Source organism: Gossypium arboreum, chromosome 4, assembly GCF_025698485.1.
Source record: "Gossypium arboreum isolate Shixiya-1 chromosome 4, ASM2569848v2, whole genome shotgun sequence".
NCBI lineage: Eukaryota > Viridiplantae > Streptophyta > Magnoliopsida > Malvales > Malvaceae > Gossypium > Gossypium arboreum.
The window spans coordinates 11,413,308-11,485,396 of NC_069073.1; the positions used below are offsets into that span (position 1 = coordinate 11,413,308).

Consider the following 72,089-nt stretch of genomic DNA (forward strand, 5'->3'; position numbering starts at 1 on the left):
GACTTTCGAGGTAGTTGGGAAGATTACTTGCCGTTGGCAGAATTTGCATATAATAACAGTTACCAGACGAGTATTCGAATAACACCGTATAAAGCCTTTGTATGGACGAAGGTGTCGTACACCTAGTTGTTGGACCAAACTAGGAGGCGACAATTTCTTGGACCGAGTTGGTAGGCGATCTCGAGGATAAGGTCGAATAATTAGGGACCGGTTAAAGAAGCATCGATAGGCATAAGTCGTATCTGATTTGAAGCGTAAGGAGATTGAGTACTCGATGGGTGATATGGTCTTCTTAAAGGTTTCTCCTTGGAAGAAGATATTAAGGTTGATAAGAAGGGCAAGTTGAGTTCGCGGTTCATTGGGCCTTATCGGGTTTTGAAGCGAGTAGGCCCGATGGCTTATCAATTGGAATTGCCTCGAGTTAGACAGATTCACGATGTTTTCACGTCTCCATGTTAAGGCGTTATCGTCTTGACCTGCTCATGTCCCGCCGATTGCAGAAATTGAAGTTCGATCGATTTGACCTTTGAGGAGGAACTGTGCAAATATTGGCTCGAGATGTTAAGGTTCTCGAAGGAAATCATGTCCCGTTAGTGAAAGTACTTTGGTGTAATCATGGAAGGGAAGAAGCTACTTAGGAATCAGAAAAGACTATGCGTCAACAATACCCTCAATAATTGGATCAGGTAAATTTCGAGGACTAAATTTCTTTAAGAAGGGTAGAGTTGTAACGCCCCAATTTTCAGGAATTCTGTGAATGTTGGCATAGGTTTAATTATGTTAGTGGGCCTTTAGAAGGCCCAAGCTTAAGATAGAACCCAACAATTTTAGTTAATTTTTGTTCCATAAGAAAAAGGGGGTGAAATTATGAAATAGGACCTATGTGAAAATGTTTGAAAATGCTATAGGCTAAATTGAAGTGGCCAAATAAATAGGAGTGCAAAATAGAAGGATTTGCATGACAAACCTCTCATTTTACATGAAGTGGCCAGCTATCATGTTGTTATAGACAATATGAGCACTTGATATCCATAATTTATGGTACAAATTGATACAAACTGATAATGGGTTAGGTAAATGTTCCATGATAATGGATTAGGTAAATATTCCATGATAATGGGTTAGGTAAATGTTCCATGATAATGGTTTAGGTAAATGTTCCATGATGGGAATTTCATGTCTTTTGTATTAAAGAATTAAATGGATGAAATATGAAATTTTATTAAAAGAAAAAGGGGTGAAAAGAACAAAGTTTTGTCCATCTTTGTTCATCATAGCCTAAAGTTAGAGAAGAGAAAGGAGAGGAGAAAGCACTTGAATGTTCAGTCACTTGGGGAAGAAAATTGAAGGTAAGTTCATGGTAGTTTACTTCTATCTTGATGTTCATGAGTTCTTCTTGATTCTACCTTAACTCTTAAAGCATATTTTGGTTTTTAGTTGTGTTGTGAGCATTTAGTCATGAATTAAAATGAAGGAAATGGTTGTTGTTTCATGTTCTTTTGATGAAAAATGGAAGATAGGTAAACTTGAGCCAAACAAATGAGCATGCATGTGCCTTAGATGCTAAAGGGAAAAATCGGCTAACATGTTGTGCTTTAAAATGATGAAATGGAGATTATACTTAAGTAAAATCATAGATATGTGATGATTGATTGGTGATATACATGTTTAAATAACATGCATGCAAGGTATGTGTGAAAGAGTGATTTGGTAATAAATCTGCTTGAGATAGCAGCAGTAACGTGATTTTGGAAAATCACCATAAATTGTGAGAGATGAATTAGAAGCTGAATAAATTATGTAATTAAAGCTTAATGAGTCTAGTTTCAAATGAAATAAACGAGAACATATTTTGAATTCTGTACAATGAGAAATTTGATTCGTAATGAAGAGTGGTCAGATTAGTCAAACAGTGAAACATGCGAAACTTTGAGAAAAATCTGGTATTGATTGGATAAACCAAAAATTCTGAAAATTTTATGGATAGAAGATATATGAGTCTATTTTCAGGTAAAATTAACGGCACTTGATTTAGAGTTTCATAGCTCTAGTTATAAATGATTTAGTGACTATTGCTTAGGAAGACAGCTTGTAGTGAAATTATGATTATGTGGTAAACATTGACAAAAATTTGTTAATGAGTTGCTTATTGATTTCTTATAAGCTTACTATGATCTGTAGGTGTGGTTGGCCGAATATTGTAAGGGGTTAATACGTAGTTTGTATTTGAATAGTTAGATTAACGTGTTAGTAATCCAATTGTAGGCGGTTCGTGTGTGTGTATCTCATCAACATATCGTCGCAAAGCAGTGTGTAACTAACACCTCTTTCTTCTGGATCGGCAAAAGTCGAAAAGTCGAAATGCGAAAAGCGGTATTTTGTAGATTTGCGAGTGTGTGAATGCTCGTGAGGTAAATCGATTAATGTTTTTGGTAAGCTGCAAAATTTGGACTGCAAAGTGCATGATTTACGTGCCTCGATATTTTTGGGCTTAATGGGCCAAAATTGGAATGATGGCCCAACAGCCCAATTCGATAAGAACCCTCGATGCGTGATTACATTAGTACGTAAAAAGTAGGAATATGCATGAAAAACCTAAAATAGATAAATTCTGAAATACCTTTAAAAGTGGAAAATTTACAGTTTACCCTAGTAGATAAATTACGAAATACCCTAGGGTTAAATTGACCTAAATGCATGTTTGATTTGTTGTTATTTACGGCATGTCATGTTGTTATTATCGATGCATGGGATTGGGATATTGACGGAGGAAGTCTGGAAGTGGCTTGTCCACGTCTTGGAGGCTTTGCCTCAATTTTTGATAAGCGAGCGGCAAGGTCGCAACTATGGAGTGTTAAATTTGGGTGGGTTGAGCTATTCCCACATGGAGTGTATGGCTGGTACGGGTGGAGTGTAGTGGTTGGTGGGTTGAGTAGTCTCCCAAATAGGCTTGCATATGTTCTTGATGTTGCATGTATTTTGAAATGGGCCTATGGGCCATCATTATCTGAATAAGGGCTAAGGCCCGGTTTATTATGTCTGAAAGGGCTCGCCCAGACAAACTATTACTGAATGGGCTTGAGCTGACTTGGGCTTTGAATGGGTTTTCCTTACACACTGAGTTTCCCCAAACTCACCCCTTTTTTAACCTTGGAGGTGAGCCTTGATGTGGGTGACTTGGAGCCGAGGGGGATTCAGAGTGGCCATGGTGAATACTTTTGGGTTTGAAAAAGAGACTGGTTTTCTTAAGTTATTTTTAATTGCTATTTAATTTTGGGTTGTAATAAGGCCATTTTAACTTTATTTTCTTCTTTGATTTTTCGGGATTATATTATTAAAACAACTTTAAATTGATGGATACTAATTCAAATGGGCTAGACTTAGGGTGTGATTTCAAAACGATACTTGTTTTTTTTTAAAAATAACACGACGTCACGAATATTCGGTTTACCAAAGATAATCACTCAAAGAAATTTCAACTTGTTATAACCAAGTGTGGCAATGAATGTGGGCATGTCTAGGATTGGATCCAATCGGAGAGCTTGGTACTTAAGCAGCCTTCATGGCTCACCTCCTCTATTATGGATACCTACCTGGTGCCTAGCTTCCATTCACTTGGTTAGTTTGACAAAAGTCGGCTTTTTTTAAAACACTAAAAAGGGAACACAGGTTTTTGACTTCAAAGTGGCACGTCGGATTCGACCTTAACGACTGGGCCGGGTTTGGGGTGCTACAAAAATGATTGTAATTATTAATAATGTTTTCATTATCAATGTAATAGTATTATCATTTAATTATGTTTTGGATCCATATTAAATTAAACTTGTTGTTTTAAATTGATAATCATTTAATTAGTGTTACGGTTATAAATTGATATTTAACATTATAAATATATGCATTAATGAGACATTTTCATTCAAAATAACATCTAAAGAATTACTAAAAAAGCATTTGTTTTCATCACAAAAAGGTATGGTTTTCATTATTATTTGAGATATTTAATTATTATTATTTGATATTAGATAGTTTTAGTATTAATTGATTTTAATTATATTTAAATAATTGTAAATGTTATTTACTATTGTGTTCTGAAATATTATGTCAAATATTTATTTGAATGACAAGTTAGGGTGTGTTTGATAAACTGAAAATTTAAGTGTTGAAAAATTAAGTGCTAAACTTTTATTACTAAATTTTGAAAGTGTTAAATTTATATTAGAAATTTTTAGTAAATTAGTAAATATAATTATTGAATATAATTATGTTGTTCGATAAAAGTAAAATTTAATTTTTAAAAGATAATTTATTTTTAAATTTAATCTATTAATATAATATTTTATATTATTTTTGATAGTTTTGGATGAAAAATAAATACAGTAAGTTGAATACCTTATTTTTAACAAAAAGATAATTTATTTTAAAATTTTAATAAAATAAAATCAACTTAATATTTTCTACACTAAGTGATAAGTAGCTATCTACCTACTTATTTATTCAACACTTTTTGTTGAAAATTTTATATTAAGTAAAAATTAAAATTATTGTCAACCACATTTAAAATATTATATTTCCATGAACACAATTAGCGCGAACAACAAACGTGACTAACGCGGTTTGAACTAAAGTCACTCTTGTAACGGTAAACACACTTGACCATCAGGCCATCACATGAGGTTTAAAATTAATAACTTTTTAAAAGAGGAATATATGCAAAATATAATTCTAATGAATTTGAAATCTAAAATTAAATTGGATTGTATGTTTGATTATATTTACATGAATATATATTTATTACTATTTTTAAATAATTTTATGTAATTTAACAAATCTAAGTTAAATTAGACTTCGTTATACTTTTAATTTTAAGTGAATCAAATGCAAACTTTATCTTAAAAAACATTAATATAGTTTTTGTTTTTCATAATGTTAATCATTTATTTGTGTTAAATTATAAAGTAAAAATTTGAAATTTAAAATATGCTTAAATTTTTATACAATTTGTACATTTGAAATTTAATGTGTCTATTTATCATATTTAAAACTTTAACTCTAGTTGTTACCACCGTTAAAATTTGTGTATTAAATTACTTATGTGACATTTTGAAATTAAAAAAATTACTTGGAAGCAATATAATAACAAAATAATGTTGAAAATATTTATGTGGATAATTTTTTAAACAAAGTCATTCGTACTTGTCATGATTGTTCTTAAGAAAATTGACATCAACATTTTAGTTGAAATAGTTTACAATATTAACTTTTAGACTAACTAATGAAATTATAAAAGTAAAAGGTCAAATTGTGCCAAAAATTATAGTATATAGATTAAATTTTTAAGTTTAAAGCATTTGAATTATATATAAGTATATAAGATTTAAATTAATGATATTAATTATTTACACTATAAAAATAAATAAATATTAAATATTAAATATAAATATAATAAAGAGACCCAAATTAAAATTTAACTACTTTACATTATATATAAGTATGTAGGATTTCAATTAATGTTATTAACTACTTACGCTACTAAACTTTATCCTTATCTTTTGAGTTCAAGTTGGTCTCCACCTCTCTTATTCCCAAACTGTCCTTCATCAGCGTCCTCCTTCTCCCCTGAACAGTATCCAAATTTGAATTGCCCTCCATTCCTTCATCAGATCTTCCTAAGTAGTAGCGTTGTGGCATTGATTTCTTCATGGTGACTCCTAGCTGCATACTGACTTTCCCTATCAAATTTAATATTTAGTGATGTAGGAGCTTTGTTTCTTAATTTTGCTCTGTTTGTGTCACTTTGTGATCTTTCTTTACTGCATTCTTGTTGAATGGCAGAGCAAAGAAAAAGAAAGAAGAAACTTTTATTGATGCATAGCATAAGGAAGACAAACAAACAATTTTGATGTAAATTAAAACATGTAATCAGTATTAAATATTAAAGATGAAAATTATGATAAGAGATAGGATCCCATAGATCGAAAGTGAGTTAATCTTAAGATGGAAAGCGAAGATAGAGAGGGATAGGATTGGGAGCATTTGGAGGTGAGTCCCAAACCGAGAAAGCACTTGTTGAGTTGATCCATTTCTTTGAGATTTCTGGATAATGGCGATTCAACACATCTTTCAAGCTTTCACTTGTATTCACCCATTCAAATCCTTTCTTTGTGTATGCTTCCTCATTGAAATCGCTTGTGAAGAACCTATCAGCTTCAAGCCTCCTACAGTAATATCATTATTCAATTCTAAGTATTCAATTTTTTCCGCAAAACAGTACGAAATTATGATTTATACCTAGATGCCATTAGTAGGAAGACAATGAAAGAAGTTTCACTTATAGCAAAACCCTTGATCTTCTTCTCTGCCATGAGACCCACCATTAAGTCCAGTTCTTCAATATCATCACCATAAACTTCCTTGAGAACTTCAATGGCTTCCTTATCCTCAGTTAGATCTTCCCATTTAGAGATTGGTATCAATAGCAAATTCCTACGGAATTGATTATACCTTGCAACTTTCCTCTCCCTATCCCTGTAAACTGCATCATTGATATTAATATTAGATCCAATTTTCACGTCTTTGTTTAACGAATTCATGGATCATAAATTTCTAGTTTGAGACAAGTCATTACCTTCAAGAGCTGCCAAATCCACATGGTCAGGCCTATCTTTGCCATCAACATCTTGTGCTACAAGGTCTCGAAGCCATGAAGGATAGTTGCAAAGCTCCAATGCACCACAAGCTTGATGTCCCATTGAAACAAATTGCCTGGTGAATCCAATTTTTGACAAAGTTTTTTCTCCTTTATGGCCGATTAGATCGGGCATAGGAACCCTGCATTTAAAAAAAAAAAAAAAAACTTAAGTATAAGAATAAATATGGACTATGATTGTTTACAACAATATCTTGTAAGGCTTACTCCTCAAGCAATGGTGGAGATTTGTTCAGTCCAGGAGTGACATTAATGTTCCTTAGGTGTATGGAATCTGGTAAAAGTTGGTGCATCCGATAGACACTGGTAAATTCTTCGGTCAAAGTGTAAGGAACACCGTGATTAATAGGCTTTTTGAGACCAACTAAACCTCCCAAAGTGGATCCACCAACATGCCCAAATGTGTCCTTGAATTTCTTTCCCAAAAATCCATACCTGTGACAAAGTTGACAACATTAAAATTATATCTGGAGTTTAATCCAGTTGGTTGAAGGTTCAAATCCCAACAATCGAAGCTTATAAAATTTGACAACATTAAAAGGAAAATAGCAAAATGGTTTACCAATTAATACGCATTCCAGCGAGCAATGTATCAGTTTTCAGAAGCTCCACAGTCCAATCAATGGTATGGATCTTTGCAATCACAGCAGAAGTTATAAGCCTTGCATGTCGGTATAACTCTTCATCGTTCAAAGCTGGGTATTCCTTCTAAAATTATATTTCAAAGACTAATGTTTAGTAAAATTCTCTTAATATAAAGGAGTTTTGCAACGAAGGAAGTTAAATAAATACCTTAAGGGCATCACAGATAGCATTGTGTTCTTTAATGAATAGAGCCTGTAAGGTGGAGACGCCAGCCCAGCTATTTTTAATATCGCCGGATATGGGGATCCCATCTTCATCTTGTTGAAGTAACCCATCTTCTGAAATCTTTAACTTTCCATCTACCAAAGTTCTTACCTTCTGTAACCGTTCCTTATCACTACCATATATAACACTTCCATCCCTACAAAAATCATCCTTCCATATGAAAATCATGCTTGACTTTATAGAGAGTTAGATATTTTTTAATATTCCAATTCAATTTTAAATTTATACAATTGTTTTAAATTTTGAATTACTTATTTTTTCACTAAATTTAAAAATTATTTTTAATATATGCTTTTTAACATTACTGCCACTAAAATTAGACATAACCTCTTTCTAACTTAAAAATAAGAAGATAATGCGTTTCAATACACGAATTCACATCCTCTTATATTTATAAAAATACTCATATTAATTGAATTAAATACCCAATCAACTTAAATGTTACTAAATAAATTTCAACTAAATAAGAGTCTATATTGCACAAATGAATATTTACGTCTATTTCAAGTTAGGTGCATAGAAATCCAAATCCACATTATTTTAGTCCTAAAAATGGATCGACTATTTGTGATATCCAAACCCACTATATCCGTAATCATCCATGATGGTAATGTTTAATAAAAAAATATATTAACTGTTTGAAGTCTTAACTTTTAATATATTTTTATTTATCATGGTTATGTACTGTTCAACTTTTTAGCGATAAGGGTCTAAATTTTATAAAAGTACTTAAATAAGAAAATTTTCATGTATTTCAACTATTTTACAGTAAAAATTAGAAAAATATTAATGTGTTTCATAACAACATAATTAAATATTACTTGAAAAGAAAAGAAAATAATAAAACATAATTTGAAGCATGATATATGATATTTTTGAAATTTTTGAAGTCTTTATTTGAGCACTTTAAAAATGTTTAACCCTTATTTTAACACATTTAAAAGATTTGACTTTTATTTGAGCACTTTTATAAGGTTGGACCTTTATATAACCATTTTAAAAGGTTTAGTCTTTATGTGAGAAACCTCAAAAAGGTTGAGTTTCAATTTGAACATTTAAACTTTAACATTTGTGTCAAAGAAGGAAGGAAAATATATAGGGAAAATATTGAGTTTTAGGTTAAAAAAAAAACTTATTTTTTCTTTAATTATTTAAAATGGTTCTCCTTTTAGAATTAAAATTTAATAATAAATTATATTAATTAATAATACAATAAAGTAAATATTATTTTAATTACTACACAGGTTCAAATGTAACATAGATTTTAATTATATACAAATAAATTAGAGTGGATATGTTGTTACCACCAATGTGTGCGTATGTTCTTTGCACCAGTTTTGACGTCATCAAAACTAGTCGAAAACTCCTCTGTGGGATAAAACTTAAAAGAAGTGAGAGGGCATTTGTTTGCAACTTCTTTAGGGGCAATCAACTCAACCTGCAACCATATCTCCATTAAATTTCTAAATATAATATGGATTATTTACTTCTAATACTATATCTTATATTTGCTTCATATATGAACATTTTTTCATAAATCCTTGAAAAAATCTATCATATTTATTGATTAAGGTTTAACCTGTTGGTTGGTGTTCTCCATGTGGTCCACCCAATCGTGAATCATAAACTGGATCCATGAAGCTGCAATCATGTTGAGTTGCTTGCCTGTGTCCTTGTAGTGTGCTCTTGTCAATAATTTCGTAGCCACGACCATTGGATCTGGTTTCTTTAACTACAAACCATTTGTTTTAATCTTCACGATCATTAGAAATTAGAATTTCTACAAAATTACGCAACATAAAATTTTTATTTTAAAGGATTTGGTTGAAATATCGTATTTTTCAAGATTTATTTAAAAATATAATTACTTAAAATAATATATATTTTTTTATTTGTAAAAGGATTGTATTTTTGATAATTTTACAACCAAGTTGAGAATGGTTGATGGTTGCAACCAACTCACTCAAAAACTTTATAAATAATACTAGATAATGGCATAACTATGATGTGGGTGAAAAAAAAGATATTTTAATAATTTCACAACTAAGTTAAAACCAGTTAATGGATCACATTTACAGTCAAGCACATTATAACATATATTAGATTATGACATCTCTATGGTGTGATTGAAAAATTTTATAAAATAAATTTATAAAAGTGATAAATTTAATATAGAGAAATCTATGATATTCGGATTCAAATCCTTGATTCTCATAATGTGAGTATATATTTCTCTAAATTATCAAAATATAAAAAGATATAAATACTTTCAAAATAATATTTATTCATATAAAATGAAAGAGCATTTGATAATTTTACAATTAAATTGAGATTTGGTTGATGAGTTACATAAACTCAATCAAAATGTTAAATAATACTAGAAATTCTTTCACATGCGTATGTGTGTGAAAATTTTTAGAACACAGATGTGTGCTTAAAATAACATACAATAAATAATGAAATGTAATGTTTAAAACTAATAATAATAACAAGACATATGCAATACATATAAAATTAAAATAAAAATAGGCTAACTTGTGAGTAAAAAAATTTGAAATAGGTAAATAAATAATATTAAGAATATTAAATGCATTTCAATTGTTTATCATGGTATTGTCAATTTCTATACAACATCAAAAGAGATCAAATTAGTGAAAAGAAAATTCAATATTAAAATTCTATTTTATAAAAATTAAATATCACGTTAACTTGTGACACCAACACAATCAGTGACATTATCTATACTAGGAATCATATCCCACGTATATGCGTGTAGAAACCATGAATTTAGAGCATAAATGTGTGTTTACGGATAATATACAACAAACAATGAAGCTTTGATTGAGTAGTAAATTTAAAATTTTACTGATGTAATTGACGTGGTTCAAATCCCACATATACATATTTTTATTGATCTTTGTTAAAATAAAAAGATTAAAATACTCTCAAATAATATGACTTGCTTTAATTATGGAATAAATTTTTTATAATTTCCTTAATTGAGTTGGTTCCTAGTTGACTTGTGACACCAACTCAACCAGGATTTTATATTATATAGATATAAAATTGATGAAAATAATAAATTATACACATTAAAATAAAAATGTATAATTAAAGTATATTCAAACGAAACTTTGATTGAGCGGTAAATGTAAAGTTCTATTGATGCAATTAGTGCAGATTTAATTATCACTTTATGCAAATTTTTATTGATTTTTGTTAAAATGAAAATACTAAAATACACTCAAATAATATAACTTACTTTAATTATGGAAGAACATTTTCATAATTTTCTTAACCTAGTTGGTGCATGGTTGAGTCGTGTCACCAACTCAGTCAAAGATTTTATTAATAGTAAGTATATATAGATATGCAACGCACGATAATAAAATATGAATATTAAAATAAAAATGTATAAAGTATATTAAAATGAAATATTTATGTGATAAATTTAAGATTTTATTAATGCAATTGTCATTAGTTCAAATCTTACTCTATACAAAGTTTTACTGATTTTATTAAAATAAAAGACTAAAATAACCTCGAATAATATGACTTTTTTTAATTATAGAAAGACATTTTCGTAATTTTCCTAACCGAATTGGTATTCAGTTACTCATGACACTTATTGAATTAAAAATTTTAATGTGCTCGAGCCTACATCCTCTTACATTATCAATAATACTAATGTCAACCTAATCAAGACTCAATCGATTGAATTAAAATATTTTAAATATTAAAATATAAAATTTCAATATTAACAAAGTATTATTTTTCAATAGTGAGAGTAGGCATACGCCCCAAAAGAAGAAACATACACTATGTGCATTAAATACGTATTAAATATAGTAAATATTGTTTTGAAAGAACATACTGTGGATATTATTTTTGGTTTTCTTAATTATTAATCTTTCATGTTTTATAAATCCATTAAAGAGATAAATGATGATCATATATTTTAAAATTATTCCCTAATTATAATGAGATCAAATTTTTAATCACTGGTTTAAGAAAGATTTTTTGTCATTTCACCTGATATATAGCTCAAATATTTTAAATATTTGATAAAACATATAATTAGTATATGTAAAGGAAGGTCGAATCGAGGCTTTGGAAAAGGTGTTTAGTAATTTGGACCAACCAGCCTAGCCCTTCCCTATTTATTATTTAACAATGAAAATTTTATTTAAAATTAATCATAAAACATATAAAGATAAAGATAAAAAAAAAAGACTTTATTATTATTATTATTATCAAATGAATGTATCTGGCTGGACCAAACAAAAAGTGATGTAGACAAGAAAAATAGAAAAGTTGAGTCACAACCTAATCGTTCAGTTTAATAGTACTGCTTTTAATGTTAAGAGATACTGGTATTGGTATGGTTGATAGAAGGTTGAGTTATTGAATTTTGAAAATTTGTGTTTTTATCACACATCTCACTCAACTTTAGTAATTTGTCAGCTTAAAAGTAATGTTGTATACCTTATCTGTTTGATCAACGGGCATAATGTTTCTGCCAAAGAAAGTTCCTTGGCTGCCAGCTCCCTCATTGAAAGGATCACCGTAACTTCCATCATCTGTTCTATACTTGTAATCCCCTGGATTAACCCGAACTCCAGACGGAGATTTTCCGACACTGATGAGATTGTAGTGCTGGTGAAGACGGCGACGTACAGCCAGATATATTAAACCTAAGATAACTGGTAATCGGTGCCATTTCCCTACTTTATCCACCCAATGAACCATCTGGTTAACCAAAAACAAATACAGTTAAGCAGCAGTTTTTAAATCTCAACATAAAAAATGATATATGAGGAGGGAAGAGTTATTTTACGAGGAAGAGAAATGCATCGGTTATAGTCATCGAAGAGACAGCTTCATGAAAATCATCATGGATAAAACGACCTAGTATATTGTTGACAAGGATCTTTGTCATAAATGCCATTGCTTTTCGAGAGAACCTAGGTTTTTTGTTCTTTTTGTAAAGGTATTCTCTCAGGACCATGGTCATGCATATTTATAGCCGAAGGTGTCCTGGAGTTTTATAATCTGGCACGTGGGCTCAAATGCTTTCCTTGAGAGTGTATCTAAAATCTTGACAATTGTGTTGTATTAATTGGTTTGGGCTGGTTGCTATCTTTTGGTGTGGTTGGTTTCTTTATTTTGACACAGAGTTGAAGCATATTAATCATATTTTTCTATTGAAGGTTGACAGCTGCCTTGATATTTGTCAAGGTTTTGTTCCACTGAATGGACAAGTGGCCACACACTTAACTAGTAATGGACATCTGTTTCATATTATGTTACACCCAAAGTTAGATATGTCTTTCTTGTTCTCTAGGTAACTTTAGATTGTATAATGTTTCTCTCTTTGATTGTTTTTGGAGTGAATCTTCGACTGTTGCTCACAGTTTCCAACAAATCTTGAATTTGATTATTTGCCTCCTTAACTCATAGTTTACACTTATATATGGAATTTCGAACTTTGATAAAACATAAATTAATATTGTTGAGTAATATTTACTTATGTATTAAACGAAATAGGGTATTTATATATACCTCTTACTGATATTATTATGGTTCACAATAAGGCTTACTATTTTATCTTGGCCTTTGAGCTGAGGGTATTAGCATTCCTTGTCCCTAGCGTAAATATTCTTTGGGCCTCCTCTAACTTATTGGACGCTTACCTGTGGAGTTTTCTGACCCTGGGACTAACTTTTCCAGCGAACCTCGTACCTGCCAATCACGAGGGAAAGGGTTCTCTTCGCAGACATAGCTCGCAACCTCGTCCCTACGAGGTTCATGCAAGCTCCCTCTTGCGAACTTGTCGGTGCGAGGTTTACACGAGCTCTTCAATGCGAGCTATCTCTGTGAACATCTTGCATTCATGCGAAGTCTTTAGCTGACTGTGGCGTACATTTTTCTTCCAGATCAAGTTTATTTGAGTTGAAGGTCCAAATTCTTTCGGTCATTCGGAATATTTATTTCCAAATCCTAACAAATATAATAATTTTAGAGGCAAAGATTCCTCAATTTATAATAATAATTGAAATATATTGTAGGAGAATGTATATTTATGAACAGCAGCAAGTTGTTTTATTGCACGTAAGTTATAAATTAGTCCTTACTATAAACAAAATCAAATTTTAGGAGAGTTTTTCTAACTTTTAGATTTTTAGGATTTTAAGGTTTTGCATAAATAAATAAATTTTGATTTTATTTAATCTTTTAATAATATAAAGGTTAAATTAATCTATTTAATTGTAAAATTAATAAAATATTTATCAAACATTGTTTGATAGGATGGGTGCAATTTATTAAATTCAATTAATCAAAGCTATCAATTTTCAAGTTTGAAAAATTAATTGACTTACGACGATTTTTTAGATGGGATCTATACATTTTTGGGTTGAGATGTCTTCATAAAATTCGAAATGCTATCCCTTAGTTTCAAAATGCACTTTTCACTCAATTTCGAGTTGGGAGCTCAAGTTATGATAATTTTAGTGGAGGCTGGATGAACAAAATTTCTAGATGAGATTATTATAGAAAATTACGAGTTTCAAGCTCTAATTGACTTTTAAGTCATATTGAGTTCGATTTTAGGGTTAATTTTATTATATATGAGCTCAATATTGTATTTATTAAGTTTTATATTATTATTATTATTTATTTATTACAAATTTTAGGATATTTTCAAGTATTTTAAGTTGTTTAGAAGTTTTATGGTTCTTAGCCAACAAGAAAGTTTAGTTCTACTAAAATTACTTATTGTTTAGATTAATTAAAGTTTCATTATACTTGAGAGTTTTATTTAGATGCAATTAGCTAGTCTATAAAAGGTCTTTTTGTTATTTATTAAAGATATTTATTCATTAATAAAAATATTTCTTTCGTGCAAGATTGCTTTCTTGTAATTTTTAGAAACGATTTTTCTTCTTCTTAATTTTCTTTAAAGAGTTATGGGAATCCATTCTTCATCTTTTAATTTGCCAAGAATTATTTCTTGGAAGGTTAATTAGAGTTGTTAATTGAATTTGTTGGGATTTATATCTCAAAGGTTTCAATTGGACAACTATCTATTATCCATCTTCCATTTGATTCAATATTTCCATTAATCCATTTAATTTCTGTTCTTGATTGCTTAATCTTCTTTTATTTTCTTGAATTGGTATAACATTCAAACATAAATTTCAAGTTTTTGTTGCCAGGGAAGGAGTTTTCCTACCTTCATTTGGTTTTTTCTTGCGTCAAACAATTTGAATTTGATCTTGGTCCATTGCCTCTTGTCACTTTTACTTATGAAATTGGTGATTGAAGTGATAGTAGCATGCACTTTTCTACCAAAAGCAATGAGCAATTTAAGTTTGTAAAAGAAAAATACGTTCAATGAATAGTTTATGAACAATTTGGTTTTTTTCGTTTTTGTTTGTTTATGTTCATTTATTAAGTTAAATAAATGAATAGGAATAATATTTGAGGCTTGTTTACTAAACAAATTGAATACTGAGACAAAACTTGTTCAATTCATTTATGTTCATTTAACAAATCATTTAAAACTTGTTTATTGTTCAATTAATACATATACTAATAAAATTAATATATATATACTAATATATATATGCATATGTTTATTCAGAGTAAACTATACAAATAATTACTCAACTATACTCATATTCCTATTTTGATTACACAACTTTAAAAAAATTCAATTAGGCACTAACATTTGAATTCGTTCTTGTTTTACTCACTCATAGTTATGTTGATAATGATAAGCATTTTTAAACTATGTATAATAACACATTTAGTCCTCAGTCTTACATAATCTATCAATTTTATCCTAATTCTAAATAATTCAATAAGTTTAACCCTTCACATTTACAAATTCTACCAATTTGATCCTTAAACTTCCTAAACAAAGCTTTCAACTTTTAAAACAGAGGCATTTAACACCTATAAATTTTAAAACCCAAAAAAGAAAAAAAATTCTCTCAACTAATGACCTGTTTTCCAAGCCAATTCCTAATACCAATGAGTTCATCTTGAAAATTTATTTCAGTTTCCTTTTTTTTTTCATTAGTTTTCTTCTAAATATAATATTTTAAACCATTTTATTGATAAAATTTTGGCTAAAGAAAAGGAAAAACCTTGAAAGAACACTCTATATTTACTCTTATTGTTGATAGGATGATATCTCCTTCAAGGTACATAGAAATGGAAATTAAATCCAAAGTTAAAAATATGACTTTGAAAAATCCAATTGTTGAATCAATAATTACTTAAGAAAAAATTATGAACATTTAATTTTACATAAGAAAAAATGTGAAAGCATTAATTGAATTTCATTTTGTTACATTGATGATGAGTTTTTAATCTTATAAATTGATTAAGAGATTATTATGTGTTCTATTTATTTTAAAATTTTAAATCCACAATAAGCAATATGTACCACTAATAATCTGATTTAGTGTCTCAAATCATTTACCAAATTAATTAAAAATTAAAATTATGCTAGTCAGTGGTTCAAAAAATTATGCTAGTCAAAGTGGAAATTTATTTTATACAAATATTAGATTATTTATATAATTTTATTATACATTATATTTTTAAAATTTGTATTTCCTATTATTTTAATGACGTTTAGTTAATTTCTAACACTAACTTCTTAAAAATATAAATAAAATAAGTTATGTGCCAAATTGGATAATTTCAACCATAAATAAAAAAATTAATAGATGTTGAATGCTTCTATTTTAAAAGCTAAAAGCTTTGGTTAGGAAGTTTGAGAATCAAATTGATAGAATTCATAAATGTGAAGGGTTGAATTTATTGAATTATTTAGAATTAGGATCAAATTGATAGAATATGTAAGCATTAAGGACTAAATATGTTAGTAAACCAATTAGAAAAAGTCTTTCATACTATTAACTTAATGGTGACTAAAACATGAACAGATTCAAACGTTAGTGCCTAAATTGAAATTTTTTAAAGTTGGGTGACAAAAACAAGAATGCAGACATAGATGGATGGCCATTTATATAATGCAAACATAGACGGATGGCCATTTATATATTTTACCCATTTATTTATTGTTTGTTTGTTTTTAGTTATTCATTAACAAGTCCACTAACATTTTTGTTTAACTTAAATGGATGAAAATGAACACATATAAATTTAAATAAATGAAGACGAGCAAACATTTTGAAATTCTTTAAGAACAAAAATAGGCTTAAAAATAAACAAACGAACACGAATAGAGGTTCGTTTGTTCAAGTTTGGTTCATTTACAACCTGAAAGGAATTTCTGACTTTTGGTGTCAAAACTATAGTTAAAAAGTGTTTTTTTCACTCAAATGCAAAAAGTTGAGATTTAGATTTGACTTTTAGATTTTAGTTTAGTAAAATAGTCACTCAATTTATAGTTTTATTTTTTTTTACGGTGCTTTTAGATGGACGATGTATTTACTTTCAGTAAAATTAACCTTTAAAATACTAACAAATTGTTGAGTTGCGGGTTAACTTCATGATATGTATTCTTTTAACCCTTTATTTTTTTCACATTATTTTCATGTAATTTTATAATTAATTAAAAAATAATTTGGAACCCAAAACTTTAAAACTAAACCATTTACTTCAACTTCTTTAATTGTTCTTCTGATTCTGAAGTTAAAAATTTTCTCCAATGCCTTGCTAACAAATCCGTTTCAATGCGTGAATCAATTTGCATCCTAAGTAATTCCTTTTTCGAATATGCTTTTCAAGCATTTATCTGAAACTGTAGATTTTTTACCCCTGAAACACCCAAACCAGTTGCTATAGTGGCACCTACTCATGTCTCCCATGTCCAAGCGACCATTATTTGTGCAAAGGATAATGGTGTGTAAATTAGGGTTTGAAGTGATTGCCATGATTATGAGGCCTTTCGTATAGATCTAATATCACATTATTTATGCTCGATATGTTCAATCTTCGATCCATCGACGTTGATGTTGATAATGAGGTTGCCTCTGTTCAGGGTGGTGCAACAATCGATAAAATTTATTTCAAAATTGCTAACGAAAGCTAGGCTCACGCTTTCCCAGCGAGAGTCTGCCCTGGTCTCGAAAATGGTGGTGGGTATGGCAACATGATGAGAAAATATGGGCTATCAATGGATAACATCCTTGATTATCAAGTTGTTGATGTCAATTGCAATATCCTCAACTGAGCCTCCATGTGTGAGGATCCTTTTTAGGGTATTAGAGGAAGAGGCAGAGGAAGCTTTGCGATCATTATTTCATGGAAGATAAAGCAGGTTCCAAAGAAAGTTAATAGTATAAATTGAATAACGATTTTATAATCTTTTAAAGTTGATTTAACATAAAACTTTCAAATAGTCAAATTACCACTTATGTAGTTTACCCTTTTAACCTACGTAATATATGTTTTTCATTCAAAATTTAGTAATTTCATTGACTCTCATAAACTATCAACTTCAAAACAAAAGTGGCATTTCTCAGGCATTTTGCAAATATACCAAAACTAACACAATTTTTTTCCCCGTTTCTCCATTGTTTTGGGATCCAATTGTAAAGAGAGAATAAGAAAATATGAGATTTTAAAATACTCGCCAAGTGTAACATATCATAATCAACTATGAACTCCATACTTATCTCAGTTGGTTCTTGTAATGATCCTTAAAAGTTGATACAACAGGTCCGAAATTTGAGTCCAGACATCTACTCTCACATCTCAAAGATGGAGTCTCCTTTGTACCAAAAAGAAAAAAACCAAACTGGATTTCTTGTTAAAATTTGCAGTTAGCTGGAACTTGGAAATGATAAGTGTAACAATGACAAAAGAAACTCTGGCAACTTGGGTGCAAACATGGTGGGTGTAACAGCCCAATTTTTAGTAGTGCTGGAAACAGTGATTCGCGATCACTAAAATCCAGTAAGTGAGTTTGAAAATTTTATTATTTAGAGTTTATGATCCAATCATGAATTTATAAAAACTATGAAATATTGATTTGTGCTTTAGAAATAATTATTAGGTTAATTAACTTCGAAAACGAGAAAACGAGACCTCGATTTCATAAAATGACCCGTAAATATTTTTATAAATATTTATGGAGTGTTAGTAAATTAGTAGTAAAGTTTAGTTAGAAAATTTTAACGTTATGATAGTTAATTAATTAAAAGGACTAAATTGAAAAAGGTGAAAAACTTGTAAATTAAGGAAATAATGATTAAATAGCTCAAGTAATAACTAAAGGACCTAAAGGGAAAATTAGCCTAAAATAATGGCTGAAATGGTTAAGGCAGAAAAAAAAAACAAAGAAATTGGATGATGAAGGGACAAAATGAGAAATAAAAAAAATTTTAAATAGGTAAAAAAGGACTTAATAGAAATCTAGACATTTCTTCATTATTCTTCAGCCAAAAACACCATTAAAGAGTCTATCTAAGCTGGTTTTTCATATTCTTGTTACAAGTAAGTTCAATTCTTGTTTATTTCTTGTAATTTTTTGTGATTTTGATACTTTTACAAGTAGGTCCAACTATTGAATTCATTAATTTTTTATTCTATGGAAAATTTTGAAAGTTACCATATATGAGTGCTGGATATTTATGATGAATTAACATGTATTTGAAGCTCTAATTTTATTATATGATGATTTTATTAAGTGATTTTAATAGAAATTAATTTTAGGACCTAATTGTGAAAAAGTTAAAAATTAGGGTTTGGTGCTGAAATTCTGAATATCAAAGGCTGTATGGTAGCCTAAAATTATTATATAAAATGTTAATTGAGAAAAGTTAGCTCAATTGATGAGTTACTTGAATAAGGACTAAATTGTAAAAACTATAAAATTTAGGGTAAAATGTGTAATTTTGAAAATTGAAGGGAATAAATTGTGAAGTGAATTATAATTAAATTATATACTAATTAATGAATAATTTTACGTTATAGATCAAGAACTCGAAGATAAACAAGGAAAAGAGAAAGTAACAGAATAGTCTTAGAATTTCTACAATTATTACAAATTACCCAGGTAAGTTCATATGGTTGAACTTTCATGATAAATTATTAATTTTAGAATGATGTAATGTCTTATTTCATATATTTGTTATTGAATTATGATTATTGTAATAATATGAAAATCGAATTGAAAGTTCAAATTAAGTGGAACGTAAGATTGAGTACGATCGTTCCGTGTTACAAGATGAATTGACGGATAAGATCATGGTTGGACCATGGAAAAGTGTTAAATGTAAGACCATAGCTGGGCTATGGCATTTTAGTAAAAAGACCATAATTGGGTTATGGCACCGTGAACGTAAGACCATGTTGGACCATGAAGTATATGTATATATGTGTAAGACCATATCTGGGCTATAGCATCTTGATGGTAAGACCATAACGGGGTTATAGCACTACGAGTGTAAAACCATGGCAAGGCCATGGTAATATACGTGTAAGACCATAGTTGGACTGTGGCATCAAGAAAACGATGTACTAAAATCCGTAAGATATTCTCTAATTTGACAAGTATTGGTCAGTGTCATATGGAATTATTGTGAGAGAATCTATGAAGTTATTGATTTTGAGCTCAACTAAGTGAATTATATTAATTGAAATTGTGATTGGCAGGCAATCTTAGTGAAATGCCCTATTTAATATTTTATTATAGTTTGTTTGGTAAGACTTATTTTTAAAGCCTATGAACTTACGAAGCTTCTATAAGCTTACTTTTGTGTGTTTAATGTTCTTTGTAGATTAACGTGAGTTCAGAGGATCGGATCAACACATCGGGCCACACTATCCAGATTTCTCCGGTAGATTTTTTAATACAACCTATGGTTTTTATGGCATGTATAAGATTAGTTTAGAAAAGAATTAAACTTGAAATATAGTTTTGAATGATATATATGTGTGTGTGTGTGTGTGTGTGTGTGTGTGTGTGTGTGTGTGTGTGTGTGTGTGTAAACTTTAGTAATACTCTGTAACCCTGTTTCGGTGACGGATATGGGTTAGGGGTGTTACAGTGGGGGCATTCATCCAATACAAAATAAGCAAGGAACTAAAAAATCACATTCAAGATGGTCTTAGTCTAAGACTATGTCAGAAAAGAATCGATTTAACAAAAATACTCAAGGCAGCACTCAATTATTTGCTTTTATCAAATCGTGGAATGCAAAAACATAAACGAAAAATATCAAAATCTGGTAATAAAAGTCAGGTTAAGCGTAAATATGAAAGATGATTCTCTGGCCTGTAATATCCAGTTGAACCAATGACATCCACATTATCTATACACAGTGAAAAACAAATTTTGAATAAAAATTCACATAACACAATAACAAAATATTGGTGAAATGATAAATTTAAAAATTTAAAACGCTTAATAGTTTATCCTCATTATTTACATATTTTCTAAAGTTTAAATTGTATTCTATAAATTTTATATAAATGTATCAAAATACAAATATATATATATTTTTAAATACATGAAAATTAAATTTTTAATATTTTTCTTGACCGAGTTAATATAGAATTGATTCTTACACACATAAATAATAATATACATTTTATTAAGTCTCCACCTCGAATCTGAAAAAAAAAGAAAGAAAAGGGATTTATGAAGTATCAAGGTAGACAAATCCATATCATTGTCAAGAATGATTTCGGATGAATCTAAATTGTGGCATATGGGTTATGGGTTAAAGTTGCTAAATCAAAAAGATATTGTTAATTATTTGTAACTCTATAAAATTGAAAAAGTTGAAGAAATGACTGAAATAGTTTTGTATTCATAATCTGTTTGTATCAGTATAGAGATGAGGTTTATATACATAAGGAAGATAGGCTAACTTCTGCTAACTAACCTATAACAATATTCCAGTCTTGATAACTGACTATCAACCAGCCTAACACATTCACATACTCTAACATTCACCCAACTTCTCAACAGGTAAGACCCGAAGTAAAGTCCGAAATCAAGTAAACAAAAAGACAGACAATGGTTTTGTAAAAATATCAGCAACTTGGTCACATGCTGGAACCTCATCAACAAGGAGTGAACCGTCAGCTACTTTCTCACGAACAAAAAATAGGTCCAGTTCAACATGTTTGAACTTGGAATGTAAGACCGGATTGGCAGCAACCGCTGCTGTACTAGAATTGTCTCACCAAATAGTAGGGGAGTCAGCAGAGTGAATTTGTAACTCCTTTAACAGAGAGACTAACCATGTAATATCACTGGTAGTGACAACAAGACTTTGATATTCGGCTTCTGCTGTTGATCGAGAAACAACTTGTTGCTTTTTCAAACACCATGAGATGGGTGTATTGCCAAAGTACACACAATATCCTGTTGTAGACCTACGATCATCAAAATCCAACCCCCAGTTTGCATCAGTATAACCGACGAGAGAGTCTGTCGGATGGATGAAAAATCAAGCCATGATCAATAGTCCCTTGTAGATACCGTAAAATCCTCTTTAATGCAACCAAATGAACTGAAGTAGGTGCATGTATAAATTAGCAGCCACGATTCACAGCATAAGCAATATCTGGCCGAGTCAAAACCACATATTGAAGTGCATCAGCAAGACTACGATACTCTATAGGATTAACAAGATATTCGCCCCCATCTTTAGACAACATGGATAAATTGATCATTGGTGTATGAACACTTTTAGCATTGGTTAAGGATCTCCTGTCAAGAAGATCTCTGATGTACTTGCGCTGGCATCAGTGTAGACTCCCAATGGAAGATCGAGTAACTTCAATACCTAAGAAGTAGTGGAGATCCCCCATGTCCTTTAAAGAAAACTCTTTATGTAACAACTAAATGAACAATTTATACTATCAGCTATGCTCCCTATGACAATAATATCATCCACATAAACCAAAATATAGAGGACAGACTCGACCGTTACTCGGACAAATAGAGACGCATCAGATTTGGATATACAAAATCCAATAGAAATCAGAAACCATTTTAATTTACCAAACCAGGCACGTGGTGTTTAACGCAACCCGTATAATGCCTTTGTCAGACGACATACTAACTGTTCACCATCCGGACCACTTTGAACTTAACCTGGAGGTTGTTGCATGAAGACTTCATCGGTAAGATCACCATTTAAAAATGCATTATTGATATTGACTTGACGCAGTTGTCAACCACGAGAAATCGCAACTGTCAATATGGTTCGAATGGTCATAGGTTTGACCACTGGGGGCTAAACGTTTCCTTGAAATCATACCCAAGAACTTGTAAACATCCTTTTGCAACTAGTCGAGCCTTGCGTCGAGCAATGATCCCATCAAAATTTTTCTTTAACTTAAAAAGCCATTTACATCCTGTCACCTTCTATCCACGAGGCAGAGAAACAAGCTCCTAAGTGGAGTTAGCCATAAGGGCATCAAACTTAGCTTGAACTGCTAATTTTCATTCTGGATCAACAAGTGCTTATTCAACTGTGTGTGGTTCATAGTCAGCAGCTGCAACTGACAGAGCCTTGGGTTTAAAAATTCTAGTCTTAGATCTAGTAATCATAGTATGAGTATTCACCAGTTGAACAGATAGAGGTGCCAAAGAGACTATACCCGGAGTATTTTCTTGAACAAATGAACCTCCAGTGTTTGAGATTGAGGGCATGAAACTCTCATGAGCAGTTTGTAACTCAGTCGAGGAATCATCAGACTTAGACTATATGGGGTTATGAGAAGGTGAAGTAACAGGGGTAATCGCAACTGTGATAGCATGTTGTAAGGTAGTAGGCTTAACCAGCGAAACATACGTAGAAACAGTGGAATTAGGAGTAACTATGGGTATGGTAGGAGAAGAAAACAAAAATCATCGTTCATCAAAAACAATATGACAAGAAACAATTATCTTATCATTAGGAGTGAGACAATGATACTCTTTATGTTGAGAGCTGTATCCCAAAAATGTATGTGGCTGAGAGCGAAAATCCAACTTTTGTTGTGTAAACAGACGCAAATAGGGAAAGCAGCAACACCTAAAGACCTTTAAATGATCATATGTAGGTTCATAACCATGCAGAATCTAATATGGGAATTGCCCTTTTAACATAGGAGTAGAAATATAGGAGTAGGTAGGCAGTTTATGAGATGCACTACACTACAAAAAGCATAGCCCTAGTACTCCATGGAAAGATTTGCTTGAGTTAAGAGAGTAAGACTAGTTTCTACAATGTGCCTATGCTTTCGCTCAGCCACTCCATTTTGCTCTAACGTGTGAGGACAGGATAGACGATGAATTATCCCAAGATTAGTGAGAGTTTGCATGAACGCATGATGTTTGCCACCCTAATCACTTTGAAAAATTTTAATGCCTTTTCCAAACCGAGTTTGAATCATATTCTGAAATTGAAGAAAACACTCCACTGCTTGAGACTTACGGTTAATAAGATAAATCCAAGAAAACCTACTATGTATGTCGATGAACGGAATATAAGACAAATTATTGCCACATGCAACTGATGTTGGACCCCACAAGTTAGTGACAACCAAGTCAAAAAAATTCTTATATTCAGTAGTAAAGTTTGAAAAAGGCAGTTTATGATACTTCCCTTTTTGACATGCAGTACAGGTATCATCAAGGCACATTTTATTGGAGTCAATTTTACATTTATCAAGAACAATTTTAACAATTGAAGTAGATGGATAACCAAGTCTGCGGTGCCATAAGGCAAACACATCATCACCAGTGTTGGAAGTTGAAAAACTAGTGTTAAGGGTAGAAGGATCACTGATTGATGAACCCAAAAGAACCGACGAGAAATAATATAGCCCGTCACGAGTGTGGCCTCGCAATAAAATTTCCCGAGTCGAGATGTCCTTAACAAAATAATAAGATGGATGAAATTTAAAAAATACATTGTTGTCCTTAGCAAACTAAGATACAGATAACAATTTTTTTCTGATACTTGGAAAGCACAGAACATTATATAGATGGAGCATCTTACTTATTGTAGGTAAACTAGAATTCCCAACACATGATATTTTTATAGTAGTCCCATCACCCATAATGAAAGGAGATGTATCTGAGTATGGCGTGGAATCGTGCAAAGCGGTAGCCTCCCGACAGACATAGTGTGTAGCTCCGGGGTCAGGACACCAAGATGTGGTCCCTACAAGCATAGGAATATACGAGTTTTCATTATCAAAATTTGACCCATATTGAGTAGTATTGGCATTGGACCCAGAGGTGGTCAAATAATTAGATACATGAAAATCAAGGAGACAAGGCAATCCAACACATGGCGAGGCATCAACGTCATGAACACACGCCCTCGATTTAGTGCGCCAGGGCACATTAGACCCATGATTTTGTGCCAAAAAATTACCAGCATTGTCAAGCCCAACCAAATTGGCATTAGCATTGTCAAGCCCAACCAAATTGGCATTCGACCCAGAAAATTGGCCAAGAATTGGATCCATAGGTGCCAACGTACTATATGGTCCAACACCATGAGATGAAGTAGACGGTCTATGAGCACCAACAAGCCCAAAGAGGAAGGCCTATAATGTGGAACCACGACAAGTGGCATATTTGAGCCAAAATACGGGCCTGCTCCAGCATTTGGCCCAAACGATTGTCCCCATTGGCTTGTACAATATCATAACCATTAAAAAAATTAGAAACCCTAGTAGATGACTAATTTACCATAGCAAAATTCGGCAGCCTCCTGTCCCAAGTAGATGCAAACGGATGCACCATCGACGGACCCGAGTACAGTCCTGGACTACCACTCATTGACGAATACCAGCCAGGTGCGCCAACCACATCATTGCGCAATCCGTAACCAACCCATTCAGATGGCGTCAGCGCCATGGCCGGAGTGGATGAGTCGTCATAATCATGATAAAATTGATAATAGCTCTTTTGCGCCACATGTCCATACCTACTACAGATCTTATATGGAATCCGAGGTCGGAACCCTTGCCCACGACTAGAAGACGATGGACGACCACCACGCACGGGCTCTGCCATCAATGTCAACAAGGCAACCTCCATCAGATGCGCGTGGAAGGACGCATCAGTTACCGCACGAGCCTGACAGCTCTCAAATTCCATGAGTACATCAATAAGCTTATGTAGAGGAAGAGAGTCAGATGAAAAAGAAGCCAGAGTGATAACCACGTCAAACTCTGATGAGAGTCCAACAAGAATAATTTCGACCTTCTCTGCCTTTGAAACCACAAATCTGGACGCTTCAAGCAAGGTGCAGGTATTTTGTGTCTTCACCATATTTTCTTTAATAGATAGCGTCCCTTTTTTGATGACATATAACTTATGTTTGATACGTGACAACTTGGCTCCAATAGCAGCGGCAAAGAGACGATTTTTCATACTTCAAACATCATATGCCGACTTTGCGACTGTAAAATAAGACAATGAGGAATGACTAATTGTAGAAATGAGCCAATAAGTAAGAAGTTTATCTTGCTGAACAAATAGAGACGCATCAGGATTTGGATTTAAAATTCCATCTGGAGAAGAGATGAATCGTGGAGGAACATGTAATGTCCCTTTTAAATACCCTAATAGTTCATAACCTTCTATTATTAAACGAGCATGTTGTTGCTATTGCAAAAAGTTCCCCTCATCCAACTTTACCTTATCGTGATGAGGAAAAGTTTGAATCAAATGAGAGCTAGAAAAAGTAGGACTGCCAAGGTCAGCTGTAAAATTGGCAGAGTTGTCCATAGATCGGCAACGGAACGACCTCCAGAACTCAGGCGACTGATACCATGTTAATAACTCTATAAAATTGAAAAGATTAAAAGAAATGACTGAAATAGTTTTGTGTTCATAATCTGTTTGTATCAGTAACAGAGATGAGGTTTATATACATAAGGAAGAAAGGCTAACTTCTGCTAACTAACCTATAACAATATACTAGTCTTAATAACTGACTAACAACCTGCCTAACACATTCACATACTCTAATATTAATGGCTTATCTAAAATTGAATCTTTTGATTTTTGTGAAAGATTTGTGATGGGAAAGTTGAGCAGGAACCCTTTTCTGTAGGAAAATTTTGGAGAGCTACTCGCTGTTATATTGAGTGGGTGCATGCATGCTTATGTGGACCCATCACCCATGTGTATTGAATCGTTTAGGGGAAGTTAATATTTTTTATTTTTCGTTGATGATTACACCACAATGAATTGGGTTTATTTCTTGAAATATAAATATGAAGCTTTTGCTTCTTTCAAGAAGTTTAAAGTCTTGGTAAAGAACTAGCTTAGTAGGTTGGGATATAGTGTTTTAATTACAGTAATTTCATCAATTTTTTAAATAGTTTTGCTTAATAAAATTGTATATTTATCTTCAATGGTTTTTGAAAAAAAAAACTGTATAAGCAAATATTTATTCATATTTACCTAATGTTTAATTAATATTAAGTTGCATTATGTGGTCGGATCATAATACAAGAAGATAACTTATATTAGTAGGTATTGATTTAAAAGACTATTATGCCGTTTATCAAGTTTAATTGGGGAGATACATCATCTTAGAAATTGGAACAAATGACTCTAAAAAAAGATAGATACATAGGTGTGTGTTTTCTCATCTTGACGTTAAGATATTTCTCTCTTCTTTTTTAGAGTGTTATGGGACCCTATTTATACACTCTCTTTGATTTGTAGTTGTTTAAGAGTATTGGAGGGGGTTTTTAGTCGTTGGAAGCATTAAAATTGCAAATTAAAAGCCCCTTGCAAGTTTAGGTGTCACTACCTTAGAAAAATAATGTTAGAAATGATTGCGTATTTATACCTTTAAGGCAGGTATCAATTCCTTATGAGCAGGCACTAATACCTCAAGAACATGTAAAACCTTACTCTTCTATTTTGTGTTTTTGGGTACTGACTTGCACTATATTGATACATCAGGTTTGGTTATCAATGCTTGGGGTTAGATATCGATACCTTATGATTGGTTACCGATACTAAACTCCTCGAGAAAGTGTTGACAAACACTATTTGAAAGGGTATTAATACCTATAATATACTTAGAAACATTTTTTTTATAGTTCTTGGAGTACTCAAAAATATTTATACATGTTGAAGATATTTTGGAAACACATTTTAAATATCGCAACACTTTAAAAATATTTTAAAGATTATCAAATTGATTCTTATAAATTTAATTAAGGAATTAAAATCTATTTTAATTTTTAATAGTTATATCAAATCGTTAACAATATTAATTTATAATATCTAAAAGAAAATAAATGTGTTAATTTTTTTAGGGAGGGCGCCAAAGCCATTCCTATCTCTTAAATTTGTGCCCTTACTAAAAGATTTAATGTTTGTTAAATAAGTGATTAAATAATAATAAAAAAGCCTCTTATTTTTAATTGAATTAACCACACCAATTTGGTTGGATTTTTTCCATTTGAAGTAATGTGTATATCTTATCCTTTTGATCAAGACGTACAATGTTCCTATCAAACAAAATTCTCTTTTTTATATTGTTTGACATTTATTTTATATAAACAAAAATTCACTTAAATCTCCACCCAAAAAATAGCAAACATGGTGAGAAATTTTTTAAGAAATCGAAATTAAATTATATGTTTTATTATAGTAAAATAGAATTTTATTATTTTGAAAAAACCAAAGTATAATTTTACTACTACTAAAATTGTGAAAGATATAGGTTCATGAAAATTATATTGTATGCTTTTGTTTAATATTTTAAATAATAAATTAAATGAAGGTTGTTTAATTTCATTCAAAATTTATTTATTTGGTGTCATGTAATTAACAAAATCAAATCAAGATTTAAGAAATGATTCAATGCTTTCATTGTTGAGTACAAGAACAAATAAACTTTTATTGATGCATTGTATACCAATACATAAGTAAGAAAAGCCAACAATTTTATTATAAATTACATGTAATCAATATCAACAGTCAATACTGGAGATAAAATAACCACAACAACAAAATAACAATAGGGCTTGCGAGCATTTTTTAAATCTGTGGCTCGATAGTGGGTTATGAAGTTGGAAAGCGAAGATAGAGAGGGATAGGATTGGGAGCATTTGGAGGTGAGTCCCAAACTGAGAAAGCACTTGTTGAGTTAATCCATTTCTTTGGTATTTCTGGGTAATGACGATCCAACACATCTTTCAAGCTTTCAGTGGTATTTACCCATTCAAATCCTTTTTTTGTGTATGTTTCCTCATTGAAATCACTTGTGAAGAACCTATCAGCTTCAAGCCTCCTGCAATACCGATATCATTCAATTCTTGATATTCAATTTTCTTAGAAAAATATTCTGATATAAGTACGAAAGTATGATTTATACCTTGTTGCCATCAATAGAAAAACAATGAAAGCTGTCTCGCTTATGGCAAAACCCTTGATCTTCTTCTCAGCCATGAGACCTACCATTAAGTCTAGTTCTTCAACGTCATCACCATAAACATCCTTGAGAACTTCAATGGCATTCTTATCTTCAGTCAGATCTTCCCATTTAGAGATTGGTATCAATAGCAAAGCCCTACGGAATTGATTATACCTTGCAACTTTCCTCTCTCTATCCCTATAAACTGCATCATTGATATTAATTTTAGATTGAGTTTTTATGTGTTTGTTTAACGAATTCATGGATCATAAATTTCTAGTTTTAGACAAGTCATTACTTTCAAGAGCTGCCAAGTCCACATGGTCAGGCCTATCTTTGCCATCAACATCTTGTGCTACGAGGTCTCGAAGCCATGAAGGATGTGAAAAATAAAATAGAATAAAATAAATAAAAATAAAGAACACATAAATTTTACGTGAAACCCTTTCGGAAAAAAACCACGAGCAGAGGAGAAGAAAATTCACTATGTCGAAAAATTTTTACTCAAATACAAGAGGAATAGACTATGTCTATTTATAGGCTTGCAAAGCCATATTCTAGTAGGATTGAAACACCTTATCCTAATCAATATAAAATAGATGGAGTTTAATAAGGTTTAAAACCTTATTCTAAAATAAAATAAAAGAAGTCTAGTTCTATATGGATTTTACTTTTATTTTATTTTCCATCGTATTTTATTTAAATAAGAATTTTGGGTCACTTAATTCTAACAATCTCCACCTTGACACAAATTCTCAATGAACAAGTTCTTCATCGCGAACTTTCAATAAACAAGTTCTTCACCTCTTCCAAAAACCCCTTAAGGGTTTAACTTCAACAATGAACACCAACCAAGTCTAAGCAATGCTCAAACTTGGTTATAGGAAGTGACTTAGTCATCATATCTGCAGGATTTTCATGAGTGCTAATTTTGCTCACAACAATATCACCACGAGCAATAATATCACGAACAAAATGATACCGAATATCAATGTGTTTTGTTCTCTCATGAAACATTTGATCTTTTGTAAGAAAGATGGCACTGATTGTCACCCTTTGCAACAAGCCTTGCTTTATATCTGGGTTCTTCAACTCCTGAGTCCTTCTTTCTTTTAAACACCCATTTACAACGAATGCCTTTTTACCTTTAGGAAGTTTTACAAGATCCCATGTTCTGTTTTTGTGGAGTGATTCCATCTCCTCTTGCATAGCAAACATCCACTTTTTCGAGTCTTCACAGCTAATCGCCTCGAATAATTAAATGGCTCTTGATTCGCATCTATATCTTCACCACATTTAAAGCATAAGCAACTAGATCAACCTCGGCATACTTCTTTGGAGGTTTAATTTCTCTTCTTGTCCTGTTTTTGGCGATAGAGTATTGCGGTGAAGAAGCAACTCTATTCTCAATTTTGTCTTGGCTTGAAGAGTTGATTTCAGATTAATCGATGCTCCACCGCTTTTGGTTTTCTTTATTGGAAGAGTCTTTAAGAGATAAGTTAGGTAGCATAGCAGTTTCATCAAAACAACATCTCTCGCTAATCACAACTTTTCTATTTTCAGGACACCATAACTTATAGCCTTTTACACCACTTTATAACCAAGAAAACGCATTTAATGGATCTTGGTTCCAATTTTCCATTATCAACATGAGCATACGCAGGACACCCAAAAATATTTAAATCAGAATAATTAGCGGGATTACGGACCATACCTCTTGTGGAGTCTTTTCTCAATGGCAACGGATGGAGATCGGTTGATCAAAAACATGCGAGAGGTCGTCGCCCAAAATGACTTCGGTAAGTTGGCATTTGACAACATACATCGAACCTTCTCCATGATCGTTCTGTTCATTCGTTCTGCAACGCCGTTTTGCTGTGGAGTATGACGAACTGTCAAGTGTCTCATGATCCCTTCTGACTTGCACAATCTATTAAACTCATCAGAACAGAACTCTAAGCCATTGTCTGTACGGAGGTATTTTATCTGTTTTCCCGTCTGTTTTTCAATCATAATTTTCCAAGACTTAAATGTGGAAAACACATCGCTTTTCTGCTTCAGGAAGAACGCCCAAACTTTTTTGGAAAAATCATCAATAAAGGTTAGCATATAATTAGCTCCACCTCTCGAAGGCACTCTGGACGGCCCCACGATCGAATGGATATACTCCAACGTTTCCTTCGTGTTATGGATTCCTCTAGTGAATCGAACTCTCTTTGCTTCCCAAAACACAAGTGCTCACAGAAATTCGGTTTGCAAATTCCTTGCCCATTAAGAAGTCCTCTTTGCTTAATTCGCCATGCCATTCTCACTCATATGCCCTAGGCGCATATGCCAAAGTTTAGTAATATCATCATCGACAAGGAAGAGGAAGCGACAATGCATCATCACCGATATGATAGAACCACAGTAAAACATATAACTTGGCAATCTTTCTTTGCCCTTTCATCACAACAAGGACCCTTTGAAATCTTTAAAACCCCACTTTCATTTGTGTATCTGCCCTTTTGAATCAAGAGTACTCAACGAAATTAAATTTCTTTTCAATTCGGAACATGCCGCACGTCACTAAGTGTTCGACAACTCCATCAAACATCTTAACTTTAATTGTTCCAACACCGCGATTTTACATGAAGCATTATTTCCCATCAAAACAACACCTTGAGATCTTGTTTCATAAGTTGTAAACCAATCCCGATTGGGACTCATGTGGAAGGTGCAACTGAATCAAGTATCCACTCCTCGCTTACTTTAGAATCATTGATGAAGCAACTAGAAGTTCACCATCACGTAGTCTTCTACAACATCACTTCACCGAATTTTCCGGCTGTTTTCCTTTTGATTCGCAGCCTCCTTTTAATCTTATTTTGTAGCTTATAGCACTCAGATTTAATGTGCCCTTTCTTCTTGCGAAGTTGCAAGTTTTACCTCTGTTTGAAGATTTCGATCTACCCTTAGATTTACCACGAGAATTCCGTTCTGTGTTCTACCACGATCATCATCAACATTCGGTCTTGTCTCCCACGAACAATGAGACCCTCTCCCCGAGAGTTGGGTTTAACCACAAGATGCTTCATCTTATCATACGAGGTTAAAGAATCATAAACCTCATCAACCGTGAGAGACTCGCGGCTATATAAAATCGTGTCTCTAAAGGTTGAATAAGGCAGGGCAACGAATAAAGTAGAATCAACCCTAGATCTTCCTTATCATCTTGAACCTCCATGGCCTCCAAGGTTGAGAGAATTTCTTTAAACAACATTAAGTGTTCGTGTCTGACGCACCTTCCTCCAAACGATGAGCATAAAGACGCCGCTTCATATGCAACTTGCTTGTTAGAGTTTTCGACATACATATTTGTTCTAGCCTCTTCCATAATGCAATGCGCGTTTTCTCTTTCATCACATCCTCGCAAAATTTCGTTGGACAAATGCAGATGTAATTGTGTTAATGCCTTCGATCCTTACGTTTCTTCTCTTCATCATTAATGTCAAGGCATCTTATCTATCCTAGCGGGGCATCCTCTAGATCCATCTGCAAGAACTGCTTGCATCTTAATTTGCCACAACGCAAATCGGTGTTGCGATTCAACAATGAATTTCATACTTCAAAGACGCCATTACCGTGATCGAGATGAATAACCCGGAAGCTCGATACCAATTTGTGAAAAATAAAATAGAATAAAATAAATAAAAATAAAGAACACATAAATTTTACGTGAAACCCTTTCGGAAAAAAACCACGAGGCAGAGGAGAAGAAAATTCACTATGTCGAAAAATTTTTACTCAAATACAAGAGGAATAGACTATGTCTATTTATAGGCTTGCAAAGCCATATTCTAGTAGGATTGAAACACCTTATCTAATCAATATAAAATAGATGGAGTTTAATAAGGTTTAAAACCTTATTCTAAAATAAAATAAAAGAAGTCTAGTTCTATATGGATTTTACTTTTATTTTATTTTCCATCGTATTTTATTTAAATAAGAATTTTGGGTCACTTAATTCTAACAAAGGATAGTTCCAAAGCTCCAATGCACCACAAGCTTGATGTCCCATGGAAACAAATTGCCTTGTGAATCCAATTTGTGACAAAGTATTTTCTCCTTTATGGCCTATTAATTCAGGCATAGGAACCCTGGATTACAAAGTACAAAGACAAACTAAGTTTAAGAATAAATGTGGACTATTGAGTCGTTGTTTACAACGTCATGTAAGGCTTACTCCTCAAGCAATGGTGGAGATTTGTTTGGTCCTGGAGCAACATTGATATTTCGAAGATGAATGGAATCTGGTAAAAGCTGGTGGAGTCGATAGACACTGGTAAATTCCTCAGTCAAAGAGTAAGGAACAGCGTGATTAACAGGCTTTCTCAAACCCACTAAACCTCCCAAAGAAGATCCACCAACATGCCCAAATGTGTCCTTGAATTTCTTTCCCAATAATCCATACCTGTGACAAATTTGACAACATTAAAGTTATATCTGGAGTTTTAATCCAATTGGTTCGAGGTTCAAATCACAACAATCGAGGCCCCTAAAATTTGACAACATTAAAGGGAAAAATGAAAACTAGTTTACCAATTAGCACGCATTCCAGCAAGCAGCATATCAGTTTTCAAAAGCTCCACAGTCCAGTCAATGGTATGGATCTTTGCAATCACAGCAGAAGTTACAAGCCTTGCGTATCGATATAGCTCTTCATCATTCAAATCCGGGTATTCCTTCTAAAATTATGTTCCAAATACTAATGGTTAGTAAATTTCTCAAATTATAAAGCAAATATGGAATTTAAACAAATACCTTGAGGGTATCACAGACTGCATTGTGTTCTTTAATGAATAGAGCCTGTAATGTTGAGACGCCAGCCCAACTATTTCTAATATCTCCGGATATGGGGATCCCATCTTCATCTTGTTGCAGTAATCCATCTTCTGAAATCTTTAACTTTCCATCTGTGAATGTTCTCACCTTTTGTAACCTTTCCTTATTGCTTCCATATATTACACTTCCATCCCTACAACAATAACCCGTTCATGTCAAAATCTTGCATGCCTTTAACCATGGACTGTCGAATGTATATTATTTTAATAATATGTTTATCTGAATCTATATTTATTTTAAATTATATACTTATTTATTTTCTTTATCCAAATTCAAATTAAATAGCTTGAACCTGAATCTACAAAAATCCAAACTTAATAGCACATCCAAATATTCATATCATTCGAGCTCTTCATCTTTTCATGTATTCATATTATTTAACATTTGTATCATATCCCACACCCAATTTAAATATGGGTAAACATATATTCTATTTGGGCTTATATGTTCTTACCACCAAGGTGTACGGATGTTCTTTGCGCCACTTTTGATGTCATAGAAACCAGTTGGAAACTCTTTCGTGGGATAAAACTTGAAAGAACTTAGAGGGCATTTGTTTGCAACTTCTTTAGGTGCAATCAACTCAACCTGCAACTTTCTCTAACAACCAATGTTAATAATATCTCCATTATATCTGTAAAATAAGTATATACTTCAAAAAAAAAAATATTCATATTAAATATATATCCGTATCTAATATTTTTGCCCAAATCTGAAATAACATAAATATATAAATAAATGATGATGACATATATATGTAATTAAAGTTTCACCTGCTGATTAGTGTTCTCCATGTGATCGATCCAATCGTGGATCATAAATTGAATCCATGAAGCTGCAATCATATTGAATTGTTTGTCTGTGTCCTTATATTGTGTTCTTGTCAATAATTTAGTAGCCACAACCATGGGATCTGGCTTCATTAACTACAAAAAAAAAAATAATAATAATAATAATAATAATTTGCAATCATATAATTTTATTTAATGAAGTTCAATTTATCGTCCAACCTAGGGCTAGTTTGGTAATGTTTTTGAAAAGTGTTTTTGAAAAGTGATATGGAAAAGTGCTTTTGAGAAGTGCTTTTGAAAAATTTGGTTTAAAATTTGAGTGTTTAGTATTATTGTTAAAAAGTGTTTTTGACAAATAAAATGTTTATTTTAGACATGTTATTATCAAGTAGATGTGAGCATGGGCCGGGCCGAGTCCGAGCAGGGCTCAACTAAAAATTCAGGCCCGTTTGCTAGGCCGGTCCAAAAAATGGGCCTAAAATTTTACCCAAGCCCGACCTGGATAAAAATGCTAAAACCCGAGCCCAACTCGGCCCGCCCATATTATTTTTATATAATTTTTAAAAATATATAATACATAAAAAATACTAAAAACATCGAAATAAATATTTCCCAACAAATTAAAAATAAATTTTAAAAAATATGTATACTTAAATAACACTAAGATAGATGCAACTTAACAAGCAAATGTCTCTAAAATAATAACAAAATTAATAAATGTCTTTAAAATAATAATAAAATTAACAATAAAATAAGTTTTATACAATATCCAAACAATAACATCAAAATAGTAGCAACATAATAGTAAAATAGTAGCAAAATACGGAGCAAACAACAAGAAAATAATATTAAAAAAAGAAAATTTTTTTTGTCCTTCAACAGATTCGGGCCGGGCCGGCTTGGGTAAAAAATGCCTTATCCGAGTCTCGGTCCATTTTTTAAATAGGCCTTATTTTTTGTTCAAGCCCATTTTTCAGGCCTATATTTTTGTCTAAACTTTCCCACATTTCAGGAGGGCCTTAGCCCGGCTCGGCCCATGATCAAATCTATTATCAAGTAACAAATATGCATTTAAATAAAATTTAAATTAGTTAATATTATTATATTTTAGTAAGAATATAAAAAATTATTATAACTTGTTGTTAATATTTTAATATATGAAATATAAATTTTAAATATTTTTAAGCAATAAACATTAATTATTTATAAAATTTAATTAGAATATATAAACTATATTTTAAATATTTAAATATAACCATTAAATATTTTTAATTAGTATTTTAAATTTTTTTATTTTTAATTAATGATTTTAAAAATTTGTAATTAAGCACCAAGAAAAAAAAAAGGAAAATACTATGTTATTTTGGGGTGAAAAAGTAATTAAGCACTAAAAGTGCTCTTGAAAGAGGAAAAGCTAAAAAATTTAGCTTCTTTTCTTCAGAAGTGCTTTTGAAAAGTGCTTCTGAAAAGTTAAAAATTTCAGTCAAAAGCAGTTTGTTTAGTACAACTTTTCTTCCAAAAGTACTTCTGGAGTCAAAAGTATTTTATTTTTTAAGCACTACAGAACAAGCCCTTAGTTGATAAAGTTGCTTAGCTTTGCATGCAGCAATATTAAAAGTCACCTTTTATTTTCGGATTAAATTGGATCAACTAATTGAAATATTCAAATTCTATTGAAAATGTTTTAAATATTAAATAGGTACTAAATACAATAAATTTATAAAATGAGACCGACTCAATTATAAAATGACAATAAAATCATTCATTTTATAAAGTAAGTTATATAATTATAAGGATATTCATTTTTTTATATTTTTTAAAAGGCTTAATATAATATTTGGTATTTGAACTTGACAATTTTTTCTAATTTGGTACCTAAAATTTTTTGGTCCAATTTGGTACCCAAACTTGATTTTTTTCCTAATTTGGTAACTAAACTTAACACTTTTTCTTAAGTTGGTACTTAATCTTTTTTGGGGTTCAATTTGGTACTTAAATTTGGCTCTTTTTCCTAATTTGGTACCTACTTTTTTTGTTAGATTGGTTACTTGTTAAATGTTTTACAAATTACTCCAATATACTAAAAATATTTTTTATGAGGTAGTAAAATAATCAATGTATAATCGACATGTGACAGATGACATGAATTTTTTTGTATTTTATATATTCAATTACTTTTAGTTTTATTTATTTAATTATTTTATTAGTTGAAAATAATGAATTTATTTTAAGTTGGGGTTTTAAATTTTTTATTTAATATTAATCCGTTAAGCATAGCTCAATAACTATTTTTTAACATGAATTTCCTCTAATCTTGACAATATTTTTGTAGCATAAAATTTTTTAACACCGTTAGTATTTTGCGTAATTTGTATAATATTTAATAAATTTAGGTACCAAATTGAACCTAAAAAATCTTAGGTACCAAATTGGGCCCTAAAGAAGTTTAGATATCAAATTAAAAAAATGTCAAGTTCAGATACCAAATTGGGCTAAAAAAGTTATAAGTACCAAATTAGGAAAAATTGTCAAGTTCATATATCAAATGTTATATTAAGGATATTATTATAAGGATATTGGTTTTTTCATATTTTTTAAAATTAATAAAAACTTATCCATGTTAAAGCTTTATTTAATTCTTAATAAAATTTTAATAGATATTTGTACATACTATTCTTTTCACGCATATGGTGGATGTTTTTTTCTATTTAATAAAGCTTTTATTTACTACATATGGTCTAATTGAGGTTTTTGAAATAATGTGTATACCTTATCTGTTTGATGAACAGGCATAATGTTCCTGCCAAAGAAAGATCCTTGGCTGCCAGCTCCCTCATTGAAAGGATCATTGTAACTTCCATCAGCTGTTCTGTACGGATAATCTCCTGGGCTAAACCGAACACCGGATGGAGTTTTCCCGACATTGATGAGATTGTATTGCTGGTGAAGATGGCGACGTACAGCCAAATATATTAAACCTAAGATAACAGGTAACCGGTGCCATATCCCCAATTTATCCACCGAATGAACCATCTGATTAACCAAAAATAATTGTTAAGCTTAATAGCAGCCGGCAACATGATGTTATGACTTAAAAAACATTTATAGGAGAAAAATGAGTTATTTTACGAGGAAGAGAAAAGCATCAGTTATGGTCATGGAAGAAACAGCTTCATGGAAATCTTGATGGATGAAACGACGTAGTATGTTGTTTAAAAGAGTCTTCGTAATAAATGCCATTGTTTTTCAAGAGAACCTAGGTTTTCTTTTCTTTTTTTTTTTTTCGGGCGGGGGTGTTAAAGATACTTTGTAAGAACCATGGTCATGCATATGTCTGTATTTATAGACGGAATTATGAAGAAAAATAGTGCCGGCAATCACGTGAAAAGCATTGGATAATTACGTGAACAGTGAACACAATGCTTTTCTCCCCTCAACTCATAGCTTACTATTCTACATTTGAGAATGAGGTTGAATAGTATTACTTATTAATTCCAAACTTGGACAGAAGATGATAATATTGGAGTAAAAGGTTCCTGAATTAATTAAAAAAGTTGATATATATATTGTAGGAGAGTACATTTATGGAGGAAAGTTCAAATGGCCACATTTATTATGGTTTAGACTTTGTCCGAGGCCAATAACTTGTCGGATAGTTGGCTGGTGGCTAAACCTTGATGAAATAATACCTAGTATCTCCTTTTTTTTTATTAAATAGATTAATTTAATTTTTGAATAAGCTCAAATTTTAAGGGTTAATTCTATTAAAACTTGATATTATTTAATTTTTTAATAATATATAAATTAAATTAATTTATTGTGGTTTAGGGTAGAGGTGACTATTCGATCGAGTTGAGTTGAGTCGAATCGAGTAAAAAAAATTCGAGTCAGTCGAGTTGACGAATCTTATTTTAGCAACCAAACTCAATTTGAATTTTTTTCGAATCGAATCATATTGAGTGAAAAAATTTCGAGTTAAGTCGAGTTGATTTAACGAATCATATTATTTATATTCAATGTTACATTTACATGGACTAATTATTTAACTAGTAGACGAAGTACAAAATTATTTAACTACATAAACAATATAATTGTTTTACCTTTGAATTTAGAGTAAATATATATCAAAACAACGAAATTTTACCTTTTAACTCAATAGTTTTGACTTTTAATTTTAGAAAAGGTAAACATTTATCAATATAGTTTTACTTTTTCTTATTTGGATCTTGAATAACTCAAATTATGTAATTCATATTCGAATTAAACTAAAAAACTTAATTTTTTATTCAAGTTGATTCGAATAACTTAATTAACTCAAATAACACGAACTATTTAATTCAAAATACAAAATTTTTATTGAATCTTTTGAATCGAATTAAATTTTATTCGATCTTAATTTAGGGTAGTATACAAAAAGAACACTGTTTTTATTATTATCTATTTTGTAGGGACATGACGGCTGGAAGGGAGGAATTATGGAGAACAAAGAAAAAACGAACTTGGCTTTTGATGTCCCCCACGTATCATTTCCTTTAGAAAAAATTTTATTTTATGCATGAAACAATCAACTGTGAAATTATTTCTACGTAATTATGGTAAGGCGGCCGTCCACACATTTGAAGGAGATTAAACAAATCTATTTACCTTCTTATTATTTTTTGATATAAATTTGGGATTAAAGTTTAATCTGAAATTTAAAAGGATTTGGACAAAATATTATACTTGAAAAGTGAATTTGAGAAAAAAAATTAAATTCGTTTAAAATAAGATTAAGTTTAGGTTTGAGCATTTAAAGTTTATGTATGACCTATTTTTAAGTTTATAATACTTTATATTATGTTATTTTTATATATTATGTAATTTATAATACATTTAAAAAATAAAACTTATATTAAATATATAATACTATTCTAATATAAACATTAAAATAATGTTAAGATGACTATATAAGAAAATTTAATAAATAGAAAAATATATAAAATTATTAAATATTAAATTAAAATAAAATAAATATTTTTAAAAAATTAATATGAACAGTTTAAAATGAAATTGAGTTAATCTTTTATAAATATGAATAAGTTTGAAGAAAATTTTAAATTCATATTTCAGATTAGATTGAAGTTTACCAAACATAAAATGCTAATAGCCATTGAAATATATAACCGACCAATTCTAACTCATTTGAGTAATACCCATTGAAATATGTAACCGACCAATTCTAATTATATATTCTTACCACCAAGGTGTACGGATGTTCTTTGTGCCAGTTTTGATGTCACAGAAACCGGTTGGAAATTCCTTTGTTGGATGAAACTTGAAAGAAGTGAGAAGACATTTGTTTGCAACTTCTTTAGGTGCAATCACTTGAACGTGCAATTTTGTAACCACCAATGTTAATTATATCTCCATTAAAATTGGATTCTAACATTTTTCTTAAAATATTTGTATCCGATTTTATGTTGTACATATATATAATATTAATTTCCAAATCCAAAGTAATATAAATACATAAATAAATATATAATTAAGGTTTAACCTGTTGGTTGGTGTACTACATGTGATCTATTCAATCGTCACTACAGCAAAACAGGTTTTTAGCAGCGTTTCGCGCTTTTACAAGCGTCGCGAAAAATGCTGCTAAAGAACATGACTTTTAGCGGCGTTTTTGAGAAAGCGCCGCTAAAGAACGTGACCTCTAGTGGTGCCTTTCACACAAACGCCGCTAAATGTCATGTTCTTTTGCGGTGTTTTTAGTAAAAACGCCACTAATTTTATCAAATTTCTAATATCCTATTTTCATTCATATACAATCCTTCATGTAACATTAAATCCAACCAATAACAGCAAATCTAAATGATACTTCAAAAATCCAACGAAAGATAGATTATTTAAATTAATATATGAAATAACAAAATATTCTTACAATAATGTTAAAAGTTATATTGTTAAAACATTCTTACAATTAGAAAATAAATGTCTAAGATGGTGGATTCTTGACTGCTGAAACATCTTCTTCATATTCTGAAGCTATAGCTGGAGTTCGTTTTATTTTCTATTTTGCTCTGCTTCCCTCGCTACTGCCTCCTCTTTAAGTTGTAGCTGGAGTTCTTCATATTTTCTTTGAACCTCTGCTTCTCTCAATGCTACCTTCGCTTTAAGTTGAGCAATTTAAATATCTAACCCGACCATACCTTTTAAGACCCAAAACTTCAATAATAATTCTGTTATCAATGTCCTCAAGATTAACAGAACTATCACTCGAAGCAATCGCTTCATACATCCACCTTTTTATCCTTTAGTTTCTCCTAATAAATCAATTAAAGAGTTAGAAACGAAATATATAATAAAAACAAATACAACTTAACATTATTTAAAACTACTAACGACGAATTAAACCATTATAATTAAATATTATAAATATTTAAAATAAATCAAATTTTATTAAGTAAATATACCATAATTTCTCCAGATTTAGAAGTCATTGGAGATCCATCTTTCTTCCTATGTGTAATGTCAAAAAGCTGAAGGCGTGCAACTTTTTGACCAGACGGGAGTTCCTACAATATAGTAGTAAAAATATTATTTAATAAAAAATAATTAATATTTGACACAAGTAATAAATTCAAAATACCTCGGCCTCAGCTACACAAGCAAAACTTTTCGACCCTACTGTGTGCGTGAATTTTTGTTTTTGCCTGGTGCTTGTTCCAACTCGCTCACAGTCCTATATTATGAAATTATTATTACGTATATAGTAAATACTATAAACCGAAATAATTATAAGAGTTTGGAAGTACGTAATACCTCTCTTTTATTTGAATTCCAGAATCTAACCGCATCTTTCTATTGGTAACATCAGCATTCCCAGCGGGACATTTCGCAATTTCTCTTCGAGGCGTATATCTTTCTTAAAATATTCTTTTTTTAAAGTGCTTTTATGGTCTCTCCATTTTTTTCCCAATGCCTTCTTGATATAAGTAACCGAGACCTCTAAAGCAAATCTCTCCTAAAAAAACACAATTTTAGAAAGTAAATATAAATGAAACTTAAACCAAAGTATTATAAAATACATTCATGTTTTGTTACCTTAATATTATCGAGAACTTGATTTTTGTTACTATCAGGCATTTGATGCCATGATTCGTAGTTGATAAGCAACATATTGGCATTTCGTGCTATAATGCCCAAATATCCTACTAAAAGTCGAGCTTCTGATCTAACAGGCTGACCAAGATTGTTTTTAAATACTTTGACACGCTCGACAGGATTTAACTCGTATAAATCCTTAAGTAGCATACGTCCTCGACCTATGCGCATCCCACAACTTTCAGCTGAAAAAGGGTATATTATAATATAAAAATTTGAAAAAGAAATCAATAATAAAAGTCAACATGCATGTAAATTAAATTTAACCTTACTTTGAATTTCTACAGGCATATCAGGTGTTTCCAGAACATTCAAAGATCCAATAGCAGTCTATTGTTCACTATTTGTTTCTTTTGAATTTGGAGTATTCTGAACAATACTTGGATCTCGTAATCTTCTTCTAGGCATTTTTTCTGCAATACACATAAAATAGTTGAAATTTTAGTAACTAATTACAACAATAATAGTACATATAACATAGTTGAAATATTTAACAAGACTAAGATTTAAATTATAATATTATATATAATTAAAAAATCGTAAAATCTTACTACATCATAATTCGTAAATATCTTCATCCACATCCTGGCGAACCCATTGAAATTGTGTACTAGTACTAGAGATATTTTCATTTAAGTTTTGTTCTGGAAAATGAAAAGTTTCTGATCTTTCGACGATGTCATCTTTACTTCCATTGCCCATGTCAAACAAGTCTCTAGGGGTATTTCGGAGTACAACGTACCAACCCTCATCAATTGGATCTTTTGAATAAAAAACTTGTTTCACTTAAGAAGAAAATACATACGGCTCATATATCAATTGTTGTCTAGTGTGAATCAAGCGAGAGAAATTCACCATTGTAAAATCAAATTGATCTTTTTTAATTCTACGAGCACTATTAACATCAACCAATCACATCGAAATAAGATAACTTTCTATTTTCCATAGTAATCCAACTCAATAATGTCAGTAAGAAAGCAAGCATAGGAAGAGAAGTCTGTATACAAGGAAAAATAAGCAGAATCTGCATTAGAAACAAGTGAAATGACAACAACCTAAATCAATTACCAAATTTCTTTTTTCTGGATGAATTATCCAACCAATATGGAGATCTATAAAGAATTTAAAATTTAAAAATTATTCAAGGCATAAAATAAAGTTGCACCTTAAGTCAATTGTTAATTTCTATTAAAAAACTAAGGTTGCACCTTAAGTCAAAGGTTTAATAGCTAATTTGGTCCTGAGTTAAAATATACAATATGCATATATAAAGAGAAATGATATATATTTGAGACTTTTATTTTGCATTTAATAACATAAAAAACCAAAAATTTTTATTATCCAACTTCCTTTTGTATGAATAATAATAATAATAATAATAATAATAATAATAATAATAATTGATATTATAAATAAAATAACATAATCAAATCTTTAGCGTTAATTGAAACAAATTTATTAAAAATGTTTAGTGACTGAAATGATTTATATCGCATCAAAGATGTTTATTAAAAATAAGATAGATGGCATCTAAGATGTTTATTAAAAACCTTTATATTTGTAATCAAATATATGTTTGGGATAGATATTAATATTAGATTGGAAATGAAAATGCTATCTGCTAAAAACCAAATTCTTAAATATACTACTAATCTAAGGCCATGGACAGCAAAAAAAAATTAACTACATTTAGATGATAATGACAATCTATTATCGCATGAAAATTTGATTTAGTTACCTAAGTACCTACATTAACCAACGTAACATAAGTTAATAGAACTAGGAACACACAAGTTTAATGAAATAGGAAACTGGGACCTCATAACAAAGTTAATAGAACCCCACCAGCAAAGTTAATATATATCTCTAACAACCCCTTATTTGTTGTTGTTCACCTTAGTTGCTACCCACTTTCCTTTACCTTTTTATAATTTTTATTTTTTGTTGGTCAAACTTTAACTTAATTGCTAGCTTGTGGTCCTGATGTTTCTTGACCTAACAACCCCTTATTTTTATTAATATAATAAATGATCTTGTTACTACTACTATATAATAAGAACAACACATTAAACATACGATATCACCTAAATTAATTTATAAATAACGAGTGACGAGGCCATATTTCCATGAATGATCTTATAAGATGAAAAGCTTAAGTACAATGCCAAATAGAGTCAACGCTCTTTGACTTTGTCGATGAGCCTAATGCCATTGACTTAAGTTACCATTTTTTACAGGGCTTTTCTATATTTGTATAAAAATCACCAACGAGATTTAAAAATGAAGGCATTATTGGTGTAAGGATTGTTCAACCAAAATTAATAATCATCTATATTCTATCATTTAAAAAAATAACAGTAAGATTATAATAAATTAAAGACAAGGAAAAGCTACTCGCCCATTGACTTGGAAGCTAATTTCTCACAAAATACACCCCACTTGCTTAGAAGTAGTATAAAAACAAAATATAAAGTAATCAAAGCTGGCTGGGCCACTCCTTTTCAGATAAAACTAGCAAAGTTAATATATATCTCTAAGTTGTACAAATGAATTTAAAAAAAAATCCCGTCTTTTTAAAGTTACCCTTTGTTTGGTTGCCGAGAAAAAGTAGAAAACTTGAAATCATAACAAAGACAAATTCGTAAAGCAAAATAGAAAGAAGAGAATCATGTTTCTATCTTACCTCTAGTTTTGGATTTCAGACTAGAAGATGTCAAATGAGGATTAGTTTCTGATAAACAACTGTGAATTGAGTCTTGTCTCTTTTGGTGACACGAACTTCTTCTTTACGATAAGAGTTGAGCAAAGAATCAAAAGGTGGATATTTTATTGGCTTTGGCTGCAAATACCGAGAATGAGACTTTGGGATAGTTTACGGACTTGGGTTTTGCTGCAAATGAATAGATTGATGGGGATAAGAGGGTTTGAGCTTAACTATTGTTTTGTCCAATTCATAATAGTTGTGCTTAAGGAATTGCTTACCTTGTTCGATTACTACAAGGATTCCATCTTTAGAGCAGATTATAACAGGTAGAATCCGTGTGGAAGAGATGTTGCTAATCTTTAGAGAGGAAACTTTTAGGGATATAGGGAAAACTTTTAGGAGAAAATAATTAGGGATTTCGGGGATGGAGTGGGGATAAAATCGAGCATAACAAAACGGTTACATTTTACTCAAAATGCAATTATATTTTGCGGCATTTTTACAATAGCGCCACTAATGAATGACATTTAGCGGCGTTTACCCAATAGCACCTCTAATGATTTTTGCGCCTTTTTGATAAAACGACATCATCTAGCTTACTGCCCATATTTACTTGCGGCATTTTCCCAAGAGTGTCGCTAATGCTCAACATTTAGCGGTGTTTTTACCATAGCTCCACTAATGTTTGACATTTAGCAGTGTTTTCCCAGTAGCGCTGCTAATATTTTTTGCGCCTTTTTGATAAAACGACGTCGTCAAGCTTAATGCCCATATATATTTGCGATATTTTCCCAATACTGCCGCTAATGCTCGACATTTAGCAATGCTTTTACACTAGCGCCACTAATACTTGACATTTAAGCTCACTAAATCGCAAAATAAAACGACGACATTTTAATTAAACTTTTTGCAATGTTTTTGAAAAAGAGCCGCTAATACTCAATCTTTAATGGCGTTTTTAAAAAAACGCCGCTAATGCCACTATATACGCAACCTAAAACGATGCCGTTTAAGCTAAAGTAAAATGTTTTTGCGGCGTTTTTGTCACTAATGCCTTTTATAGTAATAAATTTTAATAGTTTAATTATTTCTTAAATTCCTATTAAACTAAGATTTTTCATTTCAAACAATATATCTAATTTGTAAAATTTTATAATTGTGTCTGAAATTAATTTTAAAAATGAAACCCTAAACCCTAAACCCTAAACCTTAAATATATATATTAAAAAGTACAAAAGTTATTAAAGAAGAATATTATTGCTTACTTAAACCCTAAAATAAATTGATTTTTTGTTATTTTTATCAAAATTCCTAACCCTAATACCCTAACCCTTAAAACCATAAACACTAAGACCCTAAACCCTAAATACTAAACCCCAAATAATAAGCTTTAAAATACTAAACGTCAAACCCAAAATAACAATTAAACCCTAAACTATAAACTTAGCACACCAAAGATTAAACCTTAAACCATAGACCTTAAAACTTAAATATTAAACCCTAAACCCAAAAATAAATTTAATCAATATTAAGTACTGCGTCCACAATTTATTATAAACATAAGGTTTTACATTAATATCTACATATATACACATCAACATCTATATGAATTTTTTTGGGTTTAGGGTTTTAGGATTTAGGGTTTATGTTTTTAAAATTTAAAGTTTAAGGTTTAGGGATTAGGGGTTTAGAGAAAGCCATATGGCGTCGATTTTAACATCTTGATAACTTAAATGAAAACTTTTAAATAGTTTAATTATCAATTTGTAACTTTTCATAATTAAGCAACTAAAATGAAACTTTCTCATAGCTAAGTGAAGGGTGTATTTTATATTTTTTATAAAGTTAGTTTCAAATATCAAAATAAAATCAAATTCAAACTAAAATAAGAAAAAAATGAAAATTAAATCGAATCAAATCGAAACGAAAGTCGGTTACTCTACACGAAAATGGCTGCTCAACTTTTTGCAGTATTTGGACCAAAAACGCCGTTATTGATAAACTTTTTGCGGCGTTTGGATTAAAAACATCGCTATTGCAAAGTTAGCGGCGTTTGTACCAAAAACGCTGCTATTGCTCAGTTTTTAGTTGCGTTTGGACCAAAAACGCCGCTATTACTGAGTTTTTACAGTGTTTTCTTGCAAACGCTGCTAATGTATAATCTTTGCGGCGTTTTTTGTCCAAACACCACTAAAAACGCTACTAAAGCCCTATTTTCCTGTAGTGTGTGGATCATAAATTGGACCCATGAAGCTGCAAAAATGTTGAATTGCTTGCCTGTGTCCTTATATTATGTTCACACCAGCAGTTTCATAGCCACAAACATTGGATTTGGCTTCATTAACTGCAATAAAATATATACGTATAATTAAAAACAATCCCTAATGGGGTTTCTATCAAACACATACATATACATATCACTAAAGCATAATTATATAATCTCAGATTATTGTTAAAAATATTATCCAAATATTTTGAATCATTAAATTTATCCCACCATTTAGTTCTAAAGTTTCGAACTAATAATGGAATTTCAATATATGGATCTTATTCATAGGAGTAATTCTAAGAAACAATCCAAGAAATGCACACTTTGAGAAAAAATGGATTGTTTTGTAGATGCATTTTTGGTCTAGTTCGACTTGAAATTTTTCAAAGAATTTGGGCCATAAGTTTTGAATATTTCTAGTAGGACCTCGAAAGATGATGATCCATACCAATTCCACCATTCTTGGAACCAATTTGGGAATTTGAATTAGGTACCAATAGTCAAGAATGTTTCATATGTTGATTGTTTATTAAGAAGTTGTATCAAGCCATTTAGTAATCCCAATATGTGAACAATTTTGGTGGTAAATTTGGCTGGAAATTTTTTTGGAGAATTTGGGTTTTAACCCCAATCCCTTGGTCAAAGAATTTTTAGTATTTGGGCTGTTAAATGGGTGATAAAATTTGGATCTTTTGGGGCTATGTAATGTTTGAACAGTACTGATCCAGTTTGAACCAGTATGTTTTCATAATACTGCTAGGGTTTTTGAGCATTTAATGGCTTGAAATGTCATCCATTGAAAAGTTCTTTTGTAAGTATATGTAGAAGTTTTTCTGAAAATTCTTCCTCCATAATAAGAATTTTTTCAAAACATTTGTTTGGAAAATATTGTGAGGATTTTTGTGTAGCAGACTGTGAAGACATTACTACTTTTTTTTGGAAAAACATCTTGTAAAGATGTTTCTTTTAAAACATTTTTGAGAGATTTGGTTTGTGTAAAACAATCTCTCTATTTTTTGAAATCTTTGTTGCTTCACCAGCAATTTGTTTGAAATGAGTTTCCTCTTTCATTTGAGAAAAGGCTAATGCCACTTTTGGATTTGAGAAAGGGACTCAATCTATTTTTTGATTTGTGAACCAATTTCATTTGGATCCTGTGCATCCTGAATGGATACATTTTTGGAGGATTTTGATGAGGATGACGATCTCTCATTTTCTTCTTCAAGGAAAACTTCATACCATGACTTAATTGGTTTTGAGGAAATTTGGGTTTTGGATGGTTCTCATATTTTTCCTTTTCCTTTGTCTTGGAGTCTGGGTGACATTTTTTAAGAAACTCTCTGATGAGAAAATTAGGAAAAGAATTTGTTTCTTCTTTGATGTATTCAATATCAAAATCAAATATGCTCAAAATTGTCTGCCATCTTGCAAAAATCTATTTTGATTTAATATTAAAGTGATTATCTTAATATTAAATTTAATTTAATGTTTATTTTATAGATAATTATTCTATTAATTTAATAAGATTTAATATTAAATTTAATATAAATATTAGAATAAATTCAATATTAAAGTGATTAAGTTTAATCATAGTTGAACTCTCTAAGCTCTCCTATATAAAGATCTTGAGTCATTATTTACATACAATTGAATTCAAGAAAAAGTTGTAAAGAGAAAATTCTTTGAAGAAATTATTTTAGAAAGTTTCTAAAGATATTTTTCTTATTTACAACTTTACCTAAAAGTTTAGAGAAATTGTGAAATTACCCACTGTAATTTTTACGAAAAATTTTAGGATTCGAAGTGAGCCAACACTCGGCTGATGTGAGCTTGAGGATAACGGAGAAGACTACTCGGTCGAAGCGTTCATCCTGGATGAATTGAAAAGTACAATTTTGATTAATTTTTATTACTTTAGATATCACAACCAAGTTCTTATTTTTTAATTTTTTTTAAAATGCTGGTTCTTCCCTAAATTTATTTTCCGCTGTGTTTTCTAAACTCTTTTTTCCAACAACGATGAGGTTTGGTCGTCAAGACGTGGACCTTGTTTTTGGCAAAAATGAACCATTTGATACTTATTTCATGCTTCCAAATTCAGCCATTCAAAATATGCAGTTAAATACCATTCAAATTCATAGCATTTCATACCAAAACAAGTCATTTAACCATTTCAAAACAAAACCATTTCAATATGAGTTCAATCTATTACAAACCATCCATTTCATTTCATTCAACCATATGCCATTCAAACTAATCAACCAATCCATTCAAATGTTAAACTTACCTATACTATGCCACAATGAATCATGCCATTTCACCATGACTTCAAACATATAAGTTCATTTTACAACCTAATGACTTATAGGTCTTAAACATAAATCAATTTAACCATTCACTACAAATCTCAAGCATACCATTTAAACATACCAATTCAATGTCATACTTCAACTTAACCATACTGTTCCATTCCATATGCCATTCATATAGCTATAAGATACCACATCTTTTGCATAGAAGCACTTATGTGTTCAACACCATGGGCAATACCAAAATACCAATTCAACATGGTTAAAACAAACTTGCCACAAGTAAGTACATTCACATATTAAGATACACACCATGTGACCTATATACAGCCACAAACCTTAACTCAAAATGACTAAATAGCTATTGATTTGAAGATAGTGTGAGCTTCAAGACGATCTGGCTTGATGCGTTCCACAAAGTGACAATCTACAAGGAAAAAGGAAAACAAATAGGGTAAGCATATAGGATGCTTGGTAAGCTCATATTGAAACTAAAGTATACCTTGATCATTAAGATATAATCAATTATTATATTTGACTACTAATTTAACTATCATTGGCACATTAAAACATATCTCTACATGCAATATCACCATAAATTGAATATGTTAATTACACTCTTGAATCGTAAGTACTGTTAACATTTAAAACATAACCATATAGCAATCTATATGTTAAGCATTATCAATACCATTTTATTTTTAATTCATGATATAAATTCATTTTTCAATCAATTGAAAATCGTCCATTGGAATTATAGTAAAATGGACTCGGATACACAGGAATGTAATGCTTACACAAGCTGACATTATACTGAGGTTACCCGTTCATGCTAAATCCATGATACATATAATTCGAGAATGACAACAAATGCTAGATCTCGTAATAACATATAAAATCCCTGATTAATCACTCGTATAACTCTAATTGTATGTCATATGTATCTTAACCTTTTACTAAGTTCACTCGGCCATCATTTCCATAGAAATGACATTATCAATTCCTATACACAGTTTAATTTATCATATGAGACACATATTCAGTCAATAATCTCGTTTACATCTTATTCTATTTCCATATAACCAATATTCTCATGAATTTACAATTTAGTCCATTTCGAACCATTTGTCCCAAATTCACTAATTCACTTCAATCTAAAACATAAATGAAATAGAACACAAATCAATATAGCATAAAATAAAGTAGTAAGTTCCACATGAACTTATCTGGTCAAAATACCAAACAAGCTAAAACTTTAAGGACTAATCTACAACTTTTTTCTTTTCCTCGATTATCTCTGATTTGATCCAATTCTTGATCTATTCAATTATTTCATTCAATCCATCAATATCAAAAATTTATACATTATATCTTTACATGAATGAACCTATGAAATCTTATTTTTGATACCCCTAAAGTTTTACATTTTATTGAACTCAGTCCTTTGAACAAAAATAGCCATAACTTTAAATTTTTAGCTTTGGCTTGAAAACCAAACTCAATTACATTCATTACAAACCCTCTACTATCTATTATTATTGAAATTTCACAATTTATTCACTTTAGTTCTTCTGTACAAAACTAACAATTTAAACATTACAATCTAGTCTTTTTTTCATATCTAAGCTTGAAATCTATCAATTTAACACAAATTTCTTTAAGAAATCAACAATGGAAACTTTCAAAAACTTTAACAGCTTTTCAAAAACTTTCAATGACCTCAAAAACAAATAAATTATACGAAAATGACTTGAAATCTTTTACCAATTGAAGGACCTAATGTTGAAACCCTTAGAAACTCTTTCTCCTTTCTTTTCTTTGTAGAATTCGGGTATGAAAAGATGGAGAAGATAAAGGTTCTCTTTCTTTCCACTTAATTCTTGTTTGTATACATGTTTTATACTTAATTAATTTAATTATAATATTAACATTAATCACGCTTAAGGAATTTTCACTTAACGTCAACTATGATCTCTCCAAGATGGTTTATTTGCCATTTTAAACCTTGGTTTAGTTGCAATTTAAGCCATTAAGTCTTTGTTCAATTAAAAACCTATAATGATAAAACTTTTACAATTTAGTCATTGTACCCTAATTAAGCAATTAATAGACAAAATTGAAAGACCAAACTTTAATATACTTTTATACTAACTTCATAAATATTTATAATTAATATTTACGAACCTGATTTACGGAAATGGAGTCCAAAATCACCTTTTTTGGCACCATTAAAAATTGGATTGTTACAAATAATTTTTTAATTATTATATAACATGAAAATGATATGTATTAAAATAAATGTTAAAAATACAAAGTCATTAACTTAACAGCCACATTAACCAATTGTTAAGTATTTAATGGTTTTAGACTTAAAAAATATAAAAAAGGTAAGTCGAGTGATTATTTTGTAACTTTTTAAAGTCAGGTGACCTAATAAAAAAGTTTCTAATAGTCGAGAGATCATTTATGTAGTTTAACCTTTTTTATATACGGAAAATAAATTAAAAAAAGCTTAATACATAAATTGGTACCTGAGTTGACACTTTTTCTATTGTGATGCATGTGTTATTTTTCGGTCAAATGTGATACATGTATTTGACAAAAGTTATATATTTTGGTACCTGAAGGTTAAGAGTGTTAATCCTTTTAGTGTTTAATTCAGGTTTAAAGTTGATTTGATCAAAATTCATAATTAGCTAATAATATTAGCAATTAACTTTCATCAAATCAACTTTAAAACTCGAATTAAATCACATTTATCATATTGTATTTGACAAGTTAAATGTAAAATTAAACGAATCCACAATTAACACTAAGTTTATTCTATTAGCAAAATTATGAAAATTTCAAACCTAAAACTATTATCAGTTAACTTGTATTAAATCAACCTAAAATCCAAATTAAACACTAAGAAATTAACATCATTACTTTTGAGTGTCAACATATAAAACTTTTGTCAAACACAAGTACTAGATTGGATCAAAGCATAACACAAGTACCACATTAGAAAAAAAGTGTTAAACTCATGTACCAAATTATATATTAAATCTTTTTAAAAAAGTCAAACTTAATTAGCTTTAATACTGTGACATATGTGTATTCGAAATCGAATCACTCGTGTTATATATTTGTATACTCATGAGATGCATAAGTTAATTATGTATATTAATATAATATTATTAAATTTTCTTAAACATTCTTATTTAATTAGTTTTTTTTTAAATTAAAAATGCATGATTTACGTTGCTCTATCTATATATACCCAGAACACGACCATTTTACCAATAAAGCCCCATTTCCAACTTTATTTATGAAAATGGGCCACTTTTTTCATTATTTACCAGAAAGGGTCGAAAACTACAAAACGCATCCACGTAGGAGCGTTTTAGGGGGAAATTCTAGCAAAATGTGTCCATGAGGGAACGATTTTGCCATATTAAGACAAAACACGCTGATGTGGACACGCTTTGTTGACGTGGAAAAATCACTCCCTTAGGGACACGTTTTAGCCCGTGTTTTTCTAGAGTTAGGGTTATTTGCATGTTTAGTCCCTAAGGTTTATGGGTTTAGGCTTTTAGGGTTGTAGTGTTGATGCTTTGTTAAAATAATTAAGGGTTTTATTTATTTAAGTTTAAGAATTTTAAAAATAAATCAAGGTTTAGAGTTTTTAAAAAATTTAATTAAATTATGTTTTAAGGGTTTTAAATAAATTATTTAAATTAGGGTTTAGAGTTTTCAAGAAAATTAATTAAATTAGGGTTCAATTTTTTAAAATAATTTTGTGTTTAGGTTAAGGGTTAGAAAAAATTATATTGACAAGAAGGATTTTTTAAATTATTTTTTTTACAGTAGTTTTAGAAAAATTAGTTTTAAGAAGACGGTTCTGAAAAATAATGTCAAAAACGCTTCAAGCAGGATGCATTGTCAGTAAAATTACTGAAAAAAGCTCCCACATAGAAGCTCTTTTTCTCCAGTCGTTCCTGAAAAAATAATTTTGAGAAGACAGTTCTGAAAAATAGTTTAAAAAACTCTTTAAGTAGAATGCACTATCAAAAAAATTACATAAAAAAGCTCCCACATGGACTTTTTTTTTCTACAGTAGTTCCTGAAAAAATAATTTTGAGAAGACGGTTCTAAAAAATAGTGTCAAAAATGCTTCAAGCAAGATGCACTGTCAGCAAAATTATTGAAAAAAGCTCCCACGTTCGCTCTTTTTCTACAGTAGTTCTTGAAAAAATAATGTTGAGAAAATGGTTCTAAAAAATAGTGCCAAATGCTTCAAGCAGGATGCACTGTCAGTAAAATTACTAAAAAAGCTCCCACGTGGATGCTCTTTTTCTACGGTAGTTCCTGTTTGGCCTTAGGCTATAAATGAGTCAAATTTCATTCTCAGGTTGCATAAGTTACAGCAAGAAAAATTAGAGAGGCTAAGTAGAATAGAAATTGAAGATGAGTGAACGTATTAGTGTTATTATTTACTATGATGGTAAGGTCTGTGACACTAAGAACGGCGTTGTTTTTTTATCAGAGAACACAACGCGATTGGTTTTTAACCAGAACATAGATTTGACAAATCTTCGAAACAACACCAATGAGAGTCTTCTCTATTAAGTATCGATTTGGTGCTTCGGTTGATCCCGTGACATATGACTCATTTGATATCAAAGGTGGTCGTAGCTTTGAGGCAATGGTGCAAACTCATCTCGCTAGTGGATCACCCTATCTTTAGTTATATATACAATTTTCATCTCAAAATGAAGCATTTGCAACTTCAACATCTACTGCTATTCGAGAGGAATACACGACCCCTACTCGACACTCTGTTAGTGGGAGGCAGAACACAGAAGTGCCCGTGCTTGGTGGCAGTATGGAATACACAACTCTTGTACGACACTCAGTTAGCGGATGAGACATGCACCTCGGTAGGTCGATGTTCAATGCTGGAAATACGTACTGGGAATGACATCAACTTCTAGTGGTTCGTAATCCACATCTGATTGGGGATGTTACGAAACATCTACAAAAAGGGATAATGCACTCTCTACGATGTCCACGGGCGAGGGGACCTCGTACGTTGCAGATGATAGTGGGTTGGATGATGAGTCCGATGTTGAACCACATCGAGAGCCCGGCCCTAATGGTGCAGAAGTTGCATTATTTTTTGAACCGAAACTTGCTCCAACCGAACCTAAAGAGGGAGAAGGGGGTTTAGATAAAAAAGAAGGAGATCTGTGATTCAGGGCGTACTCACCTCTAGCCCACATGTATAATGTTGATCTATCGGCAGATGATGCGTTAGAATTTCCAGATCTACTACACAAAAAGCATGACCGTATAAGTCCGTCATTGGATTCCGGTGAATTAGAAGTTGGTAAATTTTCCAGTAAGGATAGTTTTCTTGGTGCATTGAAACAACATAGCATCATGAACGAGGTTAACTACCGCGTGGTTAAATCCAAATTTGAGAAGTTTGAGGCCAAGTGTGCAGTGCAATACGGTACATGTTCACAGAAAATTATGGCTTTGGTTATGAAAAAGATAGGCTTGTGGGAGATAAAAAGTACAAAAGTCCACATACCTGTGTTGTTGATATAGTATCACTGGGTGTTTAGGGTTTTTGAATAATACTATTATTAATTAATATTGCATTATTTAACGTACTTCGTTGACAGATGTTTCACATGATCATCCCAAGATGGATTCAGATATGATAGTTAGCTTAATACTACCGATAGTGAAGGCGGATCCCAGGACTTCTGTGTCGGTCTTAATTGCCAATATTCGTAGCCAATTGAGGTACACGCTCTCTTACCGTAAGGCTTGGATAGCTAAGCAAAAGGCGTTGGAAAATATACATAGTAGGTGGGGCACTTCATATAATGATGTGTGGCAGTGGTGTCAAGTGCTGGAGAGGTACAACCCAGGTTGCATAATATACCTTGAAACGAGCCTGTGTACTACAACGACTGATTGCTCCGTCGATGCCAAGTGTTCAAGTGTCTGTTCTGGAGCTTTAAGCAATACCGGAATGCATTTGTGTACTGCAAGCCATTGGTACAAATTGACAGTACCTTTATGTATGGTAGATATACCTATCGACTATTACTAGTTATGGCATAGGATGGCGGTGGGAGAATCCTTCCAATTGCATTTGCAATAACACCGGGGGAGTCAAGTGATGATTAGGAGTTCTTTCTTTCGTGGTTAAGGAAGTATGTCTGCCCTCAACTTGATATATGCGTTATATCGAATCGGGGCACTGAAATACTAGCCACAATTGAGCGACAGGGAAGCTTATAGGGTCGCACACACTATCCCTATTATCTAAGGCACGTTGCGTCCAACTACTATGGGCAATACCGATTTACCGCTGAATGACAACAAGTGACCAACATGGGTATTTAATCTCTATTAATATAATTTTGTTTGTAATATTCAATTTATTCTAAATGGAAGAGTGATATGTATTTTTCGCTATCAACTTATATTGGCAGGGTACGAGATCAATAATGTCTGTTTTTATGAGATATTGGCGATTTTGCAGTCAGTTAACTAACAAGGCGCAGACTACTTCTGTAACATATCTTTAGATCAGTGGACATAAGCATACGATGGTGGCCTATGATATGGTCATATAATCTCAAACATGACTGGATGCATAAATTTTGTTCTAAAAAGAAGGCATCATTTGCTGATAACTCGGTTGTGCAAGAGACATTTTCGTTTGACGGCACTATTTCCAAAGTGAACAGTGAGTTATAAAGGTCAAATGCAAGGAGGCCATGTATGGTGTCGGAAAGTATTGCAAGAAATTAATAATATGAAAGCGCGGGCCAACACCATGCACACAGTGTGTCACGATCGTGACAACCTATAGTTTTGTGTGATGGAGTTCGACAGACCAAACCAAGGTATTATCGATGAGTAATATCGTATACACCTAAGAAATAAGACTTGCGACTGTGGGATGTTTGATGCACTTCGTTATCCATGCGCTCATGCAATTGCAGCTTGTCAAAATCTCTGTTTGGATCCCATAAGCTATGTCGACGAAATGTACAAAATAAAATACATGTACAATGTGTGGAGACAGGTATTCCCGCTGGTCTCAGATGAACGTAAGTGACCTTTTGTATCGCTTGCTCCGCTTAAGTTATTTACTCTGTTTAAGTTGTTACCAGATAGAGAATTGTGTCGCAAACTAAAAGGTCGACCTTGGTCGAGTAGAATACGTAATAATATAGATATCTGGGAAAGAACGAACCAACAAAAGTTGTGCAGATGGTGTAGGAACCTAGGTCATACAATTCGAACATGTTCAAATCGAAATAATTGATAATTGCTTAAATGAAACTATGTTACATTATTTCTATTGTCTTATTCAAAAGAACTTTTATTTTATTAAATAGGGCAAAATATAAAAATAATTTATTATTAAAATATTTAAAACAACTTTTATTTTATTAAATGAAACAATATAAAAATAGTTTGCACAAATATATTAAAAAAAATCAATGTATGTGCTGGTCAGAATTAGTTCCATATAAGGGTGGTCGACGGTTGCGCGCTGGATTACTCATTGGTTTAGCTTTTGGCGGGGGTTGTGGTTGCTCCGGCAGGGGTTGTAGTTGTTCTGGTTGTGGGTGTTGGAAGGATGATCCACCTTGATAGAATAAAGAATGCGAAGGTGTTTGCATCACCCATGGCAGAGGTGTTTGAATCTCATAAGGCGATGAGGATTGGTAATAAGATGAGCTCCCCCACGGTGCCTCGTGCGATCCCTCCTGCGATAATAGCCTATATATTGTCAATTGAGTTAGAGTCATCGGGAAATGAGATGCACCGGGACATGCCTCTACACTTTCGACAGCAAATATGGCTTGCCATGGATCCTAAACCATGACATGTAATCCGGCGTGCATGCTAACTCTAGAACAATGATCAGTTTGTGAGTAGGTATATGATCATACTGATTTTCCCAAATTTTGATATATTTTGAGAAGAATACTGACAACTCGTATTCAATTATCGTAAGTCTATTTTGTGCTCATCATCGAGCACCTCAAGTGTCATGGAAATCGGTTGTCGAAATCCAAATTGCCGCAACACTCTATCCGTTTAGTGTATCTCGACAGTAGCATAATTGACCAATAAAACCTTAACATGCCAAATGTTCGGATTTTAAAAGATTTCATTTGGAATTATTGTCTGAATTGCTGGATCCTCGTATGGTGTCCATTGAAACTATATGAACGTGATAAAAATATTAGAGTAAATACTAAATATGAAACGACTATATTATGTATATATATTTTATTTAATACATACATGCACTTCCGACAATTAGTCTAATAGAAGTAGTATATCTTCAAGAGTGGGAGGTATTCAAACATAACTCGCGGAATGGTTCCAGTTAATTAAATAAAATTTCAGCATAAAATTATATTTTAAATCTATATAATAATTGTAAAATTTATTATAAATTTTACCTCGTTATGAGTGGGAATATATATGGGTGGTTAACTCGAAGACATAAAAATAGAAAGCAAAACCGAGCCCATAATTGTAGTAGTGATAGGCAACCTCCAATTTTAGCTTTACTTGGTGGTGTCGCCCTGCACTTCTCCTGATACAATGTTGTCAACACGATAGACCCCCAACTAAGTTCGCAAATTGCTCTAAAATCAATGAGTTTCAGCAGCCACCTCAGATGTATGAGGTTTCGTGACAAGTCTGGCATCAGATAACCTCCAATCATCTCAAGGATGTATGTCGAAGCATATTATATTCTTTCTACTTTAGTCGAATCATTCCCCAGCTTCAGAATGTATCTCACAACCAGCCCATCTCGATCCAACCTTTGTAAATATTATCCGAAATCGCATCCAAAAGATCGTAGCATATGGCTCCCCAATCAGCAAATTGAACGGACCTGGTAAGTACGAACTCATCCACTGGCAATCCCAATTGTAACTGTACGTCTTCCAAAGTGATGGTACACTCTTCGCATAGAAGCTGAAATGTGTGCGTCTCGGGTCTCCACCTCTCTATTAACGCATTGAAGAGTTTTGGGTCCAACTTGCACCCTTGGCCTATATTGGCCACGTGTCAAAATCCCACTTCTCTCAAGTAATTTTCTATCAACAGTGATGGAGGACCAGACATATTACGAATATAACATTATAACACACAATCTATAGACTATTATAAAAATTATAAAATTAAAATTACGTAAATAAAAAAATATTAAATAATATTCAAAAATTAAAATTAACCCTTACCATTTTCATTTATTCGTCGGAGATATGTTTATGATCGAGATGAATTAATTCCCTGACCATTGCTAACACAATCAAATATTTTTGAAATTATAAAAAAAATAATACTAATTTAGAAAAAAGTTAAAGGAAATAATTAATTAAAGAGAGCTTTGAGAAATTTAGGGAGAAATTTGAGAGCTTTTTTGTGAAATTTGGAAGAAATGTTGTGTGAAAAAAATAGGAGGGGGTTTTATAGTTTTATTTTTTGACCACTGGACCCCCCCAAAGGTCAAAATTTTAAATGACCGTTGGAAAAAAAACACGGACTAAAACGCGTCCCTGAAGGGGCAATTTTTCCACGTCAACAAAGCACGTCCATGTCAACTCATTTTGTGTTGACATGGCAAAATCGCTCCCTCAGGGACGCGATTTGCTGAAATTTTTCCTTAAAACGCTCCTACGTGAACACGTTTTGTAGTTTTCAGCTCATTCCGGTAAATAATGAAAAAAGTGGCCCATTTCCATAGATAAAGTTGGAAATGAGCCTTTATTGGTAAAATGGTCCCAAAACACAACTAAAGTTTAAAAAAAAAAACTAAAATCAATCTCAAGCAATTTGAACTAGAAAGCCATATAGAAATGATTTAAGATAATTGGAAGTCGAATTAAAGTTCATTTGACATTGCCTATAATTCAAAACAACGCTAAAGTGGCCATATATTGTTTCACTGAAACATCTAATTATAATATGCCTACTCTTCCTACCTATATAGTTGTCCGGTAAAACCCACAATCATAAGCCCAAATTAATGAATTACAACAGTTAAGTCTTTGATATTTTAGTTAATGGAAGTCCAACGTTATGCTTAGTTATTAAATTACGAATAAGTTTTCGTTTTGATTACTTAACTAAAATAAGTTACAAATTGATCACTGAACTAATCAAAAGTTTTGATTTAAGTTACTAAACTATTCAAATGTTTTTATTTAAGTCATTGAGCTATTAAGCTTTAAAAAAAAGTTCCGCCAACGGATTCCAAGTGATGATTCAACGATTAATACAGTGGATCAGTACTTGATGGGCGTAGAAACCACCAAATATAGTTTCTTACACTCTAACTTAATTAAATAGTAGTATAGAATAGTAGGGTTAACCCTACAGGGATTGGGACTCCTAATTTTCTTGTTTACGTACTAGATTCTTAAGTCTAGGCAGCTGTCGTGTCCATGACTTGTGCTTTACAAAGCTAAAAAAATAAAAGGGGGATTTTAGTTAATAAAGAAAATAAATAAAAAACAAAAATAAAATAAAATAAAAGCATAATTATGATTGCAAAATAAAATTAAGTAAATTAAATTAAATCGGTGAAAATAAAAAACAAATATTAATGCTTAGCCTCAGTCTCGGTACATTCCGAAATCAAATTGATCATTGAAAGTAAATTTTCATTTCCAAACGATAAGCTAGTTATAGCGATCAAGGACGCCCCAATTGCCAACTTTTCCTTGTATAGTTGGTTCCGGTACAACCTACAAACCAACCCTTATCAATTATTTAACTATGTAACATGCATTTGCGATTCAAAATCGGTAGCCTTGTGATCCAGAAAAGCTCAACTCGAATCAACGGCCTCAACCGTATGGGTCGTTTAAATCCAATCACTACCTCTCTTAACGGAACCCAACTAGCTTTTTTCAATTAGACACGCCAATTTGTTCGCGGGAACTCGAATATGGTAGATGACCAACCCGATTTCCCAACTGTACACTAATACAACTCCCACCTAACATGCACTTTGAGTTGAAATTGGATCAACTTTAAGGGATGATTGTGACTATACCATATATCAGAGAGATAATGAATACTGTGTTGAAAGGTCTTTTTAGTGCGAATTCATATCTCAAGATATTTTTGTCGAAATAATAATCGGGCTAAAAGGAAATTAGTTGAGCACGAGATTAATCATGTTTTTTAGGTTTATGGGAAAGAATTTAATCGTAATAATGAAGGGTGGAAAGGAGAAAAGGACTTAGGAAGCGATTGAAATAAAATGTGAAAAAACAAGGCAAAGAAAATGAAATGGCAGAATGCTCACAAACTTTTGCTAGAGATGTTGGATGAAATAAAAGAAAGCAATTGTATTTTTATTCTATTCAATTCTATTTTTTCTATTCAAATTTGTTTTTTCATGCACCCAATATAAGGTATTTATATACTTTCCACATGCTAAATTTATCAGGATTCATCCTAAGAATATATCAACTAAAAATTAGATTTTTTTCTATTTATAGAATTTGATAACTTCAAAAATCTAATTTATTCAGCCACTAATTCTGCAATCTTTTTAATTCGGCCCATTTTCTTTCTTCTTATTCCAATTTAGCCCATTTTGCTTGATTTTGAATTTTGACACTCCAATTTCATCCTTGACAAGATTTAAGCAAGAAATCATAAGTTTAGTAGTTTTTTTTTTAAAAATGGCCAAAAATAGATACATTAAAAGCACAAAATTAACTTGCTATCAGTACCCATCAACGAGTAGAAGAACATACCTTAGATCCAAGTCAATCTAATGGTCAATATTAGAGATTGGAGAAAAAAGTTGTCTGAATTTTAGTTTACATGTTCGTGGCGTCCAAAGTTATTTCATGAAAAAAAAACTGAACTATAGAAAAGAAAGAGAAAGCTTTCGATTGGTGTAAGTAGTGCGAACAGAAAAAGCCATATAGTATCTATTTTTACAGCCCAATAACTTAAATAAAAACTTTTTAATAGTTTAGTGACCAAATTATAATTTTTTTAATTAAGTGACTAAAACAAAAACTTATACATAGTTTAGTAACTAATGGTGTAGTTTACCCTTATCTAAATTGGCCTTAAAATGACCCAATTTAAACAAACACCCTAATATTGTAGTATAAGGTCCATATTATAGCCCAACATAGGCCGAAATTCATCTTCTCCAACTCTAATCCCTCTCACTGGGGAATGTTTGGATACTGCAACTGTTAACAATTTGGTATAACGTGTTTGGAACATTGTTTGATTATCTCAAAGACATTGTAAGAAGATTAAGGTGAATCCATATCATATCAATTTAAAGGTAAAACGAAATGATATTTGTTGAAACCATTTTTAAAAGTTGAAAAAACGGGGGTTGACTTTAAAAAGAGGTATGGAGTCGCCACCGACCTTTTTTAAGATGTAATCGGATCACCTTAAGATTGATCAATTTAATAAACCATTTGATTTATTAAAATAATAATTTTAGGTCTACGAAAATTGAGGAAAAAAAAAGGGTTCGGGAGTCGATTACGCACGAGGAAGGGTTAGCACCTCGTGATGCCCAAAATTGGTACCGATTGATTATTGAATGTCCTACCATTGAAAATTTGAAAGGGGAAGAAAAATTAAAATACAATTCCTTTAAAAATGTATGAACAATTCGAATTGGATTTTAAGATTCACTCGTTCTAAAGGAATAAAATACCACATCTAACACGTTAGGACACGATATTTTAAGCCTCCAAAAAACTAAGATCACCTCATGATTTCCAAAACACGCGAAGCAACTCCAATTGGATTTTGAGATTCACTCGTTCCAAAGGAATAAAATATCACATCCAGCACGTTAGGACATGATATTTTAAGCCTCCAAAAACTGAGATCACCTCATGATTTCCAAAACACGCAACGAAAATTTTTAAAAGGGTATTTGGTTATTTGGTCCAACGATAAATCGAAACCTAGCACGTTAGGGCACGATTCCTCGAATTTCCAAACACGAAACATTACCTTGATTTGTGAAGTTTCAAATACAATTGCAAAAAACGAGTCAAAATATACTTGTTTGATTTGTTTGGAAATAAAGGACAATCGATATTGAGTGACTATGGGAAATATAACTATGATGCAACAACAAGAAACAAAAATATAATTACATGTATGAACAATAATATGTGAAAACGATATTGAGTGAATATGGGAAATATAACCATGATGTAACAACAAGAAACAAAAATATAATTACATGTATGAACAATAATATGTGAAAACGACATGAAAGCCAATGACGACATGTGATATGCAAGACAACACAAGAACTAGGGATCAATGATATAAACAATTTAAAGACCATTAAATATATACAAAGAAATAATACAAGCAAAATTCAAATAATTTGTGTGTATATAAAACCGACAATGTATGAATAATTATTAAAATATATATTACGAAGAAGAAATTCAAAATAATAATATGAAACATAAACAAGTTAATTTAACTAATGATATATATATGAAAACGGAAAAAGAGTGTAAATGATGTATACCGAGGTACCAAAGTATTTAAAATAAATAAAATATATAATTTAAAATAAGATCTTTTAAAGAGAGCCAAATTATACATAAATAAACTTAAAAGAGAATATACACATATAATAAATTTAAAAGAGAATATTTACATAAAATAATATGAAAACAATAATGTGTATAGAATAAAGCTAATTTCGATAATAACATATAAGAGTTTTCAAATGTAATATCATACAAAATAAGATATATAAAAAAACTCTAAAATAATGTTGTTTTAAAAAAAATGGTCAAAGTGATTTTAAATATATATGAATATATATAAAAAAATGCTAAATGAATTTTAATTAAAAAAAGTGAATTATGCAAATAAAACAAAAAACTCAATTAAAATAAAGTTAAAATAAAAGGGATACTTTATAAATAAAATAAACCATTGGAAATTGAAAAGGAGGGAAAAAAAAACAAAAATGTGTGAGGGTCGAAAATGAAATTATTCCCTAGCTTCAAGACACATCACTTCAAGGCGGACCAAAATGAGCAAATGCGCTAGTTTCAGGGAAAAAATTGGAAAAAAACCAAAGAAATCTAGATAAGACTCAATCAAAAAGTACTAGAACAGAGAGGGACCAAACGCGGAAATCCCCCATTCCAAAGCAAAACACGCGGGTCTGCTCCCTCCCAAACTGTGCTGCTTCAATGTGTTATTTAAAATAAAAAAACTGTTTTAAAAAATCATTTTTATTTTTGCCCCTTTTTAAAACCCTAATGCTCTCAAACTCTCCCTATTTCCCTTTTTCTTTTCAGCCGAATGGCTCTCAAATATCACCACTCTCGTCACACACGCCGCCGTAGACAACCAACAGAGGGTCGAAGAACCCCTCTTGCGAGGCGAATCGAGAGGTACTCACCCTTTCCCCTTTTATTTCGTATTTTCGGATTTGAATGGAAATGAAAATAAAGCAAAAGAACAAGAAAAAGAAAATGATAAATAACCACCTTAGAAATGTTTTCTTGGCTGCTCTTTACTCTCTTTTTTGGTATATTTTGTATTTCAGAAAAAAAAGAAAAACCCTTTACAATGAAAAATTTGGAAGCTTTATAGCCGAATACAAGTAGTTTTCCTGCTGTTTTCTTGCTTAAATCGCAAGTCGTGGTGACATGAACGGACACGGACGTGGGCGAGCAACAAAAGAGTTGAGGGTCGTGCCTGGTGTGCCGACGTGTGTGGTGAAGAGGCGCTGATGGACGTGGGCACATGGTGGCTGAAGGGAGGCAGTTTCCCTCTTTGCTGAAAAATTTGTGGGTCAAGGGTTTTTTTAAAAATTTGGGCTTTTGTTTTATTTGGATTTTTATGTAATTGGTTAGTATTTTGGGTTTATTATTTAGTGTAATTGGACTGGCTATTATTTGTAAATGGACTTATTTAATATTTTGTTTTATTTTTTGGTTTTTGTATGTGTATGGGCCCGGGCTAAAAATTAGGTCTACAATATTAATATTGTATCATTTCGATTTTGTACCAATCAATACATGTAGAAGTCTGAAGTTATAACAAAGATGGTTTTCAAACTACACCAATTTATACATATTTGGTGCCCAAATTCATCTGGGGTTGGTTCTAGTCTTTTTTCTATTCACATTAAGCCACAGTATCTTTATATCAGTACACCTTTTTGCAGAGAAATGGATTTGGCATTGAATTTCTAACTTTTCTGCACATCTACAAAAGGTTGATTGCAGATTTTGCCATATTTTGATTTGATTTTGCTTTCATAATTCATACGCATGTCCTTGAATTTGATTTCTACACTTGTTCGTTCTTATAGCTTTGAAGCAGGGGAGCCTTGTAGGAAGATGGTGAGTCTATGATGGTTTCATTGCCACATTCAGCCATCTCTTCTTTTGCTTTTCCCCACATTACTGTGTAAAATCCGATCGATATTATTGTTGCTCCGATGAGACTGTGAATGTACAAAGGAAAACCAATCATTAGGGTAAAAAGAAAAGAGGAAAAAAAAAACAGAAAATTATGCACGATACTAAATTTTTTTTTTATACCTTCCAAGATACAGTGTGTCACCTAGGAACATGACACCCATGGCAACAGCGATGGCGATTGACAATGGCTTAAACATAGCCACAAAAACAGGTCCTTTCAAGCGCAGAGCCCATGTATGGACCGTGTTGTTCAAGCAAGAACCAAAGAGTCCCTAAACAGGATCATACAGGGTGAACAATAAGATAGGAAATTCAAAGAGTTTTGGGACTATTTTAACCATGGCACAAGTTCCTTACCGAGCAAACAACCGAGGCTAATGCAATATCTGGTTTTAATCTCCAAGCACTTGCGTTTCTCTCAGTAGCTAAACCAACAATTGCAGCTATGAAACTCACACATAAATTATAAAAGCAAACAACAGTCATCTCATCCGGGTACTCCTTCATGATTTGCGTCTGCAGAACCATAGAGAATCGATTACATTTCATTGTATTTCGACAAACTTACAATTGGAATAAAGCATATAACTTGTAACCAATCTGGCAAACTCTTTATACCTGAACAATGTACCAGAGAGGAACTAGAATGTACTCAGCAGTGAGGAAAATGCCACCAATGACCCAATTAGTGTTTGAAGAGTTAAGTCCAGCGAAAAGCCGATTCGATGGATTAAGGTCTTGTTGAAGAGACGATGAAGGCGTTGAAGCAATGACTATGGCTGGACCCTTGTAAAGAGTCACCACAAATGCACCAGTGATTGATATTATGGTGCCTATGACTTTAGCTTGACTGCTTGTTCTTTTCCAAGCTAGCTTCTCCATTCTTTTTTCCAAGTTGCGAGAACAAAAGAAAAGGAATCAAAATTAAAGAGAGGGCAGGATTATTACATCAGAGAATATTTCGAAAAAAAGGAAAAACATTTCTTAGCATTTAGCAACTGAAGTACACTGTTAAATGATGAAAATTAAGCCTGAAGTATACCAAATTGAGCAAATAGGTATTGGGTCAAAGTGTGTTGGGGCCCAAAGTTGCTTTGGTTACCAAAGTGAACCCCAAGTACCATCCAAAAGCAAAAAGAAAAGCATAATTGAAAATCCAAGGGACAGAATTAACTGATGAAATTCTATCAAAAACTCTGACTAAAAGGGAATTTAACTGTCAGTCCAACTTAACCAGAAACCAAACAGGGGTGGAACCAGTTTTTTTCTTCTTTTTTTTCCAGATGAATAATCCATCGAATTTTGTGCACTAAAGCGTGCTTAAAACTACCTGAAAATGATAGCCAAGATGAAGGTAAAAGCCGGTGTGAGGTTACTGATTGCAGAAGCAAGAGTTGGAGAACTGTAATTGATGCCTGTATACCCCATGATCTGAGATGAACTCCTGGAATCCAAAACAACAAAGAAATGGAAAACACAAGATTTTTCTGTGAAAATGAAGCAAAAGTTGTAAGGATAAAATCCTCTAAAAGAGAAAACAAAATCATGGGTTCTTGTTTTTGAAACCATGTGAGGTGCATGAGTCGGAAAAAAAGAAAAAGTTACCCTATAAGCCCAAGCAGACCAATCTTGCATAGTATAGGGAAGGTCAGTGGAGGAAGCACTCTTGATCTGCAATAAAAGCAAAGAGAAACATATCAGAAATGAACAATTTGAGCTTTCAAATACCAAAATGAAACACTTAAAACTGGAGTTGGAGTTGGAGTTGGAGTTGGAGTAGTAATAAAAAGGACCTGTAAGAGAAGAAAGGAGCAGGAAGGAGAACAAGAGCAGCTATAGCATAAGCATAGACAACAAAAACATGGTAACTCATGCCCATCAAAGTAGCCGCTTTGAAAAGTGTGTTTAAACCCACGTTTATACACTCCATTGTCACCATAGCTGAAAATGGCAGAACATCCTTGTAACAGTACCTCCATCTCCACACCATTTTTTCCCCTCTCAAAATGAAAACTGAAACCAACACACCAGAAAGAAAGAATACACAGTAAACTTCCAAAAGAATAAAAAAGAGTTTTTGTTGAAAAATGGAAGGTACTGTTATTTGTGAGGGATGCGTAGACAAAAAACTTTGATGGGAATTGCTGATGAGTTACTTTATAAATACGTGATTTACTATGTGGTATAATTATTGGTAGAATGGCCCTTATGTTTTCTTTTTCGACAAAAGCATAAAAAATTTAGAAAAAAAAAAGAAAAAAGAACGGAGATAAGGCAAAATTAGGAAGGTGCAATTTGCAACGGTATACAGTGTAGTGTATTGGATGAATGTTGAATCGGTTAACTTACTTGAATTATTATTAATTAAATTAATAGATTATTGTAAATTTTAATCATTAATTAAATTAAATTTTTTTAAAAAAACTGAAATTTATATATATATATATATATATATATATATATATTTGTTAAAATAAGTATAAAACATATAAAAATTAATTGACTAATTAATTTATACTTTCAAAAATTAACCGAACCAACCAACTCCTACCGAATACTTATATATTATAATATTATTTATTAAGTTTGGTTAATTTAGTTATCTGACTGATTTTAAACCAAATTAGTCGTTAGCCGAACTTTCAAAAAATTATTAACCAACCCCGATCAAATTAATTCAATTAATTGACCGATTAATCGAATTCATTCGGTTAACCGAATTAATTTGGTTTTACCCGAAATTTACACACCCTTAAAGTATTGTTGTAGTTTTATGGTTTATTTATTTTATTATTTTGATTTTTACTAATTTTTAGGTTATTTTCAACCCAATTTTTAAAATTAATTAAATTGTTTATTTTCGGACAGAAAAAATAACTCAATTGTTAAAATTTTAATGGTATTAACATGACAGTTTATGTAGCATTATACATATCCTTCATTATTAACATAGAAACATTTTAAAAATTTATATGAATTTTTTTAAATTTATTGGATGTAAATATTTTTATTATTTTTATGAATTATACGTAAGAATAGTGGTCACATCAGCCATTAAAATTTTAACAATTTAATCAAATTTTCGCTCAAAATAAACAATTTAACTAAATTTTAAAAATTAAAATCGAAAATTAAAAAATAAAAAAACCAATATATTTGAATGAGTAAATGTAAATTATCTTTATGCTTTTATTATGAACCAATTAAACTAAAAAAGGGTAATCTGACATTTTAACCATTAGCCCATTTCTTAAAACATTAGTTTTAGATATAAGCTGTATTATTTATTTTTTAAAAAAGATTATTATATTTGATACATACTTATAAAAATATATTTTAACATTCTCATAAAAAACCATATGGATATAAAAATATATTAGCATCCAAGTAAATTTGATAACAAAGTTGCATGATAAATTGGGTTTATAGTGTGAAAAGTATCTTTTTCTTTCATCAAATAATTTAGAGGTTATTTAATCGTCTGATATGACCATACTTTATTATAAATAATTACATTATTTATGTCACAACGGTGTCCAAAAATTATGATCTTGTGCTTATATACTTTATTATTGCGTTTACCACTCAAACCTATGTGACACAACAAAATATTTAATATTACAAGATAGAGTGTGATTTTGTTCTACCAAATATAATAATATCTTAATATATCAACCATTCATTTAATTTTTAGGAATTTCTTTAGATTTCTTACGTTTCTGCTAGGGAAATTATGGCAGTTCGTAATGGATTTGGGATTTCGATTTGTAGTTGTATAAAGTGATTTAAAGTTAATTAATACAAAAATTCAGTCAGTAGAAACGGGTTATTCAGAAATTGGTTCATTCATCTGGGATGCGAAATTGTTGGTCGAAAACTTCATTTCCTGTCATTTCAACTTCATCGATCGAAATGGAAACCAAATGGCGCATGCAATGACCCTAGAAGGCATGGGAAGATTCGACGATCGGTATTGGGTGGAGATCACCTTGGAAAGTCCTTCACTTTGCCGTCATTGATCGAAGGTTTCTTGACCATCCTTTTGCTATCGAAAGTGGTGCTTCCCCTTTTTTACTTTCTTTGACTCGTGTTCTTTCAAAGCAATATTATGATTGGGTTGAAGAAGAAGGATTATTAGTTTTTTTTTTTATTTTTTATTTTATCTTTATTTTAATAAATGAACCAATCGATTTTTATAGGTATTTAATGACACTAAAAAAGCATAGGAGCATTGGAAAGGGGGGGGGGGGGTTTCAATCACTATTGATGACTTTTCGAGGATAGAGTTGGCGAAATTGCGAAAGTAAAATTTGAATTTAACCCATAAAGTTTGATTTTTTTGAAATATTTATGTAAAATTATCGTTGATGCCATTGGTGTGCTTTACTGAAAATAATACGTGTGGTGCGCATCAGGATTCTTTGCCCCAACCATAATCAAACATCTTATCATTGAAGTATTATATGTTAAATATAATGTAGTATTATCGACGATTTTCGGGTTAGATTGGTAAAATATATATATATATTGTAAATAAGATTTTATTAATAATTTTTTTAAAAAAAGGAAGTTAGCATATTGTTTTTCTTTTAAAAAGTCCATCTAATTTAATTATTGAAATTTAATGTAATTTTTAAGATGAATTTTTTAATATTAATTTCGTTATAAATTTTATCAATTTTTCAATAAAATATATTTAAATTCACATCTTCCACTAAAAATAATAAAATATTAATTAAACTATTACTTAGTAGACAGATGTAATTTCCTTTTAAAAATTACATATGGATGCTTTTGGGGTTACAATCACTTGCTTCTTTTATTGACGATTTCGTATGATGGTTGCCAACAATTATATAATCTCTACAAATAGACTTTTGATTAAATAAATAGAGATGAAGTTGAGAAAACAATTAGTGGGGTTTAGGTAAGTAGAGTACCTAGGAAACAACAAAAACTTTATTGACATTTGAAGGAAGAAGATTGAAAACAGCACCATAGCCTTGGGTATATCATATAGTATTAGAATAAAGCTTTAATTGTAGGAAAATAAAGTAACATAAATTGTGGAGTCCAATGGCAGTGGCGGATCCCAAACGCAAGTTGAGAGTTCACTGTTGACAATCAAAAGCAATTTCAATTCCGATTTCCATATTTCATAAGGGGGGAATGTGGCGTCCACACTCTCCCCCGCACTTCCCAAACCCATCAATATCTAAACAGAATCCATCCCCATCAGACTCGTATTTTTAGGATCATAATGCTTTGGTTGAGATAATTTTGAATATAATTTAGAATAAATTATAAAAATGATTATTTTTATTTGTTTCTGATTATATTTTAGTCACTTATATTATTATTTTGTTAAAAAGTAGTTACTTTACCGTTAAACTCTATTGCCTCTCTAACGACAGTCCTACGTGGCAGTTCAAATGAGTTTTAAATGTCAACTTAGATGTCTATTTTCTAGGATGAAAATAGGTTTTTTATTAAATAAATTTAATTTGGACAGCCACATAAAACATCCAAGTTGTCATTTAAAACCCATTTGGACTGCCACATAGGATCGTCGTTAGGGAGGTAACAGAGCTTAATGCTAGAGTGATCACTTCATAACAAAATAATAACATAAGTGACTAAAATATAACATTTCAAACATAAGTGACTAAAATGTAATCTGAGTCAAATAAAAGTGACTATTTTTATAGTTTACCCTACAATTTATGGTTATTCTATAATGTTCTGATTTTTTTAGAAAATGTAACTAATACGTATCTATTTGGAATATATGGGTTCGAGTGCGTTAAAGCATATTCATTTTTTTATTTAAGGGTTAGGAAAGGAGTATAGATAATTCTCAGCATTTGTATTTTTAAAAAATCAGTAATTAAATTGAACATGAAAATTGAGATATTAGTTTATTCAATAATACAATTTTTTTTTATCTAAAATTCAATTTCAAAATTTAAATTTAAAGTGGTTACAAAATGGAATAATAGACTTTATAGAAAGGGAAAAGTAGGGGTTGAAACCAACCTAAATTTAGAAGGAGAACATGTCATCCAAACTCTCATTTTGAACAAGACACTACACCCACCAAACTCATCTAACGCAAAACAAGTATCCGTTTCCTTGCTTCACGACATCAAATTTCATCATCTACATTTTTATCCAAGTGTTTTCCCACCCCTAAAATCTTGCCTTTTTTGTCTTCGTCATTATTATTGGCTTTGCCTTTCATTCTAAAGATATTTGATAGATATGAAGTTTGGATCCTTTTATAACAAGCTAAGCCCAATTGAAATGTATGAAAATGGACCCTAACCTCATAATATCTTAATTATCCTTATCTTAGTTACAATGATGATCATCCTTCATCAGCTCAACATTGATAAAACAAAAACTAATTACAGATGATTCCTTAAACTCTGATTTCATATACCATTAATGAATCATTTGAGCTATTCTACATTCTCTTCTGTTAGAGTGATAAGTCAGGTGGTTAGTTTGTTAGGTTGGTTAAGAGTTGTTAAGCAGAAGTTAGACCTTAGTTTCTTCTATATATAAGCTGTGTATATTGTATTGAAAGGCCAAGCTTTAACATATCATTTTTACCTGTGATAGTTTTTCCATTTCTCTTTGCATATCTACTTTCTCTTTAATATTCTAGCATTTCTCTTTGATATTCTAGCATGGTATTAGAGTCTCAGTGATTCTCGGCATGGCTGTCCCGCACTCCGTTGATTCTGACTCCATGGAGCATGGAGGCTCTGTTTTCTCCGGTGATTGGGTTGTTGCCTCGTTTCCTCGCCATGATGTTGTTAAACTTGATCAAGGATCGTTTGTGCAATGGCAACAACAGGTTCGTTTTATTCTTGCTGGTTATGATTTGCTTGGATTCCTTGATGGTTCTTTGACTGCTCCGTCAAGGTTCGTTCAAACTCCCGATGGATCTCTAGTATCAAATCCGATTGCCTCGATTTTCATGCAACAAGATAATCTCCTAACTTCATGGTTGCTTTCCACTATTCATCCGTCGTTTTTGTCTTCCTTCACGGACGTTCGAAATGCGAGTGATGTATGGATCTTGGCCACTAGCTTGTTTGCGGCTGACATGAGCACTAAGCAATCTCAACTCCGGCATGAGCTTCATTCGCTCAAGAAAGGTAGCTTATCTGTTCGATCTTATGTTGATAAGATTAAAGGGTTATGTGCTTTTCTTGCAGCATCTGGTTCTTCGATTCCGGAGGATGAACGATCGGCAGTCTTACTTGCGGGTCTTTCTTCCGAGTTTGAGGGAGTTGTTTTGTAACACCCCTAACCCGTATCCGCTGCCAGAACAGGGTTTCAGAGCATTACTACCATTTACAGATCACTAAAAAAAATTTAAATACTTACCGATTCAATGCATCATATAAATAAATATATTACCATTCAATCAACAGTTTTGACACTTGTATAAGCATCAAACAGCAGTATTGTTAGTATACTTGCACATATCTCATATAAATT

General features: G+C 31.4%; 3 protein-coding genes and 2 long non-coding RNA genes across 5 annotated transcripts; 1 reads left to right on the top strand and 4 right to left on the bottom strand.

Annotated features, from left to right (window-relative positions):
- Positions 1-5,457: 5,457 nt before the first annotated feature.
- On the bottom strand, positions 5,458-12,571 carry LOC108458092 (alpha-dioxygenase 1-like). Its single transcript, XM_017757340.2, has 10 exons — positions 12,414-12,571; positions 12,062-12,325; positions 9,156-9,308; positions 8,881-9,014; positions 7,499-7,712; positions 7,269-7,414; positions 6,914-7,141; positions 6,626-6,828; positions 6,289-6,532; positions 5,458-6,215 (listed from the first exon to the last, which is right to left on the bottom strand). The coding sequence occupies exons 1-10, from the start codon at positions 12,522-12,524 to the stop codon at positions 5,990-5,992; spliced, it is 1,923 nt and encodes a 640-aa protein (XP_017612829.1). The 5' UTR covers positions 12,525-12,571; the 3' UTR covers positions 5,458-5,989.
- Positions 12,572-28,438: 15,867 nt separating this feature from the next.
- On the bottom strand, positions 28,439-37,917 carry LOC108458899 (alpha-dioxygenase 1-like). Its single transcript, XM_017758293.2, has 11 exons — positions 37,767-37,917; positions 37,407-37,670; positions 34,620-34,772; positions 34,301-34,434; positions 33,766-33,979; positions 33,544-33,689; positions 33,188-33,415; positions 32,983-33,101; positions 29,261-29,344; positions 28,924-29,167; positions 28,439-28,839 (listed from the first exon to the last, which is right to left on the bottom strand). Exons 1-11 carry the CDS (start codon positions 37,875-37,877, stop codon positions 28,611-28,613), a joined length of 1,926 nt encoding a protein of 641 aa, XP_017613782.1. The 5' UTR covers positions 37,878-37,917; the 3' UTR covers positions 28,439-28,610.
- A 2,588-nt stretch (positions 37,918-40,505) lies between these two features.
- LOC128291662 (uncharacterized) lies at positions 40,506-41,359 on the bottom strand. The gene is made up of 3 exons (XR_008281479.1): positions 41,269-41,359; positions 41,093-41,194; positions 40,506-40,942 (listed from the first exon to the last, which is right to left on the bottom strand). It is a non-coding gene; the product is annotated as an uncharacterized LOC128291662 (long non-coding RNA).
- Positions 41,360-63,263: 21,904 nt separating this feature from the next.
- On the top strand, positions 63,264-64,195 carry LOC108460844 (uncharacterized). The gene is made up of 2 exons (XR_001867676.2): positions 63,264-63,539; positions 63,695-64,195. It is a non-coding gene; the product is annotated as an uncharacterized LOC108460844 (long non-coding RNA).
- On the bottom strand, positions 64,118-66,758 carry LOC108460843 (WAT1-related protein At3g28050-like). The gene is made up of 7 exons (XM_017760522.2): positions 66,371-66,758; positions 66,183-66,248; positions 65,908-66,021; positions 65,196-65,460; positions 64,935-65,093; positions 64,698-64,849; positions 64,118-64,600 (listed from the first exon to the last, which is right to left on the bottom strand). Exons 1-7 carry the CDS (start codon positions 66,565-66,567, stop codon positions 64,444-64,446), a joined length of 1,110 nt encoding a protein of 369 aa, XP_017616011.1. The 5' UTR covers positions 66,568-66,758; the 3' UTR covers positions 64,118-64,443.
- Positions 66,759-72,089: the final 5,331 nt, after the last annotated feature.

Excerpts from the sequence above, each read along its gene's own strand:
- LOC108460843 (XM_017760522.2), bottom strand. The coding sequence starts at position 66,567 with ATGGTGTGGAGATGGAGGTACTGTTACAAGGATGTTCTGCCATTTTCA. Across the intron at positions 65,461-65,907 it reads ATCTTGGCTATCATTTTCAG|AATGGAGAAGCTAGCTTGGA; the intron begins GTAGTTTTAAGC and ends CTTGGAAAAAAG. Across the intron at positions 64,601-64,697 it reads GACACACTGTATCTTGGAAG|TCTCATCGGAGCAACAATAA; the intron begins GTATAAAAAAAA and ends GTACATTCACAG.
- LOC108458092 (XM_017757340.2), bottom strand. The coding sequence starts at position 12,524 with ATGGCATTTATGACAAAGATCCTTGTCAACAATATACTAGGTCGTTTT. Across the intron at positions 7,713-8,880 it reads AACATACGCACACATTGGTG|GGATGGAAGTGTTATATATG; the intron begins GTAACAACATAT and ends TGATTTTTGTAG. Across the intron at positions 6,216-6,288 it reads TTCCTACTAATGGCATCTAG|GAGGCTTGAAGCTGATAGGT; the intron begins GTATAAATCATA and ends ATATTACTGTAG.
- LOC108458899 (XM_017758293.2), bottom strand. The coding sequence starts at position 37,877 with ATGGCATTTATTACGAAGACTCTTTTAAACAACATACTACGTCGTTTC. Across the intron at positions 33,102-33,187 it reads TCTCCACCATTGCTTGAGGA|GGTTCCTATGCCTGAATTAA; the intron begins GTAAGCCTTACA and ends TTTGTAATCCAG. Across the intron at positions 29,168-29,260 it reads GGACTTGGCAGCTCTTGAAA|TTTATAGGGATAGAGAGAGG; the intron begins GTAATGACTTGT and ends TCAATGATGCAG.